General features: G+C 39.5%; 1 protein-coding gene across 2 annotated transcripts; it reads right to left on the reverse strand.

Moving 5' to 3' along the window:
• Window positions 1–6,480: 6,480 nt before the first annotated feature.
• Cph (BCL11 transcription factor chronophage) lies at window positions 6,481–42,675 on the reverse strand. 2 transcript variants are annotated; one of them, XM_034329897.2, is made up of 3 exons: window positions 41,069–42,675; window positions 21,292–21,744; window positions 6,481–10,611 (listed from the first exon to the last, which is right to left on the reverse strand). In XM_034329897.2, the coding sequence occupies exons 1-3, from the start codon at window positions 41,103–41,105 to the stop codon at window positions 8,456–8,458; spliced, it is 2,646 nt and encodes an 881-aa protein (XP_034185788.1). In that variant the 5' UTR covers window positions 41,106–42,675; the 3' UTR covers window positions 6,481–8,455. The 2 variants fall into 2 exon arrangements, with proteins under 2 accessions (XP_034185788.1, XP_034185789.1); XM_034329898.2 differs by lacking the exon at window positions 41,069–42,675 and adding an exon at window positions 27,778–28,302.
• Between the last annotated feature and the right edge of the window lie 29,414 nt (window positions 42,676–72,089).

Here is a 72,089-nt window from a genome sequence, read left to right on the forward strand (position 1 = left end):
CGTATGCGGATACTTTAGCTGTTCAAAACTGATTCGTTTCGCCTTCCATATTTTCTTTTCCGTCCCCTTCTGTTCCTCTTTGCATTGCTTATTTAACAATATGTTAAAAAAAGAAATATACAGCACCTAGAAGTGTCTTCTAAAAAATATTTGTTTTTTAAATATTTTTATATATGTGTGTGATGCTATTATTATACTAAGTTTTACTATTTTTTTATTCTACTCTTTGGCTATTATTATACTAAATAATATTATAGTAATTAAAGGAACAGTGCACTGAAAATAATATGAAGTACAAAGTTACATTAAAATTGGGGCTCTCTCCGTGGTCCGTCGCCCGGGGTTTAATGCTACTTAGAATCTTTTTTAATTATTTCTTCCAATTATTCGATGATATTAAATTTGCCATACCAGTTATCAGTAACTCCTGCAGAATTATACAAATTGCTCAAATGACCCAGATACATTGTTGATAGTTTTTCACTGATTCGTATACTATAAAAATAAGATGGCCCTTTCAACCGCAAATTGAAAGATTAAAAGTAAAGTATCGCGTGGCTTGTTCGCGCAAAGAGACGTTCGTGTAATTGATTTAAGAATATCCATTTAATTAGTGGAGCGTTGCGGAAGAAGGAGAGAAGAGATCAACAGCTACGTTCGACAATACTTTCCCGGGGTTTCTTTATTGGGAAAACGAGAAGGAGGGAGCCGCGAGAACGACGGAGTATCGGCAATAATGAGATTGAAATTAATTCGACGTCGTGGCTGCTGGTCGACGAGATATTCAACGATAAGATAATTCAACAAATTTGCCCAACTAAGCCTCGGGATTTTCGTTTCGTTCCGGTGTTCCTATTATCGTTCGATGAAATATTACCCTATTCAACTTCTCCTTTTTCTCTTTCGATGAAGATGTTTAACGCTTGATCGCGATGAATCTGAAACGGAGGATAGTACAGCAGGTTTCGTCGTCGAGACGAATGAACATCGTTTAATCTTTTACACCGAGCGAAACGAGACAGCCTCGTGAACGCAGCCGAACTAATCCAGCGCAATTGTTTTCGTCCATGTTGACTGCTTATCTGGCTTAACAGCCGACTAATTCCACGATCTAACGAACTTGGAGTTTCGTGACTCCTCCACGGTAGTTAACCCCCTCTGGTTGCACAGTTTTTCAGCCCGCTAGGGGCCCGGGAAATGAACACCGGACATTTAGATACACCGGGAACAACGCTAATCGCTTCACGCTCCTGAGATCATACGTGTCTCCATTAGATAGAGAAACGGTGGCTGTTTAAAGGGAAATAATCGTGCTACCTAGTAGTTGTGAGTAATGTTCCAAGGTAAATCTTTGATGGTCTTACAGGGGATGCTTCAGGCTTGGTCTTCACAGATTTCGATGAAACTTACTGTGATTATAGTTCTACATGTGGAATAAATGTATATGTAATTTTAGATTCAGATAGTCGGCTGTTTATGAGAAAAATATTTAAAGAAATAAAAAATGAAAATCTTAACACTTTATAGAAATAAAATTTTTAATTATACCTATTACTATAATAAAATTTTTTAAATTACACAATTATTTAAAGTTATTGACAATTGATTGACTGTTCTTAAAATAATATTACAAAATTTTAAGAATTCATAGGATCAGATTTTCGTTCTCAAGGTATAGGGTCTCTTTCGATGCAGGGGCTCTAGGTTACCCCTGAACCGGATCCTAGGGGAGGAAATTTTGTACGGAAGTGTACCACCTATTAGTAGGCAACCGTGTGTTACACCGTTGCCTTCTGAGTTCAGGTAGCTCAGGTGCGAAGATTAAAGTAGAAATCTATTTTACAATTTCGAAGTTATTTTTAATAGTACCAATACAGTATCGAGTCAGCTATACAATCGCAATTCAGATGGAATATACAACATTATTTCAAGGAGAAAATCAATAGTTTAATTTGAGCATGGATTTATTTGGATTAAATTCAGAATGCATGATGCATAGGTAATTTATTAACAACTATATTCATTACAGAATAATTGAGATTATTTAATTCCTTCTTCTTTTTCATGTAATCGTGGAAATATTTTATCATGTTTCATTAGAAATTATGTTTAATAGAAGAATTATGAGAGCAATAAGATGAGTAGTTTTAGGTTCTTTATTTGAAATTACAAAATTTATTAGTTTCCTGTTGAAATATATATTGACTTTTGTTGAGATGAAAAATATTTGTATAAATTATTTTATGCCTTACGATTATGCTTTATGATTTATTTATTTTTAATTTAGAAAATGTGTGTATAAAATATGTTAAACTTTCTTTTTTCCTTGCAATAACTTCTCTTACTTTTCAATATATTTTCATTAAATTTTCTTTTCTTATCAAACATTCAAAATCATAAGCAAAAAATTTCTTATTACCAACATATACTCAACATAAAATTCAACAAAAAACAGTATCAACCCCTAAAAATGTGTCACGATCCTACGAGAAAAGCTACAAAACAAAGAAACGACTTAAACGGAGCAGCATGTATTCAAACGTAGATCAAAGTAACCCAAAAGAAACACTCTACAAAAATAGATGCACGCGTTAAATTCCAAAAACTCGTAAAATTTCTACTACCACGATTTCCCACCGAATAGTTAGCGACTCGCTATAATGAAAAGAAAGAGGAGGATGTATCGTAGGCAGAGCTTTTCTCCCTTCTTTTATCGCGACTACCGGTAGCCTCGTGCTGTTTTCTACAACCGCGACGACGGATGCGGACGAAACGACGCCGGAAACGATGGTAGGGGTAGCGTTTGACATATTTTGTCCGGAAAACCGACAGATCAGGGACGAAAGCGGCACACGAGGAAGGGTGGTAGGGTTGGGAGACCGAGTACAGGGCACCTCTGCTTCTGACGTGGAGATTAGTGTCCGCCATTGTGGTGACGTCACCATAGTTAACACGCATTCAAACCAACCGCTGGTGAAACTATTGACCCGCGAATCCCGCCAGTTCTCACTGCTTCGCGATTTTCTTTCGATTCCTCGTCAAACGAATCGAAATATCCGATCGGTTGATTAGAACGAGAGAAACGAATGGATGATGCTTTCGGGATAACCGGAAATCAAGAGGATCATCTATCTATGGCGGTTGAATGGTATTTGGGGGGAGTCGAGTCTGCCGGAAGGTGGCAGAAGTCGGTACCAGTTGACAGATGAATGTGCCGCGAGAACAATGGGGTCGGCCAAAAATTAACGGCATTGTCTTAACTTCGAATTCGCATGGCGGCTGGTGTTTGCTCGCGTCGAGTCGATTACCACGAAACAGGGAGGCGTGCATTCAGAAGAGAGCTTTCCGGGCTTTCGATTACACGACCGAGCACGATGGATTGTCCTCCACGTTACTGCCGGATTTCGAACTTTATGACGTGTAATTTTCGCTTTGACGTGTTCGGATGGGGATGTACGAGACCGCGTTTATGGCCATCTTTGTTCCAATTAAGTAAAAGTAGCGGGAATTTTGTTGTAGGTCAGTTTGGTACTGGTAATGTGGCTTTGGATTTTAATTGACCTGTTTCTTAATTGATGGTCACATCTTTCATAAAACTTTTGGTTTCGTAATTTTCGTAAGTTTTGGAAAATTAAGTTTCTTTTTATAAAGTACGAGATATTAATAGCAAAACTATTATTAGATTGCTTGTTGTGAGAGACCTTCAATAATTAAGTCCAAATTATTTCTGAATATTTCTGTTTTTCATTGTTTCATATTTTGACTTAATTATTCCGCTAAGAAATTTAAAAATTAATGCAAAATATATTTTCAGGAATATTTTGTATACCTTGTAAGAATCATACCAATTTATAAAAATTAATCAATTTTTTGATCATTCAGAAATTGAATAGCAATATTTCAAATTACTGTAGTTTAAAAATTTTAATACAATTTTATATTCTGAACTGTCCCCTAGTAAATGCAACAGGATGTACATTAAAGCATTTCACCTGAAATACAAACCTGACCATTTTTACCTGAACTGCAGCTGGAGGTGCCATTTCGTAACGTAAGATGGCGTGGTGTATTTCCAATAAGGGGTTCCATATCTTCTATTAAATTTAACGAACATCCAAGGGAATCCGGAAAAAGAATAGAACCAGAATAATAGCTGGATTATCCAAACGGAGAAAAGGTGAACGATGGTTGCCGGGCTTCGCACACGCGAGATGCGTTGCGAAAGACATTATGCAATAAACGTAATAAGCGTCCAATAGCAATGCCTCGGAACGAGTTAAACAATTTATATAACGAGCTTTCTATAGCCTACAGAGGTGGGTCGGGATATAACAAGAAACAAACATCTCTGTCGTTTATTCTAACAAATGGTCAATTAATGCTAAAAATTAATTATTTCCCTATGAATTTCTTCTCTTTAATAACAAAAAGCGATTATTTGTAAAAATTCATGTGTCATTTAACACTTTATAACTATCAATCATTGTAAATTTGTAATATCTTTTCAATTTATTTTTCTTTCCATACATCTTGATTGTATTTAATTAAATTCACCATAAATTATTAATTTATTTCAAAATGAAATCCTTAGAGGTCGAATTGGGATGATGAAGGGAATCTTCAAAAAGAATCTGAATTATTTAAAAACAATGTGGTTTATTTGAATCGCACAAGACATACACCGTATCTGCTATGTTTAATAATTACGGACATGCCCGTGGTAAAGCTGGTCAAACACTATGTCGCCAGTTTTGTTCAGACTTTGCCCGGGGATGCCTTGATTTTTTATTTTTCGTATTGCCTTAATGTCGATCTTCGGTTTGCGTTATTTTTTTTCTTTCTTAAAATTGCTCCAAACCAGGAGCTAGATCGAAACCCAGCAAGAGATACCGTCTCTAGAAACCGAGCTTCGGATTTATTTTACCCTGGATCAGAAGATTTTGTTTCGCTAAAAATCCAATTTTACCTGCTACCGACACCTTTCGTTCGGCCCTCACTTTCTCTCTCATCTTGCGTGGTTCTCACTCCCTGTCGCTTACTATATATTATAGGAAATACTTCGTATTATTTCTTCTTCTTTATTTATTTAACTGTCTAGATTACTTCAATTCGCTATACTTCCGACACACTTGTCTCTCATTTTTTTAGTTTTTTTTTTTTCTCTGGGATTATCTTTTACCATTTAACGCGGTTTACCCTGTGTAAGAAACGTTAGAAATCGGCCGAAAAGACACGAAACGAATCGAGTCAAATTTTTATTTTATCATTTCCATTTTCTCATCGAATTTTCCAAACAGATTTCCCTCGTGTCTTTTCGGCTCGATCGCCCGTCGCGATTTGCGTGTGTGATCGAGTGTTTTCTATTTTTTTGTTCTTTTTAAATATTTTATTCGTGAGGCAGGGAACTTGGTCCTGTGTGGGCAGGTCCGGATTAAGATTCCTGGGGTCCGGGGCTATCAAACCTTCGAGGACCTTCCTTGGTTCGAAAATTGAAATTTATTTTAAATAAAATTAAATAACATTTAATGGTAAAGTAAAAGAGCAATAGTAAACAAAATTTCATTCAACAGTTTTTGGTACATCAAGGCTTACGACAAGGCCCTTGTAGAGCGAGGCCCTGGGCTATAGCCCCCGTTAAACCTCCCCTTAATCCGGCACTGTGTGTGGGATGAGTTCGAATAAGAAAGACGAGAGATACTTTTTGGAACCAAAGCGTGCGTTTCGTAGCTCTCTTTCCCTCAGTGTTTTATTTTTATTATAATTATCCATGGACTGAACCGGAAGAATGAAGGATCCATCCTGCCGTGTACATTTCCGGCAAAATGGAGAAATTTACTTGATCACGATAAAACGACGTACGCATGAAAAATGATCGGATACGATTTGTAGTATGATTTATTTTTTATTTCTCGTTCGAATGGTGACGACATTCGTCTGCCTTATTCTCCGCCCGGTCCTCCACCTCCCTGTATTTCATCTCCGTTCTTCTTTTCACCTTTTGCTACGGGCAGTGCCATTATTTACAATAATATCGTATAAACGGAGCCTGGCCATGTACGTATTTCAGAATCAATCTAACAAACTTTTTTTTTTTTCATTAACTAGATAACGAGATTTCAGTGTTAATTTTTTTTTCCTTTATCTAGAGCCGTACACGTCTAACACCGAGACAACTATCTTGATATGAGTTTTTCATTTCTCTTCTCTCTCACAGACACATCCTTCCATCGCACCGGGAAAAATCATTAAACTCTCGTTTATTCGTCTCACACACACACACACACACGGCTTTAACGAAAAAATTGTCGAGGAACACAGACACACATCGCTCGAATTACTCCGTAAATCTTATTGCCTAGATCATCAAAAGTTTTTTTTTTTTGTTTAGGAACAGTCCCCTTCGAAAACGTTTACAACGAGGCGTTTAGGAAAATAAAGTAAATGGAAACGAAAAATAATTATAGAGAAAGAGAAAACAGAAATTTTTTTCTTCTTTAATGGAACTCAAAATAAAAATAAGGGAATATCGCTCGCTAATACAAAATATACCTCAGTCTCTTCGGCTTTCTAGAATGGAAAGAAAGAAAATAATAATAATTGATCAACCATGCGCCTCGTTGGTAGACGCGACGATTTTCGCAGCATCAACGGATCCATGCGTCTCGATCCTGCGAAATCCGTTCGCGGTCCGCTCGGCAGCAAAGACAATAAATACATATAATCAACGAACAAACTCGCTATGATAATAGCGTCGGGGCGCCATCGTGCCCGCTCGCGCGTCCCGGTGATCGTCAACATTACGCGAGCTCGAATCAAACTTAGAGATTTCTAGCTTCTCGAAATTCGCTTTTGACACCGTTTCCATGGTCGAGTTTCGTTGAAAACACGCCATTAGAAAAACGGGTTCAAAAGCTTCGAAGAACCGGAGGAACACTCGAAAGTCGCGCGAACGCGCCACGATTCCGCGTCCACCGATAAACCTAAACAACTTTGGCATCTTCTTAACCGTTTAAAACATCTCGATTAATAATTTAATAATAGTGGGATAAAATAATGAAGACGGCGGTTGCAGTCGCTGCAATCGCGCTGATAATAATGACAATGAATAATAATAATAGTAATAATAATAAAGTCAATAATAATGACAATAATAATAATAAGCAATAATAGAAATGGTAATAGATAATAGGTAATAAAGAGAATAATAAATGTACTATTATACATTCTTTTCTTTTATATAGGATCGAGCTAGAGCTTAATCTAAAGACGCAGGGCCATTTTTTTTGGCCGTTCGCTGTACACATCAAAGTACATCGAGTACTATTATCGATAACGACGGGGTTCGGGGTGATTTCGAGTATCGATATTCGCATATGTACACACAGGATGTCGAAGCCGCTGTTATTCTTTTCCATCGTGAAAGAAAAATCTGTTTTTGTTTTTCATCCTTCTTCGTTTTTTAAATACAAAAAAAAAGACATCTTCATCGATCGTCGCAGTGCGGCATCTCGGGATAACGTACAAAAAGGATTTCGCCTTCGTTTCCTGTTTTCGTTATTAAATTACGTACAGAGTGGTTGCAGGTGTTTCATATCATATAACGTAATGTACATATATATGTTCACGCACACGTTTCATACATACACATATATACATATATTACGTTATACAGTATGTGTAATACATCTATAGTTATTAAATAAATAATCTTCAGATGCGATAATAAAGTCACTATGTTCATTATCCTATATATATATATATGTATATATATATATATAATATTTATATTCTGTATAATTCTCATCTGTATTTTATATTTATATTCATATTTATATATATATATTTATACTCTTTATCTTGTATACATATATGTATATTCAGTATTTATAGCGTCTTTATTTATAACTATTTATAAGGATTATAGTTTAAATAGCTGTGCTGAGACTCGCAAAGTGGTAACCATTCGTTCGTTTCTCTAGTTGAATTAAAACTGAGCAGCAGCCCTTCGTGACTGCTCGTTTCCTCTTCATCTTCATCTTCATCGAACCCTCCTCCTTCGGTTCGCTCTTCCTTACCGACAGGACTCTCGTTGCTTTCATTCAGCATTCACTACGAGGTCCATTTGATCGTTGTTCGTGTTTATACTCCTGTTGGGACCGTTTCCAGGTCTTTCGATCGGTTAGCGATTCCTTCACCGACCTACCACCTCTCTCCTAATCCTGAGAGGGCGACCTTGGACGATTTAGGGAGATCCTCCAGAGTAGATCGCCATTGGGCGACGACACGTCGCACGGTTAAGATCGATCCGATCTTGGACTCTAGTTAGATTAGGATTCGCCTTTCGCTTAACTCTGCCTCTGCTTATCTCCCGAAGAAGATCCCCTCTTCAGTAGACCGGGTAGGGTGGCCTGTGCGGCCACAGTGGCGGGATCGGCGGTAGGCTTCCGTTCCAAGATCAAGTATCCTTGGTACTCAACGATGAGTCCTCGTCCTGGCTACCAGGATACGGCATGCCTAACTTAGGACCCTGCTGCACGACCACCACGCACTTCCTCATGTGCTTCTCCAGCGTGCTGGGGACCGAGAACGGCATCTCGCAGAAACGACACTTGTAAGTGTCCTTGCCGTGTCGACCGTGAGTCTTCATGTGCCTCGTCAGCTTCGAACTCTGCGCACACGCGTAAGAACACAACTCGCACTTGTACGGCTTCTCACCGGTGTGCGACCGCCTATGGACCGTCAGGTTGGAACAGTTCTTGAACACTTTGCCACAATATTCGCACGTGTCGTTCCTACCGCTTCGTTCCTTCTTCAGTAGAGGACTGGGCAGGCCTTGTAGAGCCAGACTGGAGGTGGTGGCCTTCGATGCTTTGCGAAATTCGTTGTTCTCTAGGTAATGGGGATTTGGTAGCCACAGACCACCGAAGTCTGGCCCCGTGGACCTGGGAAAACCCTGACCGGAGAATATGTTGGGGGTGGTCGAGGAATTGAAGTTGGTGGGCGACAGAGCGCTGTCCTTCTCTTTGTTATTGTTCAGAGAATTGGTTAAGTTGGACGGTGGTTCGGTCTTGATGAAACCGCCTCGATGGTTCTCTTGCAGAGCCTGCCTGTAAGCCTCCGAGTACTGAGCTATGTTGCTCAATCCAAATTTTTCCATCAGATCACCGACCAGACTGGCCGGTTTCTGTTCCACCCGACCGCTACTCTCCTCCCCGCTTTGACCTTGAGTTGTACTTAGATCTTCCGGAGTGTTCTCCTCGGTGTCCTCTCGTTCGGCCTTCTGTTCGTTCTCATCCGCCTCGTCGAGGTCCATGTTTTCGTCGCAGCTGGAACCGTCATCCGGGACGGTTTCGACGCTACCCTGTGGACTGGCGGCCGCGTTCAGATTCTCCTGGTGTTCCTTCCTCATGTGTTTCCTCAACTCCGCGAAATTAGTCACCTCCATTTCGCACACCTCGCACCTGGTCAGGGTCGTCTGACCGTCCTGCGTGTTCTCCTGTTGGTACTGCCTTTCCTTGTCCCGATGGCTTCTCCGGTGTACGATCAGGTTCGACTGGAAGCGAAACTTCTTGTCGCACACCTCGCACGAGTAGATGGTCTCCGACGCGGAGTCGGCTATGATGGGCGTCGACGCCACCGGTGGACTAGTCTTTTCGCTGTCGGTCGAGTTGTTGTTGTTGTGATGACCGACCGGGCTCTGACTGTAGCAGGGCGGCGAATTCTCTTTCTGATGATTGTTGTGCGTTAGAATCGTCGGATTGTTCGCGGCTGGGCTGGGTGGTTGCACTGGTTGAACGTGGTTCTGGACTGGTGGTTGCTGCTGTTGCGATTGCTGTTGCTGCTGGACGGTACTTGGCACTGGTACAGGCGGTACCGGGGCAGGGGGATTCGAATTCGTCGTGGTATTCCCGCTACTTGGAGGAGCCGCGCCTAAGGACGGATTAGCGAGGCTCCTTAGGCGCGCCGAGTAAAAATCCAGGTTGGCCTCGAGTGGTGGAGGATGCGCCTGACTGGCAAGGGCACGGCCGTGCGACAGTTCGGCCAGGTTTGCCAGGTTACGGGCGTTGTTCAGGGAGTCCAAAGAGCTACGCACCAAAGGATCCCCGAGATTCAGACCGTCCATGCCTCGAAGAGGATCGCCCAGGTTCTGGATGTTCCTGGTCGCGGTCTGCAGCTCCTGAAGGCCTCTGTACCCGGCCAGCGGATTCAGGGCTAGGAAGTCCGGCCTGAACATCGGCGGGAAACTTCGTTCCAGGTGTTGAGGTAGCCTTAGAAAACTGTGGAGCGGATCACCGACCAGCGAGGCGGACGATTGAAGCTGTTGTCGTCCACCGCTGCTGCCACTCGAGTTGGTACCACCGGACGAGTTGGCCGCCGATGAACTCCCGGTAGATTTACTGCTGAGATTCAAGTGATTCGGCGGACTTAGGTGATGAGTATGGGTTGGGGTCGGCGTTGGTGGACTCGGTGCTGGCGTGTTTGACGAAGAGTTCGTCAGTGACGATGGGGAGGTGTATAGTCTGGCGCCGTGGACGCTCTGCACGTGCTGCAGCAGCTCCCAGGCGGAGGATAACCTTCTGGAACATTGCGAACACTGCAGCCATCTTGGTTCTGAAACAGATGAACGTATACGGCGGTGGTTAAATGTTTGTTAAGGTTTGATACAGTTTGAGCTTATATCTTTAGGAGAACATTCTAAATTTCTTTTTCTGAAGGGAGGGGATATATATATAAGTTGTCTCAAGGTTTGGAAGAAAATATTCAGATACATTTTCTTACAATATCGAGAAGCATATATTTAGCAAACATCAACTGAAATTTTTGTAACACCTGATTTACCCTCGTGCAACATCGATTGAAAAACATAGTGTTAATGTATAGAATTACTTCCTTCGACAATTACTCGTTCTCTCGTGTTTATAACCCCGTACATAGGGGTTGAATCCGCACAAGACACTTCCCCCTGGAAAAAACACTGTTCTAAACGATTACGCGGCCGATAAGTTGCCGCAGCCTGGACGCTCCAGATGATCTTGCCCCAATGATATATGGCGATGCAATAAAAAGGTTTCTCGTCAAAGCTCGAGGGACGATCATGCACGGGGCACGTATCCGTGTGCCGGCCTGTCATCAATTTTCGACGGCTGCCTTAATTTCGCGGAATCGGGATAGAAATCGGCTGCGTCGATTGAATTCGGAATTCAAACGGCGCGGCTGTGTCAAATTGCGGGGGCTTAAAAATAATATCCCCGTGAACGATGCTCGGCGAGCGACGAAATACGGGGGTTGAAAAGGTGGAGGCGATGGGGATCGTTTGCCGCCACAGAAACTGACCCTTAACGACTTCTCGACCCTCTGGATTGTTGCGTCGCCGCGAGGGGTGACGGCCGCGAGAGGGACGGGTTTTGAATTTCAATGTTTTTAATCCGGAATATCAGATTTTCGGCCATTTTTCACGCTCCGCGTACCAGAGACGCTGCTATAAGCGACGTTGGGGTGTCCGTGGGACTTTTTTTTATTAATTCGAGACCACCCTCCCGTGGCGGACACGGGAACAGACGTTCGAATAGTCTCAGCATGTGCTTTCGGCGAACCACCCTTACTTCGCGGCTTGAAAACGTCGTGAAGCCTAACTTTGAGAAACGTATTCGCGGACCCTGTCATTCCGGTGGTTAGGGACGATCGTGACTTAAATTTACGTCTTCAAGGAAATGAAAAGAAGAATACTGAAAAGTCTTGAATGGGTGGTTTAGAAGATTCCGTATGTAGTTGGGCATATTTATGAATAAGGAATGATACCTAGGTTAATTAATTCAAAATTAATAAGAATAATATAGGGAATATATTTGTATGATATAAAAATAATTATTTGTTAATAATATCTGATTCTGATTCAGAAGGATCTTTGTTTTTAGGTGTCGTGTCATTTATAGCTGCAGTCAGAAGCAACTGTGCACGTTTGAGATTAGAATAGAACAGTGTATGTGTATGTGTGTTTGTGTGGTCTATTTGAGGGATGCTTTGATCGTGGGCGATTTATTATTTAGCTGCTCAGCAGTGTCAATATTATTGAGTTGTTAACTTTTTTTGGAACAGATAGATTTTTCGCGCGCTCTTCATAGCTATGGGTTTAAAAAATTAGAAACAAAACTATAATAATCTAAATCTGTAAAATTTATATTAGGGAACAAACATATTGTATTAGAATTTTGGTGTGGGAACCAAAATTAGATATTCTGTGCATTTCTTATTAGATCAAAGTTTCATGGTTCCTTAAAAACACAAAGGTTTTAAATAATTCAAAATCTAATTAAAATTTAACTCTAATTTTTCCTCTCATATAAGTTGCACATCCACAGTTAATCTCATTCTCTAGAAAATAGCAAAGAAACTGAAGAATCAATAGATTTATCTATTTTCTTCTTCTGTTAACATGAATTAAGTATCACAGATCCAAAAAATAACAAAAGATTCATCAGCTTTCCTAAAAGTTATGAATGAAAGTAATAGAAATTCAAAGATTTCTTACTTTTAAATCAAAAAACATTCTACGATCGAAGGAAGTAACTCGAAGTATTGTTGAAACGAAAAACTTTTCAGTCAGAATCGAGCATCAGGTGGCGGGGTAAGAGATTAAAAGGCTTCGAGATCGTCTCCCATATTATGCCGTTTCAGAATGATTTAGCAACGAGAAGAAAAGTCAAACGGAGACAAAAGGCCACGGAAAAATAAAGCGGTCCTAATTAAACGGCTGTTCGAGATAAGGGGAGATCTTTGTCACGAAGAAAGTCTGGGAGAGAGTTTTAAAGCTGAACCTCCGCTAAATAAGACTTCACATTTTACTAAAGTCTCTTAAACGCACCCCTCTAGCGTCGAAATGGACGCATTTATTACAACAAACGGAATGTTTCTATCGATTGATCACTTTTTCTTTCGGTTCTCTTAGAATCAGAGTAATTGAAACAAGAGAAACTTAAGAAATACGATGGAAATCTTTGAGTTTTTATTTTTCTTTTGCAAATTGCAATACTACTTTAATTTCTGTGATCTGCTATTGATTTATTGACATTTTTTAAGAAGTTATTTCATTACTCCATTCCAACAATTTACCAAAAGCAAAGACAGTCGTGCCACTCGCGTGGTACATGAATATCAGCGATGTCCAATAAACGAATCACGTTCCCGCGGATGCCAGCGACAATAGGACACGTAAACAATGAATCCTAAATTAAATTAGAAACCAAGTGGAGGTACGTCAAGCTCATAAGCGATAGGATACCACGCGACAATAACACAATGGAACACATATCGCCGTGTGTAACAAGGTGCTAAGTAGAATAACGAGGCTGCCGGTGGGCGACGGATTTTTCTTCTCCGCCTCGCTGACCTTTCACCACGATTACGCTTGCGTTTATGCTAAGAAACGCTCGCGGAATGAAAGAGGGAAATACCGTGATCCCTCGCGGATAACCTCGTTCACTTCGACTATCGATTCTTTTAAATCAAATGATCGTTGATCGACTTCTTCCAGGAAACATTGGCATAACTAGAATTTTTATCTAAAGTTGGTCAGACCTCTCATTTATACCAAAAGCGTCAATTCATACTACTGTTTAAATTCTAACATAATTTTTTATTTACAATTTCATCAAAAAAGGTTCATATTTTACATTACATATTATATCGCATTTCAAATATTTATTTGTTAGCTGAAGAATATTGTTTTAATTATTCTAATAATTTCTAATGGTTCGTACCCAATTACAACATTATCCAAGAATTAAAAAATTATTCAGTAATTAATTGAATGATAGACTGGTAGAAAAGGTAGCTTTGGATGGTAAAGGTAGTGTGAAATGATAGTGTTGTGATGTGTTCTGTGTCGTATTTCTGTTTTGACGTATGAGACACGGAAATTGTGAGCTGACAAGTGTATATTATGGGAAAAGTTGTTCATTGTAGATTATGTGGAACATGGTGCCATTGTTTAGGATCGTTTATTCATCTGTGAGGATTGTACTGCATGCAATTCTTTCTAATGCTTAATTATATGATGTCATCAATTCTCTGCTTGATATTTTAAGGCGACTTGAAATATATATTTACACTATGCAGAGAGTATCTAAACGTACAAAAATCTACTTTTTAATAAATAATTTAATTATTCAGATCGTAACTTTTATGAAGAAATAAATAACAAAAAAACAATATCCTGCACATTAAGAGGACTATTACCCTTAGATCTTCGTATCTTCATTAATTCCCCTCAAAATTAATACAGAAAGAAAAAAAAAAGAAAAAAGAAGGAAAATAGCTGAAACAAAGGAACTGTAGAAAAAGTGTTCTGCGAGCAGAAACAAAGGAAACGTAATTTTCAGCGTGTCATCGATTCGACGAAGGAAATTCGAAAACGAAGAAAAAGGGACGAGTCACGCCGAAAACGAGGGGCCATCGTGTGGCAAACCGTGAAAATTCGGCGTATTGTTTCGCGCCTCGTTTTCCTTTCCTTCATGCCCGGAAGACGAAAATATTGCCGAGTTCCCTGAAGTTTATAGAAGAAGGGGACCGAGAGATAAGCAAGTGCCCCGGCATAATAAAGGTGTATCGATTCACAGTCGAACGTCTTTCATATGCAAACCTAGCGGTTGGCCATCCGTTAGGATTATTTCTTTAGATTTTCACGATCCTCTATATGGAAGAGATGGTTAGTGTCCTTCGGGAGATACCCCCGATACAATCCCATCGATCATGATTCAAAGAATCAAAGCTACTACTACGTGGAGAAAGAAAAAATTGACTTGATAAGAAGAATAATTGCAGAGGAAGATGATAGCAGATTTTCAACTTTGGAATTGGATAAAATCAAGACAGGCTGAAATATTGTACATTTTATATCCTAAATCCTCAAACGATTAAAGCCATCGAAGAATTGTCAATAAGTTAATAATAATAATCGTGTTTATTAAATCAATCATAAAATCATTATCGATTTTCATTTACATACGAGCTAAAACTGTGCTTTCGTCAATGCACCTATCTGAATGAAGCAAAACATGTCAGAAAATTTCACTAAAATATTTCATATCATTAAACTTCCGTATTCTCTGTAATGAAATTAATGTTTACTCAGTTAAATTGTAATTGTTCGAATAATTTGAGAAACAATTTATTTTAAATTAAAGATAAATGTATCTTACATGTCAGGAGATAAATTTTACTTTATCCATGGCGAAAAGTTACATTCTGTAGGTATCATGGGATCAAACGAACAATATGGTCGTGCACGAAATCTTGGTCGTTGGTTCGCGATAGTGACCGAACGATTTTCCTCAGAAATTGCTCGACAAATTGGCCCACGCGACGTTTACGGGCAAATCGTTCGGAATGCCATTGTTTAACGACGAGACAAGCCCTGGTCATCCTACGAATACTTCCTTTCAACCCTTTCACGGAAGATTTCACACGAAACTTAGCTACCCCTCGTCCAAGAAGGCGGGGATAGTTTCCGCAAAATAATTTTACGAATCTAGTCTCCCTAGTACGCATTATGCAGATACTTTGTGAAACTTTGAAAAATAAAAATGATAAATTCTCTGGAACATGGTCATATTTTGGTAGAAATAATTGAAAGGGTTAAAATTTGTCAGAAGATAACTAACCACTTTTATGAAATACAAAATATAGAAAATTGGTAACAAGAAATTTATGAACTTAGCTCCATTTTTAAGAATACTAATTAAAAAATAATATAATTAATAATTAAAACTGCCATGACTACAAGTTAGAACGATAGACCAGAATTAAGAACTATTTTTCAAAGAAAATATGCTAAAATCGCTACAAACATGATCTAAGTACAGAAATTTGAATATTTAAAGCTTCTAAGCTAAATAAAATGATAAATAGAGAATATTAAAAAATATTCCCCAAATTTTTTACTTCAACCCCTTATCAATAACAACCAGCATCCCTCCACTACCCAATTATACCAATTTCTATTGTTTGTTAATTATGAAAAGACAATGGCTGACCAGAGTGATCAATGAACACGTCATGTTTTTGCTGAAGGCAAATGAAAGTTTATTAAAACACGTGTATAGTGTTTCGTGGAGGAAATCTTTCAGCTTTTCAAACTGCAGAGCACATCTGCCATCCGTGACGTCACGACACACACAAAGGCCTTTAATCCAGAATGGCGTGTGACAATATTAAAATATCGATTAGCCAACGTATGCGGCGTATGCACTTTGTCCTACGTACAAGGGTTGCACTTAAAAGGGGCAACGTGCACGGGATCCTACCCAGGTAGATAGATTGTGGGCGATTTTAATCAGGATCGTCGGCCAGATTATACACTATTCGAAAGAAACGCCGATTTGGAACCATTATACCAGAATTCGGACAATAATCTCATTTTTATTCATTATTTCCCACTCCTTTATTGTAATTTGGAGCTTAAAATTAGAAAAATGGATTAGCTTATTAGATTAGATTATAGTAGAATCATTATGTAGAAAGGCGAAACGTGTATGAATTGTGTTTTACATTTTCATAGTTATCCCTTCTTATAATTTTACTAGAAAAATAAATATTCGAAAAAGTTGAAATTTGCCTCGGGCATAAACGACCCTTTACTCATGAAAAGTTGAAAGTATCATGACTTCAATTTTCTTGAATTTTTTTTCATAATTTTCTGTTTTATAAAATGTAATAGAACTTTTGATTAGATTTGACAACAAACCACTCAATAAAAAGCAGGAGTTAAATTTACTATAATATATGCAAAAATTCCATCGTATTTTAAAGAATTAATGTATATTTAACTGCTTTGTGGTCACTACAAAATTGCAGTACGACTGGTCAGAGCATCCTCTAAGAATTTTTATGTCTCCTGTTCCTTGGTCCAACCGCAAACGTCAAGGATGGACCCCGCTGTCCATTAATTCTGGTCTCTCGAATAAACGAAGAAAAGGAAACTCCAGATATTCGCAATGTTCATTTCTTTGTAGCAGTAAAGCGTTGCATTTGATAAAAATATTGCTAATTTAACGCTAATCTGTTTCGTGTGTCATTACACATTGCTTGCTCGACTTGAACAGTTCGGTTCAAGAACCAGCTTCGTTCAGAACCAAATAACAAAGAAGAAGCTCGTTTATCTTGGCAGTTAGCAAACGTTTCTCGCATTGGTATATTGAAACGTCGTTTACTTCTAACCTTTGTGAGTGACACTTTAATTGTCTTTTCTTCGAACTTCTTGAACGAACAAGAAGACAAATGAAGAGAAAAGAGGAAGTTTTGAAAATATTTGGCTTGCAAAGAGAAGAAAGAAAGAAAAGTAAAATGAAAAAGTAAGGAAGTGTGTAAACGGTGAAAAATGGACTTCTACTTTGCCACATAGTGGCCATCAGCTATGTCGCTTTAAATTTTATAAAACATTAATGTTCAACAATTGTTTTCAAAGAGAATGAAGATGTTTATTAAAAAATAATTCTACTTCAACTTTAAATAATGATACTTTAATTTCAAACTATAGAAAAAGTTAGAAAGTTTCTTTACAAAATTATTATTCCCTTACAAAAATTTAATAAGAAATTTCAGATTACTTAGAAACTTTGAATAAAAACACAAGGATAAAATTTCTCTAATTTCAAAGAAAATTATGATTGAATAAACAACCTAAAATAAACTCATCGCATGGAACGATAAATTCGTGAAAAATGTCAAAGGGAAACAACGCGATGGCGTTGGTGAAAAATCCTTCCAACTCTTCTTCCTGTATTGGCACCGTCTGTCTCTCCAGTGTATCACTTTTATGTGGTGCTCGTTGACTTCCTTCCGCGGACCAAGAAGAGGGAAAGGAAACAGGGAAGAAGAGAACGGAAGGGCTGCAGGACCTCGAAACCCTGAGATACAACCAATTCGCAAGCAATTCTCGCTGCGCCTCAGGCGGTCCAGTAGGACGAGACCGGTCGAGGGTGCAAGATAAAGAAAGAAAGAGAGAAGAAACGTTCGGAAGGGTCGCGGTGGAAGCATAGAGAAAAGGCGAGGAAAAAGCTCGGCCACGAACGAGAATTAATATTCCAGACAAACGTGACAGATAGATCAAATCTGCATCCCACCGGGAACACCGGTGTCAATTTCGACGGATTATCGCTTCTTGTCTCCGCTTCCTTTTCTTCGACCCCCTTCTCTTTTGACGTGCATGGTGACGTCAGTTTCACGAGGGATATTTTTCTCTTATCCTTGCTAGTAAAGAATTATTTCTATTTCCAGTTAAATTAGAAAAATTACAAAATTCCTGGATTCCATATTATCTATTGCCATTGTTAAGGGTGTCAATAAAAAATCATTTCTAGGTTTAAAAATGAAATTTAAATATATTTGATAATAAATCTTTTTGTCAAATTACAAAAATTACGAAAAGGGTATAAAATTAAAATATTTTCGATAACGAAGCATTGTCCATGCCTAATTTCAAATGGATCCTATTTGGTCCACTTAAACGTTCCTCCCTAAGATACGCTTACGGCAATTTAAATCGCGACCAGACAGGAAAGCCACTAAAAAGGCGGATAAAGATCGCCACGAGGGCTGCTCTGCTACACGATGCGTGTCGATCGTCTCCGATCCTTACCTGGACACACGCGACGAAATCAGAGCAGATACACCGTGTCGTGTACAGACCGGTGAACGAATTCACGCGTGCCTGCGTGTGCGTGTCCGTAGGCAGAGAGGCTCGTGCGTACCACGTGGCCAGACAATAGGACGATTCTAATTGGGCTTTTGGACGTGGCCGGTCGATGACAAAAAAGCAGGACAAAAACGGCGACGAAAGGGGCTTATCCGTGGAACGAGCCTGACGCGAACCAGTTCGGGGGATGAGCAAGAGAAACGGGCTTCTGTCCCGGATGGGGTTAACTCTCGCGATACAGCCACCAGAAAGGGGGCCGCCACGAGCTTCACGGACCGTGATGAAATTTTAAAGAGACACCGGTGCGTCGGTATCAACAAGCTGTTACATAATTATGATCGTTTGCATTAATCACCGGTTTCTGTGAAATGCGGTTTCGACGCGGACCAACCCTTCGCTGATGGAAAGTCTCTAAACGCGACCTCGAAATGGGATGTTAACACGTTTCCTACCAACCTCTCATTATACGTGAATGATGCTGTAAAATTTGTTAAAAAACAATTTTCCTTTTTATTTTTTTATTTTCCAACCTCTGACATTAGGTGTTAGTGGGGGCTCATTAGGCCTTTAATTAAAATTTTTTATTTTTCCATCGTGAATCAAGATGATCTAAATGATTATTAAACTATTTTATTCCCTTCTAACAACTTGAAAATTATTAAGAATTAGAAAGAGTAACTTGTATCTTTAATTTTTTTTTATATATTATAGTAGGTACAACAAATTTTTATTGCTTGAATTAATTGCTCTTCAGTCTATAAGAGATTGTATTAATAGGCTTTCAGTATGCGACGTGTTAAGTAACAACGTATAGTCTCAGCAAGGATAACATTTACAAAAGTTAGAACAATGCTGATTGTAAGAAAGAAAACAGAGGAGTGTCCAGTGATTCTCATTGAATATGATTTCTTAGTTACACCTCCTCCACCTCTGTCTCTTTTTCTCTGCGATGCAAAGTAGGCGGTCGCAGGTAAGCACTGAGTTAAGAATCTCAAAGGCTGTGTTTTCAATTCATCAGGGGTGTCGAGCCGCATGAATTTCGTTTGAGGCCGTCGCCGTTTCTTTGACGTTAATCGGAACAAACCACAATTCTGGTGTCGATTCGTCGACCAAGTGAGTGTAAAATTACTTAAATATTCTAAGCGAAATAAAAAAGAATTTTTAAACAAAATTTCTCCCCTCAGAAATGATAAATTATAAGAGAAAGGTATAAAAATAAAATTAATGGATGTTTTATTGTACACCAGAACGAAGCAACGAGGATACTCGTACGTTAGGCCGTTCGACATGCGACAATGTGGCCTACGATCAAAATAAGGGGGTCGCGTGGGGTGGGAGCTATGGGGGCAGGTTCACCCCAATCCCCGAACAGACTCTTTAAATTCAAAAATCGAATCTACCGCGGTATTGTTCGTGCTCGTTGAACCACGATCGACATCACATGGCAGCCTGTAACTGTATTTTAAAACTCCCTTTTTTCTATTTCTTTCTTTCTTTTTTCCTCACCCCCTCGAATCCGAAACCCGAATTTTCAACGCAGATGATGTTCGACGGTTGAGGCCAAATTTTCACTCGAAGTTTAGAAATGAATTTTCGTATAATTTTGCTTCAAAAATCTTGAAATTATTATTTGGCACTTAAATTTAATTATTGAGAGCAAAGATGATTAATTTTCAAATATCAAGCTTTCTATTTACAATAATGATACTGTTAAAAATAATATTTTTTTAAGTTATTTGAGCATTTAGATCTAATTTGTAGGGTGTTAATTAGGCCCATCGATTATAATTAAAAATATTTTTGATAAATAAATGGAGATTCTTTCTTTGGTTTATTTTTTTTTCGTAGAATTAAATATAAATAAAATTAGAGGATTTCATGGTTTCTTAAAGTTCGAAGATAGTGATTAGAAACCCATACAGAACGGGAAAGTTGCGGTGAGCATTTGTTGCCGGAACACATGTGCTTTATTTATAGAGATTACCTTGACTCGGAAGACCCAACGTAGAACTCATAGCTGAATATGTCAAAACATCGCGAGGCCTCTTTGGTAACACGTGCATCGGCTTTTCGTTCGTTCAATATTACCAACCAATGTCAGCTCGATTTTCGTATCAGCTTGAAATAATCTAAGCCACTTCGCGACAAACAATTTTCCATTGTACGATACTCAAAGGAAGAAAATAAAAATCGTAACAACAAAATTTTGATTACGTGAAATTAATTTTGGATATGAATATTTTTTTGGGTGCATTGGAACATTCAAATTTTAATGAGAAGATCATTTCTCAATTCAATGAAAAAGGAGTTAATTATATTAATTAGTATGAGCTATGATTAGATATATGTTTAATTTGAGTATAAAATATTACACAGTATCAAATATTAATAACTGCTTCAATTAATTTATGAAATATTATCTAATTTTCCAATTTAGCTGTAAAATATTACCAATATCAATTATCCCTAATTATTCAATTTGATTATAAAATAATCACAATATTCATTTAAAACCTTTTCCATTCTATAATTATCATTTAAATTCAATTCGCGACAAGAGATGGACACCTGAACCAATAAATCATAAAAAATCGACTCACCAGAATTGACAGTATTCGTGTCAGCATCGACAGACTCGGTCTTTGGCTTCTTCGGAAGATCTTCTTTATCCTCGTCGGAAGGTTCGGTTCGTCGCTTAGGTGTCGAGCTGGCGCTAGCCTTTAGCTCGATCGGGCTTCCGGTATCCGGTCCCGATCCCTGAGGCGTCGGAGGGCTTTCTAACCTGCCTCCGCCCCTCTTGTTGATGGGCGCCGAGATGCTGGGCACCGAGTTCAGCTTCGAGTCCTGATCGACGGTCTTCAAAGCGAGCGCGTCTTCTGGGTCAGAATCTTCCGGTGCCGCTGTTGCCGGTGGACTGTGGCAACCCTGAAGAGTACTTCGACAGTGGTTGACCTTATGCTCGATGAACCGTACGATCTCGCCAAGGGGGTAGGACACCCTGCAACCCCCGCATTGGACGGTGTCTGGTGATGTGGTGCCTTGCGAGGTTTCCGCTGCAACCAGAAAGTTGATTTTTCGATAAATTATATATTTCACCTTGGAAATATGGCGGGAAAAATAATATTGAAACACCCAATTACATTATGATAATTATATTTGAGATTTGAAATATTATTATAAAATATGTTTAAGGTAAACCATGCGACTAGATGGGGTTACATCTTAAATGGTATAGGGTGGTTCTAATTCTGTTTCAATTTTAATATTTCTTTTGTAAAGAAGATGGAATTCATTTTTAAATGGAATTTAAATGGAATAGATTGCTATTTGGGACATTCAACGTAAAATTTGTTGCTGTACAATATTAAGAAACTTAATAATTTCTTGGATATTTCAAATTTTTAATAAATTACACGTTTTATTAAAAAACAAAAAATAAAAACGTTCGCACATTTCACTTTAATATAGTAAGAGGTACATAAAACGTTTCCTTACATTTTGCTTTATAAAAGAAATATAACATATTTAATATATCTGCCTTATAAGAAGTTTTTCTTTTGTTGTGTAATTCATTAAATGGCCAGTTTTAGCATTTTGCCACCCACGTGTTCCTATGATACTAAACAGACCCCTTAAGAATATTCCAAAGCAGTAGATACTCCAGGCTAAATGACACTTCAAGTTCTTTCAAACCTGGGTCTTGTTAGCCCACCCAAAAAATTTCACTATACTACCACATTTTATCGTCACCACTTGGATCTTCTCAGCTTTCCTTTTTGTTCATGAAAACTGCTTTTAAAGTGCTTTCGCATTTTAGCCTCAATAAAGACATTCTCATTTTAAAAAGAAAACTTATAGCCAGGATACTCAAAATAATCTTCAATTAGGATTTTAATAATCAAATTCTTGTCTGTTTATCACTTCTAATTTTTTGTTTGTAGTTTTGGTAAAAAAATTTATCGAATAACATTATTATTACACGAATTGAAAATTAAAATTTTAAACTAACGATTAGAATTTCCTTAGAATGTCAAACTAATCGCTTTATAAATAAACAGCAATATCAAATTATCTCAAATCCGTCTAATATTATCATAATAAATTTCTTTCTCCCAAAAGGAGCACCAATAATTCAAAGGCGTCTTAAACGTTTCCGCAAACGCGATGTATCCAACATAATTCCAATCGCAATTACCTCCTAGCACGATGCTAATCGCGTTTCATAATTAAATCGCGTTCACGCAAATACGTCGTTGGCCATCGTGAATTCTGAGCTCTCAGTGGTTCGCTTTTGCCGAAGGGATGGGACAGAGGCAGAGTAGGAGGGGTGGAAATTTGGTTAGCCCGAGGAAAACGTACGTCTGATATAGAGATCTAATTTCCTTCTACTCGACTCTTATAATTCACCGTCGTTCGAGGGTCTAAGGTCCCGGGGTCAGCCGCAGACGTAACAATTCACTTTTAAGTGTCCTCTAGCAGACCTGCTGACAGAATTCCTCGCCTTCTCCTCTTGCCCTCTGCTTATCCTTTCCATTAACATAGAGATTGGCAGGAGTTTCATACATCGATTTATCCTCCCTTGAAGAGTCGAGTAGCCATATACATGGGGATGGTGAAGCGTAAAAACGAGAAAATCGTCTGGATATTGTTTCGCCTATTGTTTTCGATGTTTCTTCCCTCCGTAGGTTGTGCTTTATTTAGTAGAAAAATGTATGTGAAAATATAGCTTGTGGAAGATCTTCAGTTATTTTCTATATTATAATATTATTACACACCATAGGGAGGCTGGATCGTTTATGTCCAAGACTATTTATTTATGTTAGTAAAATCTAATAAAATTCCAGAATACTTACAAAAATTTAGACAAAAGCTAATTTCATTCGGATTATCAATGATTCAGATTGAATTATTAATAATTATTTTGTATAATTCTGTTCAAAATGTCCATTTCCCTTTTTTTTAATTATTGGAGATAATTATTATTATTATCCTCCTGATAACAAAAACAGCAATAATAGAAGTGATAATCGTAAGTCATAGTATTATAAAGGAACCCTTTAAATCATTGCCATTTTGTTCCATTTGTCTAATGGAAGTAACTTTGCGAAGTCTATCATTTTCTTTTCCTTTTGCCTCGACTATTTTGTTTCCTAACTCTGTTAGAGGTAGCGGTCTCAGCCTGTGGCTGTTCTTGTTCTTCTTTTTCCATGTTTTCATGGATGCGCGGACACCGTTCGATTCTTTCGGGGCGGAGCTCTGGTTGACCACTGGCCAGCGCGCAAGCTCCAATTTTGATGACCGTATGTACCATGGTGTATTGTGGTCGTTATTAGAATAGCACCTGATTCGTCTCTATTCATTTCTTATTATATTTACAAAAAACGGAATAATTTTTGTAAATAACATAAAATAGCCTTTTTCTAATACGAAATGATTTGTATTAGAAAAAAGTAACGTTAAAAGGGTAGAAAATTACTTGTTCATAAATTGCAAATTTGAATTCAGAATAAAAAATAAATCAATCCTTCAAAGCCCGTCCGTAAATTCTTTTGTATCGTCAATTATTGTAAGTAACAGAAAAAGAGTTTCAAGTAGTTTCCATTCAGAAACGATTTTATTTCTTTGCGCCAAGATAAGCATCGTCCTAGAAGTACCATACAACATTGTCGCCATCCTTCGAACAAAACTTTTTCACGATTCAAGTTTCTCTGTCGCCGGAAGGACCACTATCTGAGGTGAACAGGAAACGGAACATTTGCCAGATTTTAATCTGCGCTGACAGATCGACATCAGCCATAAAAAATCACGTCAGAACGAATGGGTCCATTGATGAATCTTCAGAGGTTCATAGTAATTGTATTTGAAAAGTGCTCCTTAATACTAGAATGACCAAGCTCTTGGAAATGATGAATTTTAAATTATTAATTTATTTAGAGCTTAGAGTATTTAAGTTTTGAGAATTTAGAGTTCAGAATATTTGAGTTTTGAGTTCTTGGAGTTGATAGCATTTCATTTCGGAGTATTTAAAGTTTAGAGTATTTGAGTTTTTAGTATTTAGAGTTCAAAATATTTGAACTTTAAGTACATAGGGTTAAGAATATTTGAATTTCGAATTTAGAGCGAAGGATAAAGAGTAATAAAATAAAAATTTCTCTAATAAATCAAGGTAGAACCACAAAAACAACGTTTGGACCTCGCTATATGCATCAGAATAAGAGAAAAAGAATAGAGGTTGTAAATAAAAACAGTATAATAATACAGTTAGGAGCTGAGGATGGTCGCAAAAGCTCAGCGAGACGAAGTTCGAAAGAAACGAGAAGGGAAGAGAACGAGGATCAAGCGTGGACGGATAAAGAACGAGACAGAGCCGGGCCTGAATGGACCTCTCGGGTCCGTTATATTCGCCTACGATTGAAAAGCGGTCGCTTAGAAACAAGAGACGCGCGACCGGTCGTTAACGACAATGGGCTTTTGTTTTTTCGGGGGCAGATGTTGGACCGAAACTCGGGAGCTGCGACGGGTACAAACTACCCCTACGGCGTGGCGGCCTAGGTAGACCCGTGCTGAAGGTGAGCGAAGGAGGACCGACTGACACGTGTCTCTTCGTCACTTCGTGTATCTCCCTTGCTACGTAAGCACACCTATATATACACGTGTGTGTCTATCGAGGGAACTGCTCTTGTAACCTGTCCGCAAACCGGTCGAAAGGAGATCCTGACCGAGTGTCGTCGACTATTTATTCATTTACCTCCATCCTGGCACGTTCCGTTTTAGTTTGTTACAATATTGCGCCAGGAGGGGTACAGTAAGCGTTCGATAAAGCATCTACTGTATCAGAACGAAGTACTCCCAGATTAATTTATTAAATTAGATACAGATATTACTCTACATTTGAGAAAGAAATTTTATTGAAATTCGGAGACTGAAAAATTCAAGATATCAAGAAAAGAAATGATCGAGGATTTAATATCGGCTCTGTCCATGAGTAATCGTCGCGATTCTCTGTCTTGGACGTTTCATCTTTCTTGAAGAGTAGACGAAAGGAAATTAATGTGAAGGACTAATAAGCTCAGGACGTTTCCTGCAGTGATTCCCATACGCGTATCTGCCCTTCCACTCGTAGATGGAAATTACCAAGTCTCTCGCAATAAGGGAGCCACGCGGTACGGTGATCGAGGCATTACAGATGTATGGGCCAATTTGTAAGCAATCCAACTTACATTCGCGGGGCAATATTGTATTTTTATGTTATCTTTTCTCGGCTATACTCCTCTCTATATACTTGATACTCCCACTTGTGGCCACTTTCTCGCTTTCTCTGTGTTCAGGCTGGATAAGTGGCCGAAGGATCAAATCGAAAACAAGGAAATTAAGAACCTTTCTTCGTGGAAATGCCTGTAGATTAAGAAATCACTACCTATTATTTTTCTTTGTTATGGGGTAATAAGGCTGAAAGTGTATTGAAATAATTACTGCAAGGTTTAGGGCATAATTATGATATATTAATAATATAATCTCCTATTCTTAATTAAATTCCTAATAACTCTATTTCAAGAATTTGAAACTCTTGTAATGTACAAGAGTAGAATTTAGAAAAAGAGAATAATACGAAATACAAGTTGAGAGTTGAATTTTAGTAAATAGAATATTACAAGGGTCTCTAATCAGATTGATATATATTTAATCTGCTCAAATAAATTAATTTTTCTATACCAATTTCGACATTACATTATACATCAATACGAAAAATAAAAAATCAGTTTCCAAGGAACTAAAAACGAACGTCAATTCTACCGAATTCGAATACAAGCGTGAAACTTAATTGTCTTCGGTTCCATATTCTATTCCTGAGAAATTGTTTCTCAGCATCCTGGTACAATTGCGGAACACGAGGCGGTACATTTTTCCCGGTAACACGTAGAAACTGTGGCGCGATACAAACGCGTACGAACACAGATAAACGCGAAGATATCCCGAGGCGGTTTCCTTGTTAGGACATCCGTCCTGTCAAAACGTCCAGAGGACACATCGAAGCAATTGAATTACGATCATCCCCAGGGCGAGTTCCGACCGTAACCAATAATTCCATTATCCATTAGTATTGGGTCGCAGCAATTTCCTTCGACGACCGAGGCTGCGTACGTGGTGCTCGAAATATATAGGAGAGACGGATCAAGAAACGGATAGATTCCTGGCACACGTCGCGGGAATATCGAACCGCACCGGGATGCAAGGATCCGCGATATTGCCGATAATAGAGTGCCGTCGATGATGTCGACGTCGAACCGACGCGACGTCCGCAAAAAGTGAAAAGCGTCTTGATTTGGAAATGGTAGACGGTTTCTGCGGGCTCGTTCAAAAAATCATTGACGAATCTAACAGTATTTCGCGTTGTTTGACGTTGAGACGTAAAATGTGTATCACACTTAGGCTTTCCTCCATGGAACATCAAATAGAGCAGCGTGGATCAATTGTGACCCGATACAATAGTGTGTGATTAAAGTTAGGTGTACAATTTTTAATATACGAACGGGTTTTGTATGTAGGAATAATAATATTATTCCTATTATTACTGCTTTATAAAAACAGTGAAATTTTGAGAAATGCTTGGTTTCTAGGTCATGATTATGTTTGTTGATAAAGCAAAGGGTTAATTGAGATTGTAGGAAGTTTTGAAAGACTTGAATTATTATTATGATTAATTTTGAGATTCATATTTAGATAGTAAGTGAAAATTGAGCATAAATGTATTCCATATACATATAATACTTCTTTAATTATAGTTGAATGAATTTTCTTATACTTCAATAGTCGAGAAGTAAAAGACTGAAACAAGGTTAATGATAATATTCTGCATTCCAATTACATAAATATTATTTCTATCTTCATCAACACAAATTGTGCGATAATATTTTATAATTATAAACTTTTATCATCCAATTGATCAGCACTTTTTTTTTGCATTTTTTATGCGAAAATTACTACCAACTTACAATTAGATTTAAATTTCTAATGATTAATTTCTAAACATGCATTCATCAACGTTCTTTTGTTCCTTTCACATCTGAAGTCATTAAAAACATTACCATGGATACACATTATTCGGTCTTGATATATCTTCCAGAATCACCCAAGAATTTTCTTCGCTTCTTAAACGTTTCACACCACGACAGTAAATAATCTTGCAAACGAACATACACTGTCCAACATCCAACGTCCACCAGAAATGAAAAATTCTCAAAAATGAATCATCACGTTTCGTTTCCCTCGCGACCGTTGTTTACCTTTGTGCGCCATTACGCGTGCCCGTGAACCGACAGTTTCCATGGTGCACCGTGTCCTTAGTCACCATCGTAATTTCAAACGCGTACACGACACGCGAACAACACGATCGAAGATCGACGATCGCATCGTTCGATTTTTGTTAATTATTGGCCGAGGAAACGACGGGTAAATCTCGATCAGCAGGGCGGAGATCTGGTTTCTACCATGCTCGGATGCTGACTGGAGCATGGGGTCCCGTATAGGGCCGGCCAAGGGCCCCGACAGGATATATCAAAGGAATAGAAAGGACCTACCGGCGCGTCCTTCGTATGGTGGGGGCAATTTTTATACGAAACCCCCACTTTTTTTTTATCCTTCCTCTTTCTCTCGGCTTTCTCTGCTCGGACCCCGGAAACCCCTTCGTCCCTTCGACTTTCCTCCACCGGGGTGAGCAGTTTTTAACCCCCAAACTAGTTCGCCTCGCCAGCACGAATTCGCCCTACAAAGAAGCCAAAATGGCGCTTCGTTTCTTTCTCTCTCCCTGATTTTTTTTTTTTGGTAAGGACCCTTTCGTACGTGGAAAAAACGCGCTTCGGATCGAGAAAAAATTGGGCCTGTTCCGTGGATCGTTGTGCAAGGATCTCGGTCGTTGTAAGGACCTCCTGTTTCATGAAAGCTTTTCACCTTTTCCTATCTTTGATCGCTTTTTTCTTTTGAAGGACGCGGTGTTCGGGGTCCTCCGAAGCGTCGGGAACGGGAGCAGACCTAACGGGTACTTGTTTTCGAATGGAATCGAGGTCATTGCTGTGTGGCGCAGGCTAAATGTCGGGAAAAGGAAATCGAAGGAATAGAAATGGTTCTCTGAGCAATTTGAGATGCACAAGTTTGGGAGGGTGAAGAATGTTTTAACAGTATGACGAGTGGTGCTCGATTTGTAATAATTCTGAAGAGGTTTTATATTTATTGACATTTTTAAGATTTAAGGGATGAAACCATTTCATATTTTAATAAAGAATCATATTTCAGCAAAATAAAAAAGATAGAATTGTATTTAGAAGAAATCTGAAACATTTATTAAGCTTGAAGCAATTCTAATTTTTTAAATTCTTAAATATCAATTATCTTTATTGCTAATAATAAAAAAATAATATTTTTTCCTTCAGCAACCTTGGAACATAATTAGAAATAGTTTTGGTCTTCAAGAATAGAACGTATCATCTAATAAATCTTGAACACCCCTATCACAAAATTGTTCCTTTGATACTTCGAATTTTCAAAAATCTACCATAATCGTCCTTAACAATAGGGAAAAGGTACACTTGGCGTTCATTCGAGAACAATCACACTTTCAAACCGCAGGTAGACTCTAAACCTTTAATTGAATCTGAGTCCACGTACGAGGCTACCATAGTCAGCCTAATCGCCAACAGTTTCATTGTCCTTCGTAATCTGGAAGTATCTCGACCGAAAACCTCGAAAGCACATCCGGAAACTTGTCGTTTTCTCACGTGTCACGGAACCACTTTTCCTCCCGCGACCTCTTCGAGGCGCGATCAGATAGGCGCGAAAAAAGAAGGGTTCCCATGGTTAAGAATGGATCGCGGGATCAACAAGGTCCCGATCGTAGTGACCACAACGAAAGAGAAAATTCTGAACGAACCATTTCGAAAATCTTTGACTCGGTCAGACAATTTGGCCAGACCACTGTGCTGGCTGTTTTCTTGTCTAGAAAAGTGCGTTCCATCCGTTCCGCGGTCGGCCAGGCGGTTATGAGAAATATGAAATCTGGTTCTCACGGGCCGTGAATGGGTACACGTTCCTTCGTCTTTCTCTTTCCCGCCGGTTTCCCACTCACCGGGTTAGATCCTTCTCTGTATCGTCGCTCCACATGCGTATCGTGGGAGGATCTCTAGTCCCGGGGGTCCTTTGTGTACCGGCAGCAGGACATTGTCCATTGAGCACGGCCAAACAGGTCCTAGAGAGCTGACCTGTACCGTCCCCTTTTCAATCGGGCTGCTTCTTTCAAGGAAAACCCCTTTCCTGATTTTTTCAATCAAAATAAATCATGTGGGCACAGTTAGCTGCCGCGGTCCAGCTGGCTCTTAAGCACACACACACACAGCCCAACTATACATATGATGTCCGCATCGATGAGTATATTCCGGTGATCGCGGATTCCAAATTCATCCTGACATCCTGTCACGGTCCTGCCCTTTTCCAGCGAGTTTTCAACTTTCCGAGAATCTACGACGTTTAGATTTCCACATGGCTGTTTCATAAGTGGGGTACGGGGACACCCCTAGCGTTAGACTTGAAATGAATATTTTTAGATATTTCAAAAATATATATTCTCTATGTTATTTAATATGATTATTGTTATAGTGGAAGTGGATATATATTGTAAAACGTAGATATTGAAATTCTGGAGGTATTTGGAGGAGGTGATAATTAACTTTCATATTTAAACTTCCAGTATTATTAATATCTTTCAATATCTTTCTGTTATCTAATATTATTACTTATTGAAAATTTAGAAATTTTTATAAATAAATTACTACTTCTTTGGATTTTTATATGTCATTACATTAGCATTTTCTTTCAAATTTCAATAGACTTTTTTTATCTTTCTATTAGTTGGAGTATATTAGGTATAAAACTGTGAATTTGCAATTTTTTAATGAGTTCAGCCGAGGTAGTGCTGTGCTTGCATGATTATTCACAAGAAAAGGGAATGAAATACTGTAAAAGCGGCGATAACTCTTGGAATATTTGTATTTTTGCAATCTTTGCACAAAATAACGTTGCAGTTCTCTTTGTGTTCCATTTTTAACATCAAATCGAGTTTCCACCAGAAAGTTGTTCGGGTAATGAGTCGAAGGGTGCAGTTGGAAAATTTCACGCAAACGTCAGCTGTTTTTCTTTTCACCTAAAATGCGAATATTTTTATCGCATTTTTATTACATTCAAACCCACGTAAAATGACGACAAAGTTAAGGGCAAATTTTCCATTTTCCGAGGGTTAATCAAAATGGCCTTCTTACGAGGTGTACCAAGACTTTCAGTAAGTAATTTTTTTCATAAATGCCAAGGTATAGATTAGAATTTGTAATATTTAAAGGTGTACATTTTGTGATTATCCAAAAATTCTCGTTTATATTTAATCGAGCTTCACGTACAATGGCAGAAGAGTCTTTGTATTGTCCGGTACCCAGGACCGTTCTCCTTCCCTGTCTCCATTCCTCTGGCGCAGGCATGGACAGCGTTGGTTAATTAGAAAGTTTCGTGGTAAAGAGAGGAAAGTGGAGAGGGGTCGGCAGTTTCGTTGTTACATTATTCAGAGCGTCCTCCCCGCGAAACTCGCTGCTTGCTCGCCGCAAAACATCCGAATGTAAACTTTTGACAACGCGCGAACACGCCAAGTGCCGAAGCGTGTCACGCGAAATAATTAACGATCGTACGAATTTTCGCGGACCAGAGAATTAACGCCCGGCCACCGCGGGCTTCGTTTTCGTTCAGCTCGTTGTTCCCGAATTCGTAGCGAGAACTCGAGTTACCGAAAACGTTACGAGAACTCCGCGACGACGCGACGGTTCCTGCTGTTCAACCAAACGATCCTCCGTCTGTGTAAACAGAATTGTTTGTGAATGACATCTTTGAAAGGGTACCAACCGCGACGAACATTCCGTTATTGATGGATGGAATCATGTTTGAAATAAAATAAAAAGCTTTCTAAATTTAATTATTTTTCATTGAAATAAAAATTTGAATGTTAATATTAGAATTTCCAAAGGGATCTAAATGACAGATTTCAAGTTTCTTATTTTAAATTATAAATAAAAGAAAATTTTCCTTTTTTCTCCATTGAAAATTTCTTTTTAAAAAGTCATGGTAACTTCAATTATTAAAGTAATCGTTATTGTCATATTCTCGTGCCACTTTTCAAAAAAGCGCCGGAAAATATTCAAATTTAAAATAGTAATTAAGAAAGTAATACTGTAGGCACCGAATTAATTTGCGAATATCCTATTTTTATTCATTTGTAATGAAATTTAATTAATAGAAGAAATTAACTTATTTTTGTTCATCCACCTTTCACGGATTTTAATGCATCAATTCATAAAGACTCAATGCAAATGAATTTCCAGGCAATTCAAATTATCCTCCTTCATAAAGGACCATTTACATATTACGACAACGGGCTCCGTAGCCCACCTTGACGCGGTTCGTATAAAAAACCTGACCCCTGATTTCTTTTTTTTTTTTTCAAGCCAACGCTCTTAAAGCCGGTCGCGTGGCCCCCCGCGGATCGACCACGGCAATTGGTCCAGCCTTGCACAATGAATTATCTGGGACAATCCCACTCCGGTTCGAAGCACGGGCTTGATTTTTTCGCGAAAAAAAAGCTATCCCGCTGCGCGATTTTGTCGTGACCGGCCAATAGAAAGACGGCACGCGAAAACGAGAGACGTCACTGGTCGAAGCCGATGACTGGCCCCCCAGCCGGTTTTTCTTCTTCTTATTTGACTTCCGGATCAGGCCGCGAAAGCAATGGCCGGACATGACTCCGAACGGTCCCTCGTTTTCTCACCTTATCTCATTGTACGCTTCCTCTCGGCCGTTACTTTTTACACGCTCGACTCGATGGTCGTCGCGTTCGAGCAGATATCCTGCTAGCTGGTCAAAAATTGCGTTTCGAATCGCAGCTTCCTTTTCCGGCATGGCAAATCGTCACATGGAAAGAGGTTTTTAGTAAGAAGTCAAACGGTGACTGTTGAAACATTTTGACGGGAAATGGTTTTGATTATTTCTTTATTTTAATTTGATAAATTATTTTAAAGATTTGAAAAAATGTAATTTGTATTCTATCAATTTACAAAGAATAGAAATTAATATTATATGTATCATTGCTGATAGTGATTAATGATTCTCGTAGAAATTAATGCGTTAATTACACGATACACTTAAAGTGTCGTCCAAGCAACATAGTGTTCGATTAGCATAAAACGAGCGCCCGTAACCTATTCACGGCATCTTAACCTCTGATTCGAGTGGAAAATCTAAAAACACTTTCTTCACAGTTCCCCTGAACTTGGTCTCCAGAAAACCGTATTTATAGAAGGGTCTAGGTCCGCGTGTATAGCGCCACGTGGTTTACACGCACGCGCTCTCCTCGAACAACAGCTTATAACGGGTGATCAGGACGAGTACGTAGATATGCAAGCCATTAATTAAGTCATCATCTAGCAATTTTAACACAAGTAGCCAAAATCATCTTCAAATGACTGCCGGTAGTTCAAAACCATCCCAAAATGCAGACAATCTTCAATGGAACCCCAAAAGGCATCAATATCAATAAAGGGGTTAATTAGTCCTTGAAAGCACCATAAACACTCTCTTACTTCAAAACTAGTAAAAAAAAACACGGTGACCCTTAAACGATCACAAAAGGACTCATCTCAATCGTAAAGAGACACGGTCAGATTGACCCTCGTTGCACCCTGCCAAACAAGAAGACACCATCTAGGATGGACCACGGAGGGGTAGTACGTACCTTGACAAGTGGATGAAGGCGCTTCGAAGTGACCCTTGGTCAGGTAGCAAAGAGGAGTCGTGGAATCCCCCCTCTGACAAGTGAACCGACCGACAAAGCGTATAATAATGCGAGCAGATTATCGGTCCGAAGGGTGTTCGCACCTTGGAAGGTGGGACTCGGACAATAGTGGACAATGGAGTTGGAAACCGACACTGCAAACAACATAAATTTTCCTACGGCACCAAGCATTATACCGTGCCTCGGACATTCTCCGTTTACAGGCTAGACGCTCTCTTTCCTTCTTTCTTTCTTCCCTTTTTTTTTACTGAAGTGTACTAAGGGGACAAATAACGTCGCGTTTGACGCTTTCTTCAGGAACCGGCTGGTTTTGAAAAAGCCTATTCCGGAGTGCTTGTAAGTCCATTATTGGCTGAAAGTCGAGGCGCGTTTATACCACCCTTGTTCGTACCCTCTATTTCTGCTGTTGTGATACCAATGATGTCTACACCCTTCTTCTTTGGGAATTTCAAGTTCTTTTGCATGCTGGATGATGCTTTGGAACAATATTTTGTTTACGGATATTTGATTATTAGACTGCAATTACAAAGGGATGTAAATGGTTCCTTACGTTACGATAATTAAGTTTGACTCGGCATATATTAATTTTGAGATAAGTTAAATTTCATTGCAGACTAATCGATGGTTTTGAGTTTCGATTATAAAACGAAGAGGAATAGTAATTTTACTCCCTAAATATTTTTGGAATTGAGGAATTTATATTTCGTATAAGGACATTTTATATTTTAAACAAAATTCAGGTGGTTCAAATTAAAGTATTAGAAAATATTATAAAAGCATTTAAAAAATATTAGAAAAACATTAGACAGTATTAAGAAATATTAGAAAATCTCGAAACCTTATAATAAATTAGAAATATTCCCAAAAAATACTTCAAATCTATCCACAAACTATCTAAATCACCTAACTGAGATCATTATGCAATGATCCAACGGGTTGCTACAATCCCCAACACACGTTTTCGCGGTTTTAGCTCCGTTTTCATGGACCTGGTAAGCAGACCAATAAAGCAACTCTTCGATGTTCGCGAAACGAACCCGATGACATCGTATTTCAGCTGAAATTGCCGAACAGCAGATTGGACGGACGATATACAGCCGAGAAAGATAGTGAAGCGACATCGACATCGGTCCGTTCTGGGGACAAGGATTTAAGAAGAGCCACGTCTCGATGGCTAATTAATTTCTACTCCTCGTTGTCGACGTTTCCTCCTGGTAATAGATTTAATTGCCTTCGAACCCGCGTATTTCGATCGAAGAATTACGCGATCGTCGTGTGATTAAGTCTTCGGTTCAGAAATAGCCGAGCACTGTGAAACGCGTACCAAGTTTCTTATCTTATCAGACAATTATTCCGAAACAACGACAGTGAAAAAGATTGTGTGTAGAATGACGCCATAATTTAGGATGCAAACATTTTATTTTTAGTTAAATTTCTTTTTTTTTCAATTATTTCATAACATCGAATCTGTCACCCATTTGTGATTTCCAAGCTTAAATTTTTATACTGTTATTCTTTATCCTAATTTTATCTGTTTTATCAGATACTAATTAGATTAAAATTTAAGAATTAGTGATTTTACCGACGTAAATTCAAACATAATTCGTTAATAAAATACTGTTAAATATAAACATAATCATAAAATTGTAGAAATTATGATTATTATTAAATAATTATTATAGTATTAAATTTTGATTAAGAAATTTGTAATGGAATATTTGAGTGGAGTTCTGATACATTCGTGTTCTTTCAAGAAGGGGAGGACCGACTTTGTTGACCATCGGCCTAAGGCTCAGCCTTGGTTTGACAAATTTACAAGGTAGATTAAGAGTTGCAAAAGGCAAATAACAAGACGGATACTGAAGCAAGAGTTAAAAATTGAATTCCAAGGGGAAACTTGTAGAGGTTCGAGTGTGAACCGTGATTATTGAAGTATTTCACGAGAAAAAGATGATCCCAATTGTGGGTTACTAAACAAGGAAGAAAGAAATGAAAATAGAAAGTGTACACGGTGATTAACACGGTTGGGAAACAACAGGTAGAGACAGAAGTTATCAGTTGGACTGTTTAAAATGCTGGTCATTCAGCAACAATGGCGCGTACTTTTCAGATACCGCAACTTTCTCCTGGCATTTCCAATGTTTTCCGTTTCGCAACGAATAGCGAATCATCTCGCCCCGTGGTCGTAATTGCATCTTGAAAACAAATAAATGATTCATTAACTCTGGACAGCTTCGTTAGTATTTACGTTCAGTAAAGTCTTTAAATAATTCAACGCGTTAACGAGAAATATTTTTGTTAACGTGAATGCAACAGGGGACAATGGGTGAGTGACGCCATCTGTCCTGTCTGTATTCTCATCGATCTGTTTCTCAAACATTAAAAAATTGACAAATTAATTCGTAATAAAACAATATTCCTTCAAAAAATTAACAAAGCAAACGTCCACGAATTTAAACAAAACTGGGTTTTCATTATTTTGTCCAATACTTTTAAGTGAAATATTTGAAACGATTACAATTTTTAAAATACAATTGATTTGTAGTAGAAATGAAGTGTTCCAAGCACTTGAGCGAAAGTGAATACTTAATAGATCTTGAAGTGATCTATAACGATTTTCTAATTGACCTCTGATATCTGACTGAACATTTTCTAAATACTAGCTTGTCAATTCTTCCGAACTGATACCACCAGCTTCCGGCAAGAAAACTGTTATTTCTATTACATAAACCTAATAATTCAAGTGGCAGATCTTCCGGGAGGCAAAGAACCTCTCCATTCCCGCGATGGCGGTCGAGACTTGTCCTGTTGGCCCGTAAAAGATATCGCCATTAGCGAGACTCGTGTTACCAAGAGTTTTTGCGTGGCTCGCGTGCTTCTGGGATCAAAAGTCGATCCCCTCGGTGCACGATCGCGACGCTTCTCTTTACCTGGCCACGTGCTCGCTCCTCCATAGTAGATAGCGGTCGCGCAACCAGGACAACCGGGAGCCAGAAGAGCCGTGAAGAGCACAATGAGAGGGAGAAGAAGGGTTTCGCCACGCGCCCAAAGGTTAATCTAAGAAATCAAATCAAAGTAGTTTTTTGCCTGGATCCAAGGCACGGTTCCCTAGATGACGTCGTCGGAACGAACGGGAGGTGTTCCTCGATGTTGGAAGAGGAAAGAGAAGAAGGGCTTCCGTCGGGCCGCATCAAAGACAATATTTAACGCGCATATGCCGTGCACGTGCCGACAGGGGCGCGTAAAACTCACTTTGTTTGCTAAATAACATCCTCGAAAGTACCTCGGCTCGATATCGAAGCTCGCGCGGCCGAAGCTTTGCAGGACCCGACGCGACGCGAGGTGTCCTGCCTATGCGGGCGTAATTGCGTCAATTAACCAGTCACGCTTTCGAACCGCTGATAAAATTACTTTCGCGAAGCGAAAACGCCGCGAGTGCTGTGATAACATTTTTTCTCGCCCTCTGATGCTTCGTGTTCCTGATAATAATACCGTATAGAGCTTGAGATTCATTTTGGTGCGTACTAGGTCTTTGAGGTGCTTTCACGTTGCTTGGGAGATGCAATTAATGGTTCGTCTCTCATTTTATATTTTTAGGAGCAAAGTTTACTGTTTTAGATAGAGAGTTTGCAAATTAATTAAAGGATTATTGCTTATATTATTAATTTTTTTGATTTGAATTTCTCAAAACATTGCTCTTCCAAAGAAATAAAATTTATTTAATTAAAATATACATCATTACCATTAGTAGCTTTCTTCCAACGTAATGTAAAATAATGAAGTTTATTTTTGTTTTTGAATTCGCTATGTTCTAGACTGAATAATTAAATAGAAAATTGTTCATTAAACTATTTTCTCCTTTTGTCGTTAACGTTTCACACGATTCAATGTCGTTTCCCGTTCAAACAGCAGCTGCTTTGCCGTTCCGTAGACAGAAGCGTCATCTTCGAGTAGTATACACTCGATACACGATTCGTATCTTAATTGGAAATTTGCTTGTTCAGATAACAGATCGTTACATCGTGCACATTAGGTTTGATCGTTGATCGTCGACGCGTGAAGAAAATTAATTTAGGGACGAACCTGACGATGATTCTACAGGAAGAAATCCCCAAACTTCTCTGAATATCAAAGAGACCGAAATTCTTTTGATTCGATGACTGTCGATAATTATGGAACTTTATCTTCAAAATTCTAATTAATATTGACAACAAAATTATGGAAGTAATAGATCTAGCAAAAATAAGTAAAAGCAATGATTCATAGAAAAATTTATAAATTCAACGACGAATTATCGAATTTAATTTTTCTAATAAAAAAATGAATCCTGAAATTAACAAAAATCAATCTATTCTTCATTGTCAAAATTTGATATTTAGAATGATTCTCAAATTTATTCAAATTTCTTAAAGAAGAAGTTAATCGATACAAATCTACAGGACAAAATAAACATCCTTAAAGAGGATAGGAAGAATTGTCCGCGGATAAAGATTTTTCTGTACGTCGCGTTAAGATAAACCCAATTTCCGAGGCGACGAAAATCGAAAGCGAATTCTACGTGTCACCGTCAAAAACGAGAGCAACTCAAGTTCCTTCAACGTTTCGATAATCGAAACGCTGAAACTTACGAGGACATGATTCTATCGAAATCGCGGCCTTTAAATTGAAAAGCGATCGTATTTGCCGTTCGACGGGTCAGGTGATCGTATCCATCTATTTACTTCATTAAACCGTGTGTAGAACGAGCGAGAAGGCGGATGATCGCGATGTAAACAGGAGTCGTGCGTCCGTTTCCAAGGAACAGGATAATCCGCATTTGCAAACAGAAATTTCGAAGCTTCTCCTGGAATCGGACCCTGCCTCGTCGACCTTAAACCTGACCGTTAGACAAACGAATTATCTTCAACTGTATAGAAAAAAAAAAAATATACACTTTGAAATTATAGGAAAACACGAGTGGATAAATGTCAGGTTACAACTTGATTATTTGGAACTAAATTTATTTAAAGATTTTACAATTTTAATTTTAATATCTAATTAATGAATAGTGGTTAAATAATTATGAAAATTTGAAACAGAAAGATATGGCACACACCGAAAAATCAATTTTTGAAAAAAATGTTACACGACACTTAATAGACACATACAGTTACAATTTGAGACATTCTTAATTAATTTTCAAGTTTTAATTAACTGATACATTAAGTATTGCTTGGGCCACCTTTAATTGTTCTTTGGATTGTGGAGACCGCAGTGTACCCTCAAATATTTAAAATAATTTTAAGAATGCATTAACCCTCCGGTGGCGGACCATGGAGAGAACCACAATTTCAATTCAATTTTGTATTTCATATTTATTTTCATTGTAAGTTTGGATCACGAGTGACCCAGGCTTCGCCACTCAAGGGTTAATCTATGTCGATGTAATTATCTATTTGAAAATTCATATAATCTTCCAGTATCTCATCTAGTCTTTAAATTTTATAAAGTTCATTCTTTTGTACACTTTATTTGAATTTATTGAAATTGTCAAAAAGTGGAGCTGAATCCTAACCGACCGACTCACCTCCTCATTACCAGATCACACGCATCTAGTTCAGAGACAAGGTCTGTTGAAAAACGTCGCTTTCGAGGCGTATCCGTTCGTCCAGTGATTTCACAATTCCATACCAGACATGCGTACGTAGCTCGCGAGCCTCCTCTCCTCGCCTCATCGTACACCACTCTCATCGACACTGACGTTGCTCCCCGATCACCATTGCAAGACACCGAAATCACCCCAAAGACCAATCTCATCTCGAAAGTATAAAAATCCTTAGCTCCGTTTATCCGATACCACACGATCCAAAGGAAGTACACGAAAGACATCTGTCCATAACAGGGCAGGAGGGGTGCGTCTCGACGATCTTCATCGATCTCCATCGATCGGAAAATTCTTAAAAGAAAACCGTCGATTCGATGGTCGCGCGGGGTTAATTCGTTGTGCAGAAATATTCCGGTATCTTTTCGCGGCGGCGTCATCGCGCGAACTAAAGAATATCGCAGTTGTAATTAAGAAAACGGAGCCGCCGCCGCCGTCGCTGCTGCTGCCTTCCGTCGTGGCGAGGGGGTGTCGGTGGCCGGAGGCGCGCGGGGATAGGGTGCACAGCGACAGGGGGGTGCTCGCTGGCAGACGGGGGTGGAAAAGTCTGTGAAAAACGCGCGCATGACAATGCCGCCCCTCCTTGTCCACCCCACCCCCTCGATCTCTTCTTTCTCCACCTTCGCCTTGGCCGACTCCTTTCTGCCAACCCTGACGCTGTAGGGGTGGCGGTGTCGGGGACTAATTAAAAATTCAGCCGGCGACGAGTTCTTCGAAGACGTTGGCCTGCTACCCCGCATTTCCCGCCGCCCTCCAAACTTTTCATTCATTCATTCATTTCTATCCTTGCCTTTCTCTTTCGTTCGCTCCCTTCTTCCTCTTCTTCTTCTTCTTCCAAGCTCTTTCGCGTCTTCTCCAGACGTCCACGCGGACCCGGTCTCTTTTATTCTTACGCGCCACGCGACCGCCACCGTGATTCTTCTTTTTCATTTTTTTTTTCTCTCTTTTTCCTCTTTTACCACGCCACTTTTTGCCACCCTCGCTTTCAACAGATTGCGAGTTAAGGAGGCGAGAAGAAGGTCGAACGAATTAGAGAACGAGGACGATCTCGCGGATCGATCGGAATTGATTGATCGCGCCGAGAGGAGCTTTCAAGGGTGTCCTATTTTGGGCCTCGGTTAAGGGTGGTCTCGCACGATCCTCGCCAATCAGGGCGAAGGTGAAACCGCGATTCGGATCGAAAGCGCGCGGGATCGCGTGACTCGATTTACGGCTATCCGATCGACAACCTGAATGTTCGTCTTGTTGATTTGTGTACATAGAAATCGAACAGATTCGTCGACGATTGTATATCGGTGCCGGCTTTTGAATTCTCAATGACCTTTCGTCGCGACCGAGCGATTCCTCGAACTTTTCAAATATCTGTATACATTTTGAAGAAATACTTGAAGAATTTAGGGAACGTGAAACAGACGATCAAAGGGACTATACCTTTGTACACTTCCCAACACACTTTTTTACCAAACGGTAAATACTTTGGGCTAGTTTTTATTCTAGTTACAATATAGAAAGAGACACAGAGCGTATTTCCTTGCAGATTAAATTGAGCAAAGAGGGTCCTCTCGAATTTCGACTACAAAGAATCGAACGAAAGATACTTTGTCGTCGATTCGAAAGTGTTTTTAACCAATCGCAATGTACCCCGGAAACGCAGCGATTTTCATGAATTTCCCCGATAAGAGAAGTTTCATTCTACCTTGAGAAGTTTTCGACGAGAGTCGAGGTCGCGTCGTTCGCGAACCCGGCGCAAAATCCAAAAATAATGACACGCGCGGGTAAAGGAACGAGCCGCGATCCGGTCGAGCGACGGGTAAGATTCGCGATAAACAATGAATCCAATTTATCGCTGATTTTCACTCACCTTGCGCGATCCTGACCGCGGGCATTTTGATCCTCATGGTGACGTTCTCGATCTTCCTCGTGTTTCGTCGCACGATCTATGCTCGACGTACGCGATCTTTCCCTCGAACGTCGTCCAGGACGGAAGCGAGCGGTTGTCGAATGATTTTCCTCTTCCTGACGAGTTTTCGCGCGAACTTTTTGTTTCTTTTTTCTTTTACAGGGGAGGCGAGAAGAAAAGGGGGAGGCGACGACCACGTTGGAAGGAAAACAGTTCCTTCGGCCGGGAAAGCTCGGTAGACGATCGTCACGCTTCTGCCCTCCTCCCCCTCACTTCCGCCCCTCGCTGTTGTTGCTCTCAAACGAGTCCATCCGACGTTTCACCTGTTTCCACCTCGAACAACTGTTTTCACTGCCTTTCGGCTTACTCGTTTCTCGTTTCACGGATAAAACTCAACCCCCTTTGGTTAACACCGGTATCATTCGTTCCTCGATCGGCACCTGGCCGAGACTGGGACCGCGAAACTGACAATCGGCCGGACACGCGCGTCTTCGTCAACTAATGTTCGTCCTCATGTTCCTCGGCTGGCGTACTGGTCGGCGCGTTCGCGACAGCCAGACGAGACGGCACTCGGCGTCGCGGCGCACATACGACGACACGACACCGGACGAAGTGGTGTACGCGATCGGCACGAGGGCAGAGGGAAAAATGACCGAGGCGGTCCGCGCGCACAGGTGCGACAGCCTGTGTTCCTCTTTCACCGGCCGCCGGCCTACGATCGCAACCAGATTCCAACTAGTTAGCACCAACGACGATATCTATCAGAGTTTTTCCCTCATCACCTTCCAACGATATTTCCCTTTCGTCGATCACTCGGTGGCCGTCGCGCGTCGATCGTTTCACGGATCTTCCCCTCTTGCGTATAAGGCAAACAAACTATGTCCTGTCGTCGACACGGCCGACTGTCCGCTGTTGGAACTCCGACTGTGACTCTGTCGTAACACGCTGCCGTGGTAACACATACACACACACATACAACACAACACCGTCCTCTCCGATCGGTCTCTCTGTTCGCGGACGAATCGAAAGCGCGCGCCACACTTAGCTACCGAACTATCCTCGTCCGTCACGCATCTCCGCTCGGCCAATTGTGTACACTGTACACCGACCGCGACGACGATGACGACGTTGGTCCCTCGTTCTTGCCGCCGCGAACGACTGGTTGCTCCCAGGACCACGAGAAACGGTGTCCCGGTCGTCCTGTTCGACGACCTCCTGTCTCGTGCGGCCTGACGCGCGGATGCTGGATGCCTGCTGCCGGCGTGGACCAGAGCGACGATGGTCCAGCATGGGTCGTATCTCTGAGTGGACTGTGCCGGACGGTGCGCCTAGTCGTGCCGTGCGGGACCTGGTGTGTCGGGCACTGCGCTCACTTCGGACGCGCTCGGTTCGCCTCGGCGCCGAGGCCGGACACCCCACGCGCTCTCGGGGTAGTTTTCACCCCCGGTAGTGGGGGTAACCAGGTATACCCTTCTCCGTCGTGCACGAGTGTACCGTGACAGGGGACTTTGTCGCTCGTTGGCTGGCTGCCTCTCTCTGTTCGACCGGTGAGCATCTGTGTTTGCCTCTCTCGGTCTCCCTTCTCTCCCGGCGTGCAGTTACACGCGCGGTTACGAGTGTACGTGCGCGTACGTAGCCGTCTCTCTATCCCTCCTCGATCCTTCCTTCTCTCGCTTCGGCTTCCCCTGTGTCCGCCTTGATCGTGCCTCTCTGTCTGGGCCAGGGTCTCGTCCCGAGTATCGCGCGGTCGGGGGAACAGTTTTCGCCGGAGACGCGATCCTCTCGCGGGTATCTGGCACCCAGGGTAGCCGCGCTTTTTTTTCGAAACCTCTAACCACCCCTCGTAAGCTCTTTTTTATTTCATTCCTTCCTTCTTTATTCGTCTGTCTCCGTTGATGTCTGCTGGCTATCGCGAGCTCTTTCGATTCACGATGCTTCGATCCGATTGGTCGAGCCTCGGCTTAAAACGAAAGGGAACTGTTTTGTGGATGGTTTTTCGGAAATGACTTGGCTGGACGTTCGGTTTCGGGGTGACGATGCGATTAACGCCGGGCTGACTGGCCAGGCGTTTAAATTACCGGGGTAATTTCTACGCGTGTTAAAGCCGCTTTGGAGCGGCGCCAGCCTTTTGTTGACGATCGGTGTCACATTTGTTATGCTCGCGTTACCGTGGTCCGCGCTTAATTTTCACCCTGCGTCTTGCAGGATCCTTTTCTATGGGACGGTCATTAGGATTCTTTCCTTTTTCGGGATCTTCTGGCGTTTGTGGGCGGATAATGGCATGCTGTGTTTCGTGCAGGAGATCTTCGCCTTTCTGTGACAGTAAAAATTTTACAGATGATTTCTTTATTTTAATTGCATACCGATGCAGACTATCGCTAATTACTAATTCTTTTAATCAATTTTTACTCAGGTTTAAAAATAGCGTTAATTATGCTTCACATAATAATAATTTACGATATTAAAATATTTAAGGAAACCACTTCAAATCATTATTTTATTTTGCAAATTGGAACATTTTGTTTTATCTTGTCACTTGTATTCGCAAATTCTTTATTTATCTATTTCACAAAAAATCAGAATCATCATCTAAGGACCTATAATTGAGAGACCCTCAAGATGACACGCGAAAGTTGACGATCCTCTTCCTCTTCCTCCTCCTCCTCCTCTAATTTGACTTTACAAAACGAAATCGAATCGAGGCTATTTGGATGATCGCCACGAACAATGATCACGTCGATTCGTTCGTCATTCCCGACACCATGGATCCTCGATCACCTCCCGTAAACCACCCGTAAACACGTACAGCGTGTAGTCGCAGAGAAAGTGGAGTAGACGAGTGTACGCAAGGAGGTACCTGCTCTCTCACATTAATTATTCCGTGACTAAACCCTTCATCCGTGGTGGGATCGATAGCCTCGACGCGGATCTTTCCACAGGATTACTCGTCCAAGGATCGAGATCCTTGGAAAGACAGCCAATAGGAGCCCAATCCAGTCGGATATTATCCTGAATTTCAATTTTCCTTCAACCAAGTCTGATACCCGCGAAAGAACACAGTACTCAAATCACATCGTTTAATATTGGGGGCTAAAGCCTAATTTGCATCGATTGAATATAAGGGCAAGTAATTTGTTTTCGTACCCTTTTTGGTAATCCTCTTGATTACGGTTGCCTCTACACTCAGACAATTCTAACTAATTTTCAAATTTCGAATTTTTATTTTCATGCTTTCCATTTGCTATTTTGTTCAAAATAATTTAACTTTCCATTTGCCGCCTTATTTAAAATAATATTATTTCTATTTTTTTTTATTTAATTATTATCTAATTTGCGGTAGGGGTCACTGATGACCTCCTAGTTTAAGGACAGCGGCCTTTAATTTGACCCCATGAATTCTTTTGGTTTAGAAAGTGTGTCGAAAATGTTTCCCAGGCTCCTGCACTGACTGGATGCCCTAGGGAGGATCTGAAGTGACTTTTAACTAACCCGAGAAATTATCTGTTGCTGGTCCTGTAACAGAGGCTCAGGGGTCCTGGACAGTGTTCCAGGACGCGGACCTGTCGACCATATCTCGGGCAATCTGTGGTTTGGGCGCGCCGCGACGTCGTGCGTCGACTGTGAACTACGTTTCCGTCCGGCTTTTCCTCTTAATTTTGTGAATGAAGGACGTTGAGGTTTTTGTAGTTTTCTTCCTTTCTTTGATTTGCTGGAATGAAATTTTAATTGATATTGAAGTATTGGGGGATATTTAAGAAAGGAGGTGAGTGTGAAATATGAAAGGGTCAGGTGTAATGATCTTACAAGATAATCAGTCTTTTTGTAATTTCTTTATTGAATAATATCATTACAAAATTCATTTTTACACAATTCAATTCAACGTCGAAAACACATTTATAAATTTTATAAATTTCTTTACTATTTTTAATTCAAAGAATACTTCAAAGACGTATGGTAGATGACCCGAAGTCGCCTGTTACCATCGCTTGATTGGCCAGGATAATGGAGACGCGAAAACGTTGGCGAATTTCAAAGCGCGGAATCCGTCGCGCTTTTGTATTTATCGCCGTGCCAGATAGATCGTATCGGTTGTATTCGGAATGCATAAGTTATCAAGCCTGTTTATTACGGACGTGCACGCTATACAAGTGCGGGGCTGGCCTGTGCCAGGAGAAATTCCGCGTGCATCTCTCGTGTGTATCCCTAGAAAACGCAGCGATCCGTTGACCCGTGTGAAACTCCCACATTCATTACCGTGGGGGGCACTGTGTTTCAAACGAACGTCCGCAAGTTCAGACGATTTTTCCTCGCGTCTTAACCCGTGGGTTTCTACGATTCCACGGCAACAGGAAGAGGTCTTATACGGTCACTCCTCCGGTGCGAGACTACGACGCTTCTAGAGCCTCCTTTCCAAGGCTTTACAATATTTTTAAACGTCCCGACTTGCAACGTACAGAATCTACTTCTTGCTTAAGTTCCAGCAACATTCTTCGGTTTGTTCAATTTTGTAAATATTCATTTCTCGAATTCTCCTCGAAATTAAAACGTTAAATTCCAAAGTAGCAATAGACGTGTGTATACCGTGCTATAATTGGAATTATTCAAATTATTTATTTTCTACTTGGTACCTTGGATAATTAATATAATATTACTTATTGTTAGAATACTTTTTATTTCTTTTAATTACTGGATTATATTAACCCTTGGGCGGCGGACTAATAAGGCAGAGGTTCTTAATAATAAAAAAAATAGTTAATATTTTCAGTATAGCCTACTAATAGGATGCTATTTTTATCCTGTAAATAAATAAATAGTAGATTTTGCATTTGGTGCAATTTTATAATAAACAGGAATTATTAATTTAAAAATATGAGGAGCAATTGGAACTTTCTTAGCAACCCAACGGATATTACGCAGTATTTTCAAACCGCTGAAGTTATCTTCTTTCAATTACTCCCAACGCAACAATTCCAACGATGCATAAAATTCCGGACAGTCGTGTAAGAGGCTGCTCGGTCGATTTCTTTATTTCGTGCGTTACGATGGCGTTGTCGCTTGCGCCATGTGTGGACACGTGTGCCATTTAGCAGCACGACCGCCTAGTTAAGTCAAACAGCAGGCCGCGATAACGTTAGAATCAAGAACGTGGCCCTCGAACAAGCGCAACTTACCGTCCATGGTAATTCAACCAAGACCAAGTATTTCAATTCTTCCTGAACCCTACGGCTTATAATTTTCAAAGATAATTATTTCTTCCTGCAACATTAATCCTTCGTAAACGATGCATTTTTACACGTGTCAAATTGAATAATACTTTTTGTCTACAAGAATTTACACTGTAAATAAAGTAATGGTAATTCTCCTCCACCTGGAACAGCTATCTAGAATGAAGAAATCAGAGGGGACAGGAGGACCCCCTCGGAATCTTCACTTCCGACAGATGCGGCCGAAGCTCCGGAAAGGAGGATCTATCCGATGTTGGATAGGGTCCTGTTTTGTCTAAGCACGTTAATTTCGGACACCCGTTACAGGGAGACGAACGTCCAAAGGGTGAAAAAACCGTGCGTGGACCATCTTGGTGACGATGCCCGCACCGTCTCCCTCCTCTATTTCTCTCTCTCTCTTTCTTCCTCGAGCCCTAACAACGCATCCTGTTCGGGGTTTTAAAGATTATTTTTACTTCGGGACAAAAAAGATCTGTCTGGCGACTCGGCGACTCGCGCACATGTGCCTCGCACCAACGACGACGACGACGACCAAGACCAAGACCAAGACGACGACGAGGAGGACGAATGGTTTCGGTGCGCTTTTCGTTGGCCACGTCCAGCTCTTCGTGGGAGTTTATCGTTTTCTCTCTTTCCTCCTCTCTCGTCAGCTCACCCTGTCCCTCCCTCGGTCGTGTCATAAACCAAAGGGACGAAGATAAAAGCGAACGCGTACCCAAAGCGGCTGCGCGCGTCGCGTTGGTATATCGGTGACCAGAGATGGTCAAGAGGTCGCTTGAAAACCGCACTGCAGCCTTCCTCTCTGCTTCTACGCGAACAGATACGAGAGCCAACGGAAAAAAAGATGGTGCTCGACGTAGTAATCTCTCGCAGGTGCGAAGGGATCCCCCTCGTCCCTGCGCGGAAAGGGGTTCCGGTCAGGTCTTTGATAACGTTGAGCTCCGCTCAGTTTGCACAACATTTTTCTCCACACTGGTCGTATTGTCAACGGTAATACCCTCTCTGATAAGGGTTTCTTGAAACGGTGCGATATGGTGGTTAGGGAATAGGTGTTTCTGTAGTTGAAATATGGAGGAGTGTTTAGAAGGTTAAGTAGGAATTGATGGCTAAATAGTAATGATTTATTGTTGCTAGGTTTTGTATTAAGTATGTAAATAATTAATGAAATTTAGGTAGTTTGATTTTCGTATGGTTCCATATGGTTAGAAGCTGTGGAGCAATTCTTAACACTTCGACAGTCAGATGTTTTGTGCAATCAATGGCTCTTATAATTTCGTATTTTTCTTTATATAAAAAAGTATCCAAATTAAAGCAGTCTTTGTGTCACAAAATGAAATCACTTAACAATATTCTAACTAAAACCAGAATTGACACACACAGTCCATGTTTATTTAAAATGACCAAAACTGAAGTACTCTCTCTAAAAAGCCAGATTCCTCTTAACTCTTCACTTATGATACTCATGAAATTCTACCAAGAATTAACTCTATAGAGGAAGGAAAAAAAAGCAGGCAGCATTGACCTTAGCTGGCTACGCCAATGCGGCATGTGTGTGCCCAAGAGGAGAGTCAGTCACCAAATATAACCAGAGAGACAGACCCCTTGCCAAGGGTGTTTGGACCATCCTCCTCGCAAGGGTTAACCCTGGTCCTGCGTCCAGGAAAAGCGACAAACGTTTCGACACGTAACGGAAGGAAAATCGTTGCCTGCTCTCCCCTCGTCACCGTCGAAGATATTCTCAGCCAGATTTTCGTAACCCGACTATTTAAAGGTTGGCTTCCTTAAAATTTGCAGCACGACCGATCACTAATTTACAGCAGAAAGTTGCAGCTGCTCGATCGGTGGATGACACCGCTGCTCGCTGTCTTTTCGAGGGTCATTGAACCGTCACAGACTTAGCAAGAGAAACAAGAAAAGGCAGGGACAGTTTTCCATGTTTTCTTTGGCACGGTTTGTATCGAGAAAAATTCTTCTTCCTTATGAATTCTCTTTTCGATTCGGATGATCAATATCAGCGAGCTTCCGGATGCCCGCGAATTATTGTTGGCCATGCTCTGTTGATGATTCATAGATGCTCTTAAACCTTTGCGGACGATAGATTTGGGAAAATGGCGAGGTAGGGTAATTTGAAATTATATAATAATTTCAATATTAATATCTTCAGAATTGAAATTCTCAGAATTACCAGTTTTTATTTTTGAATATTGTAGAAATAGATATACATTGCCAGAAAATGGCAATATAGGAAGAGGAAACATCAGCCTTAGCCTTAATATTAAAAACTTATTCATAGTCAACCCATCACCTATTACATTTATTTTTAAGTAAACCAACTGATTCTAAAATAACTATTCAAAGGTGCAGGTCCAATTTTCCCAATATCCAAAAAAATTCCTCTCCAAGATCCATAGCTCGGCATTTTTTCCCATGTCCAGTTTTGCATAAAAAAGTTCTCACCCTGTCGGTCGTCAGAGAGGGTACGATCGGGGGGTAAGGAGCGTGGTAAAAGTAAAAAAAAGAAAGTGCGTCCTGTGACTCTTGGGGGTAGTGCAGCCACCGATTCGCTAGGTGGATTCCTTCGATGATCGTGTTCGGGAGACGAATATGAACGTGCGACTTCCGCGATAGGAGGGGGGTAGAGGGTCACCCATGTCTGTTTTTTCTATTTGTTTTTTTTTTCTCGTGGGGTTGGAAAGAGCTAGAGCGAGAAGTAGGGAGAGGAAACGGAACTTGGCTGCAAGGACGGAAACACCTTGTGCGATGATAAAAAAACGCAGCGAGAGGGGCAGGTTTCGAGGGTGAAAAACGGGGAGGGGTTTACGGTACCCCGAGTGGCACAGATTCTCCGACAACGGAACATGCGAACGCGAGCTAGAGGTGAAAAAAAAAACACGAAACAGGGAGGAGGGAGGAATGAGAAAAAAATTAAAATACTGGTGTGCAGGACGAGAGGCCGGATGAAAAATTTCCCTCAGCTTTTTGGGAAAACCACTGCTCGCGACTCCGTGAGAACGGACTCTTGGGTACCGTTCGTTTAAAAAATACTTTTTTTAGGAATCGCACGGTGTAACAGTCGTATTATAAACCATCTCGAGAGAAGAATATGGAAAAGTTTTTTCCTTTTCTATTCTTTTGACTGTTAGGTTTGAAATTTTGGGGGATTTTCTATCCAATTGCCAAAATAGTTTTCTATATAAAAATAAAATTATATTTTAAATTGTTTTAATTAGCTTCTTTAACTACAAAAGAAATTTATTTTATTAATTATGCAAATTGCTATTAATTACTCTTAGCCGGTCTTCGAAATAACACTCACCGTTTGTTTTGCAGTATCATTACAATATTATTATTAAGAAAAATGTACAATTTGCAAAATATAGATAGTTCAAATTTTAAAAGAAAGACAGCCGTACTTTAAGAAAATTAATTACAGGCGGTATTAATAAGATTACATAAGTACTGTTGTGATGAATATATTTAACATAAAACCCCAAACTCTTGTCCAGAGTTTCGAGGTTTTCCATCAGGAAGAATCCTCTCCCATTCAATTATACCTCGATTATCGTCTCACCGTGTATTACGTTCTTTCCTGTTGCATCCCATGACATCTTTCAATTCCAGAGAGTGGAAGCTGGCGCAACAGGATAGAACCTAGTCTGCGAGCCAAAACTGGGACTTAAGCCGTTACCCCAGGCCGATAAAGCTCCTCTCGGACTCATCTCCTCCTTTCTATCGTATTTCCGTCTGCGTCGCTCCTTTTCCTGGCTATCCTAACGCGCATCCTTCTTCCTTCTCACCCCTCCAGTTAACCCCTCTTGCGGATCCTGCATCTTGGCCGCCCCTTCCGTAGCGGCAGATGGCCAGCCAAGGGGTAAGAAAAAAATCCTAGGGCCCCTGCGAGAGTGAGAGAAGAAGAGAGGCATAAAAAAAAAAAAGAAACCGTGGAGACGAAGGGAGGAAGGGAGGTTTATAAAAAGCGATCTGGAAAAAAATAGACAGAAGAGAGAGAGAGGGAGAGGGGAGGGATGGCCGGGGGCGATGGACCACGTGTGTTCTTGAAAATTTCTCGTGAGAGAACCGCTCCGTCGGCATGGACCGAACAGATTCGTCCTTTGATCGAATTTCGGCCATTCATCCGATCGATTCTACGATCGGCCCTCTTCTCTCGATTACTTCCTTCTCTGGGCCTGTATCCTTCAACGGATCGAGATTTCGCGTATCGATGATGGAAAAATTGACTCCCTTCAGCTGCGACCCTATTCTCTTCTTACAAATCTTTTTTCTTTTATATTTTTATTTTTTAATTGGGTACTTTAATTTTCACTGGTGTAGTAGAGTCTTGATAACTATCCACCTTCCAAGCTATGTAGATCAGTGGCAATAAGCCTCTGTGGAAGGTTATCAAATGTCTACCGTAATTAACATGTGTTTGAAAACTATGATTTTTCAAAGTTCATGTTATTTCATTTTAAAAAAGTGTTCTTTGATAGACAAATTTTAAACTGACAGCATATGTGCTAATATGACAATCTCTGACATATCGTTGAATGTTTCAAGTCAGCTACAAATAACTATAATTCTGAATAAGAGTCGGGTAAAAGAAACATTTATACGAATCATTTTATTGCCTCTCTGAATATATTGTGTAGCTACATTTCACGAAAATGCTTGTATAAGCATATTTGACTGACTAGTCATTCTTATGGAAAGTAGCTGGAAACATTCAAATACGAATATCCTGGTATCTAGTTCCCTTCTTACCGTTTATTATTATCCTACGATCAATAGCTGAAGTTGATAATGTACAAATAATTCGTCAGAAATAGTCACGTAATTGCGTAAATTCGTCCGTTATAATTTTTATCATTGACGACAATTTTACCAATTTGAAGAAAAATAGACGTGTTTGATTTTACAAGGACTGTATTTATAAATACTTCATTCATCTTTTACTAAATCATTGCTCTTCAAATTGATCAAAATTTACTATTAGTAGTTTTAAAATAGAGCAATCAATTGCAAAATTAATCAATATTCAAATTCCCATGTTTGGAAAATAGATATTGATTTTTCATCAAAAGTGCATCAAAATAGATGCATTCTTCTCCACCCATTGTCCACACGATTCGCCAAAAATTGAAATTAGCATTTACATATTTACAAGAAAGAAATCATTTTTAAGTACCACAAATGCTGCAATTCATTTTCCACTGAAATTACTTCAAAATGAAGACTGTTCTTCATCCACGTACCTTCGAAAACGATAACTGTCCACTAGATCGGTCGAAATTCAGGGCTAATGTTTACGTGTCCCGTGAAAGGAATAGTAAACCTTTCTCCTCTTTATCTCTTCCGACGAATCTCTTTCGCGTAACTGTAAAGGAGCCGTAAGTGGCGGCCCTGTCTCGGATGACCCGGGAATAGATCTCAGGTAGAAAAATCGAAATTCGTAAAAAAAAGAAGCACAGGACGCGAAGGGTGCAGCACAGGGTGGAGAGAAATGATAAAGAGAGATGAAATGCTTCTGGACGCAGGCCAGCTGACCAACCGTGGGAAGAGGAGGTGATCCCGTTGCCTTTTTTTCAAGGGATTCGAGAAAATTACTTTTAAATTGGCGAGCCACCGAACTACCTAGATGCATTCGAACAGGTAGATCGGTCAGTCTAGTGAGCTACGTTTCCGGAAATTGTTTAAAGGAACCGGTCACCAACGACTTCGACCTTCTGTGGCCCATGTTACTCCCTCGAACTACTTCCACGAATGGTCATTCTTTACCAAATTTTGTTAATTATTCTGTTTTTCTGTTTCCTTGTTGTTCTGTCGTTTGGTACTCTATTCTTATTGTGAAATCTGGATGAGAACCACTGGGTAATTAAATTTAGAACTTATGTAATTTTTGGTAATATATTTAGATAATATTTTTCTAAGGATTTTCTAATTTTGAATAGAATAGAAATGGAAGTTTCAAATGTAGCTAAGTGTTTGTGAGAATTGTTAGACAATAGTTTATATGAATTGATAATTCGAAAAAATTGTCAAACGAGTTGAGTAAAATAGATATAAAAAATAACAAAGGCCAAAAAAGTCCATTTTCCTCCACAAAAATAATTTAACACAAACGTTTTCATCTGTTAATGAATTAATTTCTCGGTCATCTATAATTTCGTAACGCTTCAATCGTTCAGTGGCTCTTCCAAACGTAGAGTATTTTAAACCGTAGAATAAATAAACGATATCACGGGCAGTGTCGAAGAATTCGGGAAAAGGAGACGCTTTTCTTGAGCGTGACATGTGGCCGTTTCGAAATAAATTTTTCCTCGAGCATCGACGACGACGGATCGTCTCCTCTCTCCTGTTTTCACTCGGCTGTCCCATCTTTCTCGACTCTCCTCACCCCCTCCCTCAGTGTCTTCTGGCGCCCCGTTTCGTCGACTTTCTTTCGAAAGGGAGGCTATGCATTTTTCGGTCGCTTAAAAATAGGTGATCGCCGCACCGCGAACTGGCCAGAGGTCAGTCACTCCTTGGGCGCAAGACAGCACAGCAAAAATAGCCAGCAAAACGGAAAAAATAATTTCCTCCCCGACTGAAATCTCGAATACTCCGCTCCTAACTTCGAGTGGACTTCATTACTGACTTCATTTCATTATTTCCTTCAATTTAACCCTTTATTCACTGTTGTATGTTTTCTTTAAGGTGAATTCCTTTGTTGCTTATCTTTTTTCGCTATGCATCATTGAGTAAAGGAACTCTGTGTTATTTGGAATTAACAAATTATTTAATTACAAAAGATTGCTGGTGAAAAATTAAGTTTATTTTCTCATTTTTGTATTATTATTACATTAGCATATTCGCTATTAGAGTTGTATTCTGATTTTTCATACAAGATTGTAATTTTGTTTATTTTATACATTTTGAATGTTTATTTTATACATTTCTGTTGTACAATTTGAAAAATAATATAATATAATAAAAAATATGTATGTTTAAAAAAAAGTGATCTATGATATAGTTAGCTAAAAGTCGATTTATTTGGTATAATACTTGATATGGTTGCCATAAGTTTTAGGACTATGCAGATATTTTTAGAGTCCAACGACGTTGGTGATTCCTGATGATTCATTGAAAACAAAATTCCAAAATTTCCCAGCGTACAAAGGCACTTCATTTTCAACAAGGTACAGAGAAAGTTGAAAATTGTAGACAGTTTAGTCAGGCAGATAAATATTGTACTATATTTTTAACAGATAGAGATAATTCAAACAAATAATACTTACTGCTGAAGTTAACAAAAGAATATTTAGAAACTCTCCAATATATGGTATTGTAATTATTATTTTCTTTTAACATATAAGAAAATTTATTTCTGTCTGCTAATTAAATCAATCAAAATTAAATTTTAAAGCAAACAAAATCTTAATGATATTAAAACAAATTTTAGTCTATTTCTCTTCAAATTTCATTAATATTTGATAATTTTTATTATCACTATTTATCCGATAAATTCAGCATCGTGTAATATTTTATAATAATTTGAATTAGTGTAATAGTTGCAAATTTCCATCATCGAATGCTGGTCCAGTCATCAGGAAACCGATTTCTTCTCTACCTCTGTCGTTTTTCTAAATTCGAAAAACCAGCATCTTCCATTGAGCCTAGATTTTCGTTGCCTCAACGGGCCCCGAATTGCGAGGTCCGAATCTGCAACGTCAGTTCGGTGAGATTTTTCACGGTGCCGATCCCCATTGTAGGGGGCGCTGCCCGGTTGTCATATTTGCCTATGATGGACGATTCATCAGAGAAAAGATTTCACGACACGGCAAACAGATTCCCGGGATGACGAGCGAGTTTCTCATTCAGTGCTTGGTCGCACCACATTTCGGCAATTCCACACCGATCCCAATGATTATGGTCGCCAAGTCCGAATCGGCGAGTCCAATCTTCCATAGGACTTCTTTTTTTCCCTTCTTCTCTCTCTTTTCGTTTCTTCGGCTCGTTGCGGAAGAGCAAAGGCCCGACCCTACCACCCCTACTGCCCCTTCACGATAGTCAAACGTTGCGAGGTCGAAAAATAAATCGTGTCGCTCGTCTCGTTCGAAGCATTCCACGAAAATATGGCCCAGCATCTGGACATTTCTATCTTTGAACCGGAATTTCGCGGTAAAATAAGCGAATCTGTAAGTAGTGATCGGTGCAATATTGGTACATATTGATAATAGTTAAAAAACTTGATAGCAAACGAGAAGTATTAAACAGTATCAAAAATAAGAATAAAATCATAACATAAAAAGGGGTGACTTTACTATCATCATTCAATACCAAAGTATTTAATTACAATTATTAAACGAAACATTTGATATGAAAAAATTTAATTAGAAATGTTAAATTTTATCGAAATATTTGATACTTAATAACAATGTTTAATAATGTAGAAATCTCAAGTAATATCAAGCTGATAAAAAATTTGAATAGTTAAATTTTTTGACTTCATAAATTGATTTAATTTTGAGAATCTGGAATATCAAGTTCCAGTCTTTAATTAGAGACATCGTTGTGGATGGAGTATATGATGTACAAGTAATATTCTATGCTCTTTGCGTAAGATTTTGCAGAGTTTTGGATTTTAAACTCTCATGAATGTTATATGATGAAGAGGACCCCTGGGGTGTGTGTTAGGGGATGCTTCGTAAATTCAAGATTTATTCAAACTTTCAGTATTTTATTGATAATTATTTAAAATAAAATCTGCTACCCTAAAAATACAATTTTCAAATAGTTTTCCTATTCCAGAAGATAAGAAATCTAAAATCTCTTACTTTTAATAAATGAAGCTTTCGAATTCACAAGATTCCAAAACCAATTTCCGGAATTATAAACAAAGTGCATAAATCCATCAGCTTAACCCTTGATAAGCTTGAGTAATAAATTACTGCTTCGTTAATTTCATTTAGTTATCCTCTAAACGTGCACATTATCGAAGAAACTAGCGACAATTACACATGCAACAGATGTGTTGCTCGTGCCGGAGTTTCTCTCGGTGTTGCGTGCATCGCGGGGTTAAAGGGTTAACCCATAGAAACTGCAACTTATCCATGTCGACATGCACACATGCCACAGGTTTAAAATCCGACTTTCCATTTGATATTTTGCACAAATCTATTTGTAGTGGATATAACAGAATTTCTAAATGTCCGTTAAGGTTTGTTTATTTTGTTTCCAGAGGCGAGGTCGTCGACGTTATAATCGAAGGAATTCGTCAGTTCTTCACGGAGCGCGTTAATGAACGGACGTCTGGATGTATTAAATGCGTGTGTGATATTATTGAGTGCCAAATTTGAGTGCCATGGTGGAGGGTATCGTTGGAGAGCTTAAGGTGGACACTGTCCTTCCTTCCTGAGGCCTAAGAGTGGAGTTTAAAGGTAGGATTAATTATTTATTTTCGTTAATAATAAAAGGTTTTCAGAGCTTTCGTAACCTTTTCGATCTAACATTTTTCTATTTGGACTTTGTTCTTCTTCTTGCTCTTTCTCTATTCTGCTTGTTGCTATGCTATTTATTATTACAGTTGCTAATTAAAGATGATATAGAGGGTCAGGGTTGAAAGGGTTAATATAGATTTTGCTTTGGTTAATAGAAGGTCTTTTATTTAAATAAAACGATAGTGATTGCAAAAAATAAGCCATCAAAGTGTAAATTTGCAAACGCAGAATACTTTTCAATCAAATCTTGAAATGATTAAAATGTAATATACCAAATTTTGCTCCAACTACAGAGAGAAAAAAAACAACAATCACAATCGTTTGATATAAATCACCGTTAGCTAGCCTTTGTCCGTCTAAGTCTCAAAAAACGAGGGAACAGGGAGAAAGAACAGGAAGAAGCAGTTCGTGTACGGTGTCGATATCCTGGTACAGCTAAGTTCATCCGGACAAATCTTCTAGGATAAATTTCCCAAGGCTTTCTGTGTTCTGATGCATAGATGGCCAGCGTGTTCGTATAATAAAGGGCGTAGGGAAGCCGCGTCGCGGTGGCTTAATCGTTTTACGAGAGCAAACGATCGGAAGTCTGTGGCGCGTGTTTGGGCCCGTAGCCGAAGCAAGGAAAGTACGTGAACCTTGCGAAATTTTCGTTTACACAGCCGTGCCCGCGGCCTCTCGCCCGTATATCAAAAGTTTAATTGAATTTTCGGACCGAGGCCTTGGCCCTGCAGATTAGGATCGTCGTTCCTCTCCTTTCTAGGCGATCCTCAACATCCTTCTGGCCGCTTCTTGTCTCTCTTATCCCATTTATCTCGACCGTCTACGTCTTCCTGTATTATTCTAGCTGGCCTCTTGATTTTCATCTCTCCAATGAGAACTTGCGATGAAAGCGGTTCGTTTTCGATCATTTTTTGTATACCTACTGGAAATTATAAACACATTGAGTGGTAGGCTAGATTTAAGATTTATTACAAACAGGCTTGGGTTTGAAAATAGGGTCAAAAATTTGATTTTTTAATGTTTAATTTATGTACGTTTCCCAGATAATAATTTAGTCGGAATTTTTCAGTTATAATTGAAATTAAAAATTGAAATAGTAAATTATAAATCAAGCAAACGACTGTGACATTCAGTGAAATGGATAGGTAGCTTTTCCACTAAATAAATTACGAATTGCACGTGAATTATACATTACATTGGTCGATTTAATTATTTAATTATTTTCCTTATATATCTTTTACAAAATAGTGCACTATTCATTAAATATTTAATAAACCTCTGTCAATCAAATATTTTCATAATTTAAATATTAAACATTGAATGTGATCCAACTCTAAATATTTACTTATACAAATCTGCATAAATACTATAAAAGTTCACTGTTTGCTTTCTATTATCATTAAAAAAGGAATAGAATTTGTTAGGAATTAATTTATAGAAGTTTGCACTAGCTTTGCTATTTTAAAGTGAATGAAATCATAAAAATTTTCTCTGTGTTTTTTATTATAAATATAGAAAAAGAAATAGAAAAATTTTCCAAAAGCAGATTATTCTCATTCTTCAGGTTTAAGATAGACAAATAGAGTTACCTGCTCTATGGAATCAGAACATAATTAGCATCTCCCGTTAATCGATATCTATATCACCGAGTTATTTCCAAGAAACACGACAATTTATTCGGCCTACACGACCCAATAATGCTCGACCTTCCTCTTGTCAGTAGAACTCGCTAAGAAATTTGCATAATTACGTATTTTAATGTACCCTACGGTCATGAGGGACAGATCGAATTTATCTCATGGGCCCTCACCTGTCCTACACGATGCGGGCCACTCCGGGACAACTGACCACCTGTACAGTCGGGGCAACAACAAAAAAAATAGAGGAACAACCTGAAGAGGTCGATTAGAACCTCCGTGAACAACTTAATGGCTCTCGAGCAATCGTGTTGAACCTAATCGTTTAATTAAAGGGGAACGTTGGACACGTATATTCAAATTGTTTCGCTTAAATAATATTACATGCTGTTTTACTGCATTAAAATTGTATAAAACTTTGAAAAATTTTTAGTATTCATGTAACAAAAAAAAAATAAAAATTGTAGAAATTTTGAAGGAATTTAAAAGATTGATGAAAGTGAAATTTTAGGAAAATTTTATTAAAGCTGTGGGATACATTTCTGATAGAAGCAAAACTTTATTAGTTTATTATTATGATATCAGGTTAATACAAAAATTTCTTAAACTTAATATAAGATGAGTTAATAAGCTTCTAATAAATATTTAAGTTGATAACTGAGATTAAGAACAGACTAACAATTATCAATATAATTTACAGTTTCTTAATTGCTCCTTTTTTAATTTACAAAATTTCTATAGATTAGCATACCAGTCGATTTAATCTCTTATTTAAAAACATCATCCACTTTAAATTTTCTTATTTATCCTAATAATTACTCTAATCATTCAAACACTCTCTATTTTGCTCCAAATCATATCCACACATCTCACCACTAATGATCTTACACCATAACTAATTACTTATTCCATAATCCACAATAATCATCATTTTGCCCTTTAAATTATATCATTCTTCGAGTTACAAAGCCTCCATATAACACATTTTCCAAAAAAACCTCGACGACATCCCAGATGGTTATAAACAAACGACTCGATCCTAATGTTCTTCGACAATACCTCGAAGAGTGAGACGCGAGGCTGTGGCCACGATGACCCATTCAAAAACGACGACGATCCCGCAGGTCGTAGCAGCCACGCGAAACAATAGAAAAGCCATAACTTTCTCCGCACGGTCGTGGCTACATCCTGTGTCGGAGGCGCGGCCAAAAAATCATGTGCATCACTCGCGATCCTGTTGGTCTCTCTCGAAGAAGATAAAAAGGATTGAACACAAAAGGAAGGAGAAAACGTGGTTCTATCTCGTTTTAGATTGACCAAGGTGGACGAGGTAAATTCGGTAGCCACAAGGCGCACCGTTATCCATTGGCGTAACTAGGTAGAGAATCGAACTGGGTCTGAGCGACCCTAAAATGTAGGCTGACCATTTTATAAAAAATTATTGAAATAATTAATATATTGAATACAGTGGGAATCATTACTGATTTAATATAATCCAATAATTAAAAGAAATTTAAAAAATATTCTAAGTAGTATTTATATTATACAAATTTCAAAACTATTCACATTAAGTGAAATTATCAATAATACAAGAGACTTCAGCAGTGACTTCCTTGATTTTTGGATATGTTGCAAGTAGCAGGGCCTTGAGTATAGTAATACGATTCTATCACAGATTTTGATATTTTTCCTATGCAAAATAGTAAAATTACTGGCTCAAATATTCTCCCTCTATTCATTGACGAATCCACCGCATACTTATAATGAATTTGGTTATAAATTATGACTTGTTTCATTAGATCATGCCCATTCATATTAGCGTAATTATGAATAGAATCTATGTTAGAATAAAATAATTTCAAACAGTTGATTCTTTTGTTGAAAATAGAGGATCTAGAATAAAAATGTTCGTTACGCCAATGCTGTTACTCGGTGGCTAATCAGAAAATTGAATCGTCCTCTGTTGTGGATCAACAGAACAGTCTCCCTTCAAATGTACTCTTTTTCACGATAGCCGATTCTATCGTTCCTGTTCTTCTCTTTTTTCTCTTTCTCTTCTTGTTCGATGTCGGACTGTACGACCCGCATGTCGTTACGAGACGAGAGGCCGAATGTGTCCCCCGGAACGCGTGTCCGCTTGCCTCGTTTCGTCTCGCGTCCCGCGGCTTCAAGAGGCACGGTCACAATGGGGACACATGTCAAAACAATTGGCACACAGGTGTATCGAATTTACCGAAGAAAATGCCGGAGGACGACCGAAAGAATCGTGACATTGCGTCACCGGGCCCCTCTCTTGCATCGGTAATGCTCCAAGATACCTGGAAGTTTTTGTTGAAAATGATACGGACATGGAACCGATATTTATCGATCGTTCGATTGGTTATAGACCATGAATCAGATTAACATTAGAATAGTCAACGTTTGATACAATTAATCGCTGCACAGTATTTTATTTTATTAGGCATAGGGTGTTCCGTTTGAAGTGAACCATGTGGTGATCATATTTCTACGAAATATAGTTACTGTTAAACTTTATAATATTCGAAGTCTTATATCTGCATTTGTAAATTAAATAGTTTATAGAAACTGTTACATATTGCATTTAAAGAGATAAATGCAGTATCGTGTTGGCTGCGTGGAATCAAAATTGATTGAGGATCTGCGATTTTGAAAGACACTAAGTTTGGATAATAATTAATTTTAATTAATTAGGAACTATAGTACTGCGAGAGTAATAAAAACTATGACAACTAACTTTCATCTAAAAATATTTATAACAGTGATAACAGAAAAAGATAACAGTATGTAGTGATACAAATCAATATATTACTAATAAGGGTTAATAGCCCTTTGACTAATACCACCAATGACTCCTGAAATTTTAATTACCACATAAAAAGTAAAGTATCGTAAAAAAATAATATATGTATCCCTAACAGATGACACCAGTGACCAAGATGTCGAAATCATCTAGCTCCAATGAAAATACCTCTAAAAATCAAAAGAAATAACGGACTATCAAGAGAGCAATATCCACAAATCCAGCACGATCCATCGATTCATTCTAGGAACAGCCTGAATGGCGAACGATTCGCGTGTCTGTCGGTTCGTGGCAGTGCGAGCCTCGATCGTTTCGAGCATCATCGGCGTCGAAAGTTACGATTATCGTCTTTGTACTCGTCGCGTATCGGCGCGTGTACACGAGCCTTCACGTAGGAAGACGTTACCATTGGCGATTGTCTTAACCGCGAAGAGGAGAGACAGCTAGCGTGCAATCGTACGAGGCAAGATGAGCGACGAGGACGAGCGTACTAGCGTGAAAAGCGAGGAAAAGAAGTCGTGGAAGACGTAGGAGTAACAGCGAAGAGAAAACGTAGGGTTCGATTGAAAATAAGAGGTAGTCGAAGAGAAAGAAAAGGGTGAAACGGGAGAAATTCTTGAACGCGTACGTTTTCTGTCTGGAATTTTCTCTGTTTTTCGACGAGAAAAAGCTCGTCGACGAGCGTTCGACTGGCGCGTGTTGGTGGCCGAACGACAAGCGAGAAGAACGCGAAACGGAATACGAGAGGAGACGATGGTGGAGGAGGAGGTGGTGGAGAACGTATAGGGAGGGGCCGAGGGGAGAAAAATGACAATCATCGTCATTTTAATAATATGCAAAGGCATAGTCGACTTCCACGACGGGCAAGTGTGGCCACAATGGCGTTATATAATGACAAAGACACGCCGGGTCGGCTGGGTACCTTTCGCTCGACAAAAGGCGCGGCGTTAGGGTCATCCTACCGGACCGGAACATGTTTTGTCCGGCGCGGACAAATGTCACCGATAATGTCTTCGGGGACTGGAGAGATCGTAAAACTCGAAATAACTTCTGAGACGTGAAATATTATATTATTGGAGACGAGAATCATTTTGCTGATAGTATGATTATGTTCGTCGTTGGTTGATGGGTTTAATTATAGGGAATTTTGGAATAGGGTGAATTTGTGATTACATGTTTCCATATGGGTACCTTTTCGTGTTTTTAATTTTAAAGATATGAAGGATTTATTTTTAAAAAGTTACAATAAAAATATAATAATTATAATATATAATAATAATGAAAATATTATAATTATTTTATTTCTGTTTTGATATCTGCTTTTGCATGAATTGAAATTTATCAAGATATAATCAGCTTTCAACTGTATTCCATTGCACACTGCAGCAAGAAACTTGTTCAGATCCATACATGTTATTGTTACGCTACAGCTTGACGTTTGTATCTTCTATGTACTTACTTGGTATGAGTAACGAATGCATAACATGTCAAGCATGCATACGATATCATAATTTGAAAGGATTAAATGTGTTATCATTACTCGAATGATTCTAATGATGTAATTACATATATACGCTACATTTATTTGAACAACATAAATTAATATTTCTTTTTTACATAATATTTATTAAAACCTTTTTTTTTATTTAAAGACACGTTATAAGATTGATGCGATAAAATCAGGCTTCTGTAAGGAAAATGGCGATATAGAGGAAGCAAGAATTCTTAAAATCTTAATTTTGACGTCATTAATGTTAAAAGTAATTTAGGAAGAAAATAACATAATTGTTAATATTAATTATTATCAAATTTAGTATATAACAGAAATATGAATAATAAACAAATATCAATTCAAATTTTCACGCGTAAACGTTTATATGCGAGTAATAGGACTAGGCTGTTATGTATATATATGAGGCCCCTTCCCTACATTGTCAGTTTCCCTGAGGATGCCTATGGGGAAGGGCGAGAACCCGGAACGTCACCATTTTTCCTGGGAAAGCCTGATTTGATCGCGAGTGCACCTTATTACACAGTGCAATAAAAAATGATCCAAATATTTATTTCTATTAAGATAAGATTTTACAACGAATGTTTATATCTATTTCAATAATAATTTCTATTACAGGCAATCTGCATTTTGGAAAGGGTAATCCCACCTTGTCCCCTATTTAATTGTACCAATATTTATTTCAAAATTCAATATGCTGCCCAGGGCCAGCAGTGACCCACGTGTCATTTAAATCCACTATATTAGAACTAATTTTGATCTCTTTCATAAATCATAAGTACAAATAAATTTCTATAAATTTATAGGAAATCAAAATTTACTTTACTTATTAAAGTAAACGATCAAAAATATCCCCTTTTTGATTCACCCCTCTCGATCCCCATCTAATTGCAACACATCTCAACAACGATCACGATCTCGCATACTCGAGGTATCTTCGCGTGCCACAGATTCACACCCACCAATCGGAATGCAAAAGGTGGTAAAAACAAGCTCTCGCTCGTTTCGTTCATCAAGTTTTATCGCAGTTAGAAAATCGTCGAATCTGAAACATGTGATCGTCGCGCGTTAGGCATCGAGATCTTTCCTGGATCTCGAGCGTGTGTTACGTGTCTCGTGTTGTCGAACCCGATCGAAATCGGTGGAAAATTACGCGACCATTCGCGGTCACCGTTCTCTAATGGCGAGCCGAGATATCATTGGGACCATGGACTCTGGTTCGTGGCACGAAACGAAACCGCGAGAAGAGGCTACGTTCCGGGTAACGTACGAGGTGATCTTTCACGATCGATCTTCACGAACACACACGTATGTGTATGTACGTGCAGCGGGGCACCGCGTGCCCCCTCGACACCGTGCCTCTCTTTCCTTCTTCTTCGAACCTCTCGCTTTGTACGCTCTGATATTCAAATTGCGGCAGAGCGCTAAGCCTGCTCTTAACGGTAGATCCCGCGGCGTTGATCTCTTCCAAAATCATACGGAGAGATCAAAATTTGTCCTTCTATTGGGATCGTAGATGATTCCTTCTGGTCACGTCAGTCTGACAAAGAAACAGAAGAAAAATTTTGGTACGTGTTTCAATTTTTCTTGGATTTCTAAGTTTATTTATTTTTATAGATAACATAAAAAACATTCCTTTATCAGCGAATATCGATACAATTATTATTTAATCTAAAATAATTAAAATGATTAATATTTTTACAAATATAATCACAAATCACGAGAAAGATTAAAATAATAATTGAAACCTAGCGAAAGATAAAGATTATCTTCCTAAATTAGTCATATTATTCCAAGAAGGAATTAAGTACTTCAATTACCTCATTCTAATAAAGGAAAAAGATAATTCTCCTTCCCTTTAAATCACCGTATTGTCTTCACTCCCCACAACAAGCAGCCGATAAAATAAGCACCTACTTAACATCCACCACGAGATCAACCACCCCCTTACAAGCAACCCCTCTGAACAAAATTCCATCGTTCGTTAACGCTTCGCACCCTTGGTAGAACAGGTGTTAGCATCGAATCCAGATTTTCACCTGGCGAACGTTTCTTCCGAACGTTCATCACCTTAATAAAAAACCTCCTGTTCACCCCCGTGAGGCGTGAAGGGGCTGGTACCATCCCTCTAGTCGAGTCGCATAAATTTGCATTTGTTTTCACGAAACAGGTAAAACCCGAGGTTTTTCAGGGGTTGAAGAAGAAAAAGAAAAGAAAGAGCGGTAGTCAGGTGGTTGTTCCAAGAGACGAAAAATATCGGTCAACCGAGGGCGCAGCTCTCGTCGTTGAGGAGGTTGCTTAAAAATTCGGACAATACTTCCCCGGGCTGTGGGGTACATTTAAATGTATGTATTCATACGCTCTCGTGTATTGCTTTGACGAGAGGTGTGGTCAAAATTATTCAAACTGACCCGGACTCCTTTTTTTTTTTTCTTCTCTCTCGTTTCCTTTCGGTCTGGGACACTTTCTAGCAGAGCGCCGTGTGCGCTGCACCCACGTATTCCTTCCTCCTCGCTCCTCCTCCTCTTATTTCTCTTTGAATTGTTACCATCTTTCTCTGTTATTCTTATGCCATTTCATTCTTCCTCCTCCTCCTCCTTCTCCACCTTGCCGCTTTCCACCCGTTGTCTCGCGTCATTCTCTCTAGCCATTGTCCCGTCACGTGGTGTCGAATTCGAGATTGCGAAGCTCTTCGATTATTTCGCGGCCGATGATCTCACGTCTTTGCGATCTACGTGCTGGGACAATGATTTCGAGGACGCTGCGGCTTCGTTTACGGATTATAATAGAGAATGTAAACGGTGGGAGGGGATGGACTTTGGTTAACTTTTGAGGTTTCTACAAGTTGTGATTGGTACAGGATAGCGTACCGATAGAAAGTTTTTATTACAATGTTGCTTCTTAATAATCCCCGACACCTGGTAGGTATCGATTGATCGATGGGTGTCACAGAAAAGGAGAATTTTTGGAGGGGAGTAGATTTAATATTTTAAATATTTATTATTACAGTAATGATGCAAGACACATTGAAAATTTAAATTAGAAAATTAGAATTTGTTTCATTATGCAAGTCCAGTTCCATCGTGGCAGTGAATGCATTAATTAGCAAGTTGGCTCATTATTTAATTTTCAAAGAATCATTCAAGTTAAACAGTTCCATTGCTATAAGTAAACATCATAATTATAGAAAAATCCTTTAGTTAACAAATTAATTTGATAGACTCTCGAACTTGGTACAAGCTGTCGCAAAATTAATTTATGATCTAAGCTCACTGTGTAAACCTTTATCAAAGATATCTTGTCAAGATCCAAATTAAATATACCGTCGCTGGAATTCTTGCTCGAGGCAAAAGATCGAATAATTACGGGGTTTCTTTCGGATTCAATTACGGTCAATGTTCCAAGCCGATAGGTTCGAAGAGGGAACATCAACTTCTTCCTGATTTGAATTCGAAACGAGGGCGAACGAAGGATGGGAAGCTGCGAAACGTAGATGGAAGCGATTGTCGCCCAACCATCCAAATTTCTACCCACATATCGTGAATGGACACGGCCCAAGCTGTCCTCTCTATGCCGCGGCATGTTTCTGGCCAGGCCAACTATGACATATGGGTAGCGCAAAAACCACCAATGCTGATCGATTGGCCACGCTAACCAACCCTCGGCATTCGCTTTTTCCAAACGCGATTCTCGATGCTCACGATCCCTTCTGTTTGCCACCTTTTTCACGACATCACCCGTAGGAATACTACTGGTCAAAGTAAACATGTTTCTATTTGTTGCCACCATTCTTTTGAATATGTTTTCTTGACGCACCGGGTGCGTCTTACACTCTCTGTCCAATGGTATTAGCGCATCGCGGTATTTCTTCAATTTGATTACATTAAATTTAATCAAACCCGTAATTAGAATTTAACTTTCTTGCATTTACTGACCCGAGATCATCATCGAGCACCATTCCCATAGCCCAGATCATCGAAACACCATCAGCCTCCCAGCAGAGCTACTTTCCAGGTGCTTTCAAACTCACTTAGTCTATCATCATCAGCTAATCGATTAACGCCAATCCCCGCCTCCCAAGTAGATTCAGCTCTCCGAAAGTGTTGAAAAAATGCATGGAAATCGAACGAAGCAACGTGGCTTTCCTCCGAAAGCGACGTTGAATCGGATCGATCGGCAATCGCGTCCGATATATCGAGTCCTACAAACGACGTCTATAAAAGGTCCCCCGTTTTCCATCCGTCATTCCCCCTCCTACCCCTCTCAGTTGATCTGTTCACCGTTCCGCAGGCCTCTTAGGCCGCATTCGCACGATCCTCGATGCTGGGCCACCTTCGCCACGACCTCTCTCGATGCACCTACGGTGAAGGTTTAGCCTGTGTCGTAGGTGGTCGGCACGACTGTACCGCTGACTCCTCGGACGCGTCTGTGCAACGATTCGCATTCGTGTACGACGTACACAACCGCGTACACGGCTGCGATAGCTGGACGACGGTCACTACTCATCGCCGTCGAGCCGGGAGCCGAAAGTTCATCGGTACGGTTAACCGGCACGGCACGCCACGGTACGGCTAGGCACGGTTCATTTCTTCGCCTCTTCCATCTCCTCTTCTTCTTCGGCATCTGCCTTCTGATCCTTCCACGGCCACTTACTCGCCTCGCTTATCGCGCGGTTACCTTCTCTACCAGGGTTGTTACGAATATTTTAGTTCTCGAACAGCGGTGCAATTTGGATTTTAATTTTCAATTGCTGAACTGTTTTATTTGGATAATTTAAATACTTGAAGAATTTGGGTGTTTCTTACGTCTCGAATATCTGTAATTAACATTAGGATTTTAATTTTCAGTAATTCAATAATTGAAATATCAGCTCGTCCCAGGTTGGGTTTTTGAAAATATAGCCGCACAAGAATCCAAAAATTTCTTTATTTTTATATTTTTGGGTTCTCGCACATTTTTCTAAACAATAATGAATAATGAACAATTTTAGAACAAAACATAGGAAAATTATCAATTGGCTATTTAATATGAATCAATTTATATTCTCTACCTTGTCCTTTCTCATTCAATTATCAACGATTCTCATTTTCGAATCACCATACATTCTCATTACGACATAACACGATCTTCACATTTCCTACCAGCGTCGAATGATTCTCTTCTCTTCCTCCTCTTCTGGTACGGTCGTTCGTCTTCTCGCGTGGTACCGTCCTCTTCTTATCCTCCTCTTTAGAGGAGCCGACCAGCTTACTTAGGTGACTCTTTGACTCCAGAACGACCAACCGTATAGGTCGGCCGAGTTCTAGTTTTAAAGGACATGCACGTATATATTCTGCGCCCTCCGCTTAAGTGGCACGAGGATATTTCTAGGTGAAAACACGTTCGCACGACGACGTTCCTGGTTCACAGCCACTTTAACCCTTTGCCGAGTTTCGAACGCCTATTCGATCGAAACTGCGTGGGTCGTTCGTGGAAGCTGATCCGAAATGCCTGCGTTCGGTCTTCGAAAATGAGTTATGACTGACTGACAACCCCTTTTGTTTCAACACGGCTGCTGGTAGGTGTGAACGATGAAAAATAATGCGACTTCTGTGCGATACACGATTTCCTTGCTGCATTTGTTGTTCCTCTTTTGAAGTGGATGGATTGTATTCAATCGAACACGACTCAGAACTCTTAATGCTTGTATCTAGTTACGTGACGTTGAAAAACATCTACATTTTTAATTTAATTTTATTTTTTCAACCACAGTCATTCAACTCAAAAAATAGAAATGCAGTGGAAATTGTTGAAAAAAGAAAGAAGGGATGGATTTATGATTTTTGTCAATTGAAACTATTGATATTCCTCTACCTCTGGCTGGTTTCTCCGTAGCTCGTTCTCTTCTAGCCTTCCTCCTCGCCTCCAACGTGATGCAGAAGTCCCGACAGCAGCAGCCGCTAGTGGCTCTTTACCTCTTTAGCGACGTACGTCGTACGGGCCGACCGAGTTCGAGTTTTAAAAGACGGGCGACATAACACACGAGAGAGTCGTGAGCGAAGCAGAACGTTCAGCAGGCTCGAGTTCGCCGTGGCTCCCCGATATATAGGGCAACCGTACAGTCTCACGGTTTCTGCGAGCTATTCATCTGCATACTCTCCGCCTTCGCCACTCCGCTCCGCACCGCTCGCCTTTTCTTCCTATTTCGTTCTCCTTCCTATATACGCGCCGCGGCAACCCTATCTCGACGCGAAATTTATCGGATTAATTATTGTTAGCCGTTCGCGATGGTCGACTTTGATTTTTACCATTTTCACTTCCTCCGCGGTTCGACATCTTCAACTACCTGCTTCGATAGCTGTTGAGAAATCCAGGCTATTAGGGGAGGTTAAGAATTTTGAAAGGGAGAATTTTTATATTTTGATGGTTTTTTTTCATAATTTGTATTTGGAACAGATAGAAGTATTTCTAAGAAAAATACTATATTTATAAATTAAAAAAAATCTTTTATTGTTTTTATTTTTTACTTTTTTAATGAAATTTTATTTTATAAATGTCTACGTAAATTTTTTTTGCATCTTCTCAAAATTACATAATGTTTTGAAGCTTTCGGGGTAGCTTAACCCTTCAACCCTCTTCATATTTATTTCCAAAATAATCAACAAATTCACTTTCATCCCTTAAAAAAGAAACTGAAATGAAACATTCCTTAAAATAAACGGCGAGGAATGAAAGGACACTTGTCGAGCATCGAGCGAGCAATTCGCAATCGGCATTGTCGCGCGGAAGAGAATTCGTCGTCGCGGAGGCGAGCGAGTAGAGGAGGATCCCCGCGGCGGTGCCAGGACTCTTAACCGGCAGAATAATAGAAGTAGGAAGCGAAACGGCGGCGGCGTCGGCGGCGTCGGGAAAAATCGTCAAAGCACATTACACGAAATCACAATGTTTAATGAAAATTGCCGGGTACGTGTTACCTGAGGCCGATGCCTCGAGCGAAGAGGGTCGAACGTAGCGAAGATAGGAAAGTTCGTCGCATCGTGTGGCCACGGCTTCAGCCGAATCGTGACGCGGCAAAGCGGTATTCAGATTGCGCTCTTAGCGGTTTTGCCGATTTTTTTCCTCGGCGACAAAAGGGGGACTTCTGTAACCACTGGTCAGAAGCTAAGCAACGGCAGATACTCGACAAAAACGCGTGCAATTGTCTGTTGAAATATTTTTAGAAAAATGCTGATGTTAGCTCCTCATTTTCTTGAAATTACATTTTCCATGAAACTGGATGCTTCTCTTTTTTAGACATCTTTGGAGATGAAAGGGTAGTTAATTGTTCTTTTGTATTTTTCTTTCTTTTATTATAAAGCTAAGCATATGCAATTATTACGTTAAAAATAATTCAATTTTTATCATAATTTTATTTTAAGCTTCATTCTCGCCAAATGATCTCTAAGATATGATTAATTCATTAAGATTGTACATGAGAATTCATTTATGACATAAATGATTTCCTCTTAAAATATAGTTAAAAATTTTTAATAATCTTCAATTTACCATAAATGAAATACTTATTCAGAGGACAATATAATTAAACAATTCAAAATATGTGTGATACCAATAAATTTTCAATTAATTCATTGTTAATCATTTTCAAAAATCGAGTAATGGTAACATTTTTCAATCTGTTTCACAAAAAGCATTGTATCCGTGTTAGCAACGAAGTTAAGGAAGAACCGTTTCGTATCGTCCCGGGCTCTGTTCCACTTGGCTATAAAGGATTTCTATTCGCCGTGGCTCTCACATATGAGAGACCGATGCCTATCGAGATGCCACGGTATCCTCTGCCGTTTCGATCGTTACCGAAACGAGATCGTTATCGCGATACGGATGCGCGATAGATCTGCGTTGCTGTTGATTTCTGCGTCACGTTCAAGGATGCGATTCGTAGCAAATTCTCAGCCGAATGTTATTCGCTCGTTTCCTCTTATCGTCGTTGATATCGCAACCATTTTTATGGTTTTATCTCGGCCTGATTAGCTTGGCCTCCTCCAAACACGAGATCCTTGGTAGCCACTTGAGACTCGTTTAAAAAATACTAAAACTAGAGTCTTAAACTTCCAAAAATAATAATCAAAGTCTATTGATAGAAATTATAGGTAGCATCAGATTTTCCAAAATCAAAGGCACCCAATTTAGAATCTTAAATTTAAAAAAAATTCATCAAAGACCATCAATAAAAATCAAACATAGCATCAAATTCTTCAGAAATTAAAAAAGACCCAAAAAGTACAAAGTCCGAAAGACCTAAAGTCCCAAAGAATCATCAATGATTTTGAAAGAGAGACAGGTTAAACGGCATTAGAGCGTGCTCTAACAGGCGCAGCCAGCTCGGCATCGTCGGACATACATCTCGCGGAATTGCGACGGCGGAGCGAAGCAAAGCGGCGCGGACTGGCTGCTGCCCGATCCCTAAGCGAAGTGAAAGTTAGATGTGTGGGCACGGGATGCGCACGAATTCATTTTTTCGGCCTCTCCGTGCACTTTTTTCCAGCGTCGCGGCATCAGTTCCCATGTATACCTCTCTAGCCTATATGGCCGGCGCGGCGCGCGATATCTTCTCTCACACATACATAGTCAACTTTGGCCACTCTCTCTTTCTCTCTCTTTATTTCACCTCCGTGGCACTTATGTTACCCGGTGTTCCGCTGCTACACGTATTCCTACGTCTAACGCTTAGCTTGCTTCTTCGTTACTCTACCGGTGACTTCCATTGCCGCGACGACGTCGAAGAGCAACTTGTACAGCTCGTACTCCCGTGGCCTGGCTCTAGCCGTGACTTATCGGTTCTATGCACCTACCACGTGTCCCTAGGACGTGGTATCGATTCCGGATGACGCGAAATCGACGAGCGATACCTGGCTCCCGTGGGATCTTTGGGATCAGACGAAAGAACGGCTAACCTTTTAACCAGACGATGCCGCAGCTCGATCTTTACTTATTCAATGTACGACTTATACGGTATAAATTTCATTTTGAGTATATGAAGGTCTTTCATTTAGAAATGCAAGTTCTTAGTCTTAGTCGATGCAGATGTTGTGCAGGTTTCGTTAGATGTGGGTCATGATTGACCCAGCCACCTACTGTGAGGTGGCCCCCTTGGGTAATAATAGTAATTCCATCCCTCTGAAAGTTCATAATTAATGTTCTTATTTATTTTGATGTTGTTAGGAAATATTAATAGCTTATTTTATTTAATAAAATAAAAAAATTCATTTAACTCTTATTTTTAATATCAAAAAGTTATATTTTATTTTTTATAGGTACTTTCTTTACTTTTTTTAGTTATATTTTACAGTTATATTCTTCTTTATTTTTATGTTATATTTTTCATTCCTATAAAATTCTTTTGATATAAAAATATCAAATCATCAAACAAGCATCGTGGACTAATAATTTAATTTAAGAATATCTAAAGATACGATACGAACCAATAGATTTTATTTTATCATTCACAGAAAATTTAATAAATTTTATACTATTTCGACACGGCAATAAAGCATTCGATTATGAGCAATACAATCGACCAGCGAAACGATAGTGTTACAAGATTCCAATCGGAGAAGAGTCCGTAGATCTCTCCGCGAAGCGGATAGAAGCAACCGAAAAGAAAAAAAGGCGGAGAGAAGATATAGTGGGCATACACGAAAGGAGAAAAGACGGATTGCCTACATCGATTAGAAAGGTCGTGCATTCTTCTGGCCAGGATTCGCGTATATCCTCTCTTAGACTCCATGATCTGGAGCAAGAAATTTTCGGTCCTAAAGATTTCCAACTAGCGATCGCGATCGCAACGCTCGATAACGAGCCACGATTTCGCGTTACCTAGAATCGCGAGCAACTGACTCTCCAACAATACTTTGTGGAGAGTAGATATCTATAAATTACAGATAGAATCTGATGTTGGACGAACTGACCACGCGAAATCTATCCTTATTGAGAGAATGTGAACATAACTCGTAATATTACCTGAATGATTTTAATCTAAACACAATTTAATATTGTAAATATGATATTTTAGAATTTACAATGATTTATATGTAACAAAATTTCTATTAAACATACAAAAAATAAAATCAAAGGGGTTAACCTATATCGAGAAGGAAAGTCATCGAAGAATCCGAATTGAAGTTGAAATTTATTATAATAGATACGATAGCAGCTCACGTGATAGGTTTATTTAAAAAGATCAGTGAAAACAAGCTTTGAGCCAGGAATCCAGTATACGTAACCAACGACTCGATACAGGGAAACAAGTTACGAGATCGATGTATGCAGGTACTTCG

The sequence above is a fragment of the Osmia lignaria genome, chromosome 2, assembly GCF_051020975.1.
Source record: "Osmia lignaria lignaria isolate PbOS001 chromosome 2, iyOsmLign1, whole genome shotgun sequence".
In the NCBI taxonomy this organism is placed as follows: domain Eukaryota; kingdom Metazoa; phylum Arthropoda; class Insecta; order Hymenoptera; family Megachilidae; genus Osmia; species Osmia lignaria.

Coding starts and splice junctions, on each gene's coding strand:
- Cph (XM_034329897.2), bottom strand. CDS start 41,105: ATGAGGATCAAAATGCCCGCGGTCAGGATCGCGCAAG. Junction 21,745..41,068: donor CGCGGTCAGGATCGCGCAAG/GTGAGTGAAAAT, acceptor TTCTGGTTGCAG/CGGAAACCTCGCAAGGCACC. Junction 10,612..21,291: donor CACGAATACTGTCAATTCTG/GTGAGTCGATTT, acceptor CATCTGTTTCAG/AACCAAGATGGCTGCAGTGT.